This window comes from Castor canadensis, chromosome 3 (genome assembly GCF_047511655.1).
Source record: "Castor canadensis chromosome 3, mCasCan1.hap1v2, whole genome shotgun sequence".
NCBI classification, from domain to species: Eukaryota; Metazoa; Chordata; class Mammalia; order Rodentia; family Castoridae; genus Castor; species Castor canadensis.
The window spans coordinates 144,243,444-144,295,234 of record NC_133388.1 but is presented as its reverse complement, the minus strand read 5'-3'; the positions used below and the strand labels follow the sequence as shown (position 1 = coordinate 144,295,234).

The following is a 51,791-nucleotide window of genomic DNA, read 5'->3' as shown; positions in this document are numbered from 1 at the left end:
AATGTATCTGATATGAACAAATTTGGAAACAAAATTGATCCTTGATATCATAAAATTCCTTGTGGGTCAGGAGTGTGCAGGTGTTCTAAAAAGGGTCTCTGTCCCTAAGCCATCAAGTTGTAACAGGTGTCAGCATATTTTATAGAGGAGGATGATAACTTTCACTAGTCAAGTAAGTGTGTATCACAGATTAGAGTAGGGATGATTTACAAATGAACCACTTCAATAGTCCCTCCTCTGATCTTCCTGCCTCCACCTTCACCCCCATCGCAATCTCTTTTTCCACAGTAGCCACAGAATTCTTCCTGAAAATTGTTAGTCACATCTTTGTTTTCTTAAAAGTCTTCAAAGAATTCCCATTGTGCTTAAGGTAATATAAAATTCAGACATCTTTACATGGCATCCAAGCATGATCTTCTGCCAACTGCTCTCTTTCATCTCGGCCCACAGGTAACCTAGAAAGTAACACACATGCACAGGAAATTAATGTGAGTCAACTCCCTGTATAATATCCTTATCTCAACTAGCAAAAACCCTTGTTCCTTCCTATTATTGCTTATACTCTCTCTTCAACAAAATTAGAGATAAGGGCAAAATAATTTCTGCTGGGTATTGAGGGGATGGGGGGAGAGGGAGGCGGTGGAGGGGGTGATAAGGGAGGGGGTTGGGGTAGGGGGGAGAAATGACCCAAGCATTGTACGCACATATGAATAATAAAACAATAAAAAAGAAAGAAAGAAAGAAAGAGAGAGAGAGAGAGAGAGAGAGAGAGAGAGAGAGAGAGAGAGAGAGAAAGAAAGAAAGAAAGAAAGAAAGAAAGAAAGAAAGAAAGAAAGAAAGAAAGAAAGAAAGAAAGAAAGAAAGAAAGAAAGAAAGAAAGAAAGAAAGAAAGAAAGGAAAGAAAGAAAGAAAGAGAAGAAAGAAAGAAAGAAGAAAGAAAAAATATTTGGGCTGGAGGTGTGGCGCAAGTGCACCTGCTTTGCAAGTACAAGCCCTGAATTCAATCCACAGTTGCACCACAAAGCAAAACAAAAATTCATAGCCTTTAATTATAGCAATTACACCTCTATAAATTTAAGGACATATATGGGATGTATAAAAAATTGTCTCAAAGGATGTACATTTATCACCAATACTTTAGCATAAAGTATCCAGTATTAAGGAGTTTTTAAAAAATAGTATACATAATACAAAACAATTGTTTTGTTAAGAAAAATATTAAAGATACTCATGATATACCACTAATGAAAAGAAGCAGGTTACAAAACAGTATGGTTTGCTTTTTATAAGTAAAAGTGTGTCCATTGCACATTTGTGTACAGAAAGAATAAGTACAGTAAGATAATAGGTATGGTTATCACTACTTCATAATTACCAGTGACTTTTTCCTTTTTCATGTGCCTATATTCTCTCAGTTTTCTAAAATAAGCATATCTTTGTAACTTTGAAAATTATAGCATTTTAGTGGCCCAAATGAAGTGTGAACTTGCTAAGTTCATTCTGTAACATAGATATACTCTGAGCACTATCATTATTGGCCATTGAGAAAAGTCTCTGTAAACCTAAAATACAGTGAAAGTTTATTAAACTGACATTGGTGGACAATCCTAATGTTATTCATTAACTAACCATGTTATACCATCACTTACCCTGCATTTTAAATTGCAATGGTTTGAACAGTGACTATCTAGTTTACGAATGGCTTTTAACTTCCTTTTCAATGGACACACTCAATATTTTCAATGATGAAATACTAGAAATTTGTATAAGGTTTGTAATGGGATAAAAATGACTTTGAACCATAATTAAACAAGAATAATGCAACAATATGCTTATTTGGATACAGAGGCTTGAGGGAAGCAGTTTAGAGAAAAAGGATAAGTGGAGACTTTTGTAAAGAATCTACTGAAGGGGAATTTAAGAGTGAATAGACCACCCAAAGAGTTGACACAGGCTTGAAATCTGCTAAAATTCAACAACTTTGACTACCTCCACAAAATATGCCAACAAACAGCAAATGATGTATGTCTTCAAGACACAAGTAAGTAAAGACATAGCTTCCCAAAACCTTCCTGGGTCCTCACTGAGGCCAAAATCAGGGCTGATGGTCCTTGCAGCACACCTAGGGCCAGGAGTATGCCAGGTAACAGGAGTAAAGAAATGCTTGGCTTCTTCCTCCCTGCTGTATCTCCTGTTAGGCTGAATGAGGTCATCTCAGCCCTGATATGCCCCTCTACTGCCACAGAAGCAAATTCCTGCAGAACCACAACTACCTGACAATTCTACAGTGAAGAGCATTCATGCCTGCAGTGGGCCAGGTCACAGCCCAGCAGGCAAGGGCTTATAAAAGATGGCACTTGACTTTTTTTTCTGACATAAGTCTATTAACCACTATCTATAATTTTATTCTGATTAGTCAAAGAGCTGTGCTTTTGCCTAAAACAGGAATAAAAATTACCTGTGGTAGCTGGACAAGAGTTAGAAGGCAAGAAGAACTATGAGTTTGCCTCCAGTCAAATTAAAGAATGCATGGTAAAACAAGATGTTGCCACAGTATGTGTTCTCAAGATTCTGAGAGGGCAGAAAGATGACCAGAGGACTAAGGCAGATAAAGCTGAGCATGAAAAAGGGCACTCAGTCTGGAAGGTTTATAATTTGCCATGTGTCAGACCCATATCCTTCAAACTCATGTTTTATGACTAACTTAGTAGGATCTTGCAGGAATTCCTTTAGTTAGTTAGTTAGTTAGTTAGTTAGTTAGTTAGTTAGTTAGTTAGTTAGTTACTTGCTTACTTACTTGGAGGTTCTGGGATTTGAACTCAGGGCCTCATGCCTAGGAAGCAGGTGCTCTGCCACCTGAGCTAGACCTTCTACCCAGGAATCCCTTTTATGATATGTAAACAACTTTGGGCTTCACATTTAAACATTTGCATGTGCTGAAAGACATAAAAGACACAAAAAATTTAGAACTGTCACGATGATAATTACTAAGGGTTAATATCACATGGACATATATTTACAAGGCCTTACTCAGAATATTTTCTAAAAATCTATTGCATTTACTTTTCTAAATGCTTTGTGTCTCCAAAAATACTTCCTAGTTTGCTCCAGTTCTTAGAGCCCCAGAACTTCCAAGCTGCCTCCCTCTTACTCTAACTCTAGATAAGAATGTACTTGAAAGTTGGGCAGACCCAAGATTAAGTTTGGACTCTGCTTTTTACCAAGGGGGACAAATGAGCTCACATTTCTGAGACTCTGTGCTCATGTGAAATAGAAACAATAACAGTGTTCCCCCATCTGGCTTCCTGAAAGAAGAACGTGAAGAATAAACTCTGTGCTCCACAGAGTACTCCACTCTGCATCAGTTGTGGACCGGGAAATGACACCGCGGCCCAGGGCAGCAGAGATGCCACGCAGATACTGAGGCAGTGCTGCTCTCAGTCCCTACCTTGTACTCTGAAAACATTCACATATTTAATCCACAAACCTTACTGACCATGGCTGGGTTAAGCCCAGTCAGGCATCTATGTTTCACCCAGTGCCTGCGAAGCTGTGCTCTAAAATGATAACAGTTCAGTCACAGTCTGGAGCCAAGCAAAGAAATCCACTTGCAATGCTGAGTTATCCAGACTGCTACCTTTTGTAGGCTTACTCGGTGATGGTGCAATCTCCGAACAGATATTTTCATGGAAAAACATTTTTAATGCACTCAGGTTCACAATAAATTGGAGCTTATGTGTTCAACCTCATCTCCTATCTCTCTTCTGATTCACTGGCCATACCAGCTTCGTTCTATTCATTGAGTGTTCCAAACACATTCCCACCTCAATGTTCTCAACGTTTTCTTTCTGTAGCAGAATAAAGCCAAAGCTTAGCCAAGGAATTCTCAACTTTCTGCCTCCATACCTTTCCAATAAATCTTGTTTCATTAAGTGATACTTCCAGATTGTTTTATAAACAACAAATGTTAAAATGCAACTTTTCATATAAATGCAACAAATAAATATGTGTGCTATTGAAGGGCACAAAGAAAAAGGAGATAAAGTTAATTTACTCATGATCAGGCATCAGGTTCCTTTACACTTTTCTTGGAAACCTTTTTTCATTTTGTTCAGTCTCACCTTTCAACTATGTCAAAGGAATACTACTGATTTTGTGTGCTGTCAAGGTATAAAAATATGTGGACAGAACTTCCTAAATTTATTTTCAAGGTTCAAAATGGTCACTGTGACTAAACATCATGCCTTTGCAGGTTGGTTCCTCACTTCATTACATGGGGAGTTTTAAGTTAAAATGTATAAAGGTTAGCATTATTTGAATGGGTTTATCCCAATCTTTTTTCACTAGCTTCTGCTAAAATTGGAGAGAACACCTTAATAAAGTTCATTGGATTTTGAGATGTGAAATAAGAATCCCTTTCATTTCAACCACTACATCTATATATGTTGAGATTCTTGCCTGTCAAGTTTCTGGGAAAAAAATGGTAGAAATTAAAACATAATGTATGCTGACCTTGGCTTCTACCTATGGAAAGATCTCAGAAATATTTTAAGAAGTAAAATGTGTTAGCATGACCTGTTTTTGATAATATTGTTGTATTTGTATTAGGTCTATATTCCACATGTGAGAAAAGTAAAGATGAATATGGTTGATGTACTCTCTGTATAAGAATGAATATAGAAATTTTAAACCTGTTGAAATCACCATAAGAAAAAGACTAAGGCAGAAAGAAGAAAAATAGAAGAGATGAACCAATCAAGAGATAAACAGGTTATAATACATATATACATAGAAATGTCACAAGGAAACTGCCTGTATAGCTATCTTAAAGAAACAAAAATGTCATTTTTTTTCTTTTACAAAACCAGAAAGCAAAACAGGTCCTGTCTGGGGAATTGGTACCAGTGGGAGGGCGGAGGATGTGGGGAAGGGTATAGGAGGATGAATAAGGTGCAAATGCTGTGTACACATGAATGTAAATGGAAAAATAAGACCTGTTAAAACTATTCCAAGAATGAGGGGAGGAGGGGATAAAGGAGAATTATGGAGGGGGTGAATTCAAGTATGATATATTGTAAAAATTTTTGTAAATGCCACAATGTACCCCCAGCACAACAATAAAATAAATAATTTTTTAAAGAAAATTAAAAAAAAAGAATTAACCTCTATTCCTCAACACTTTGTAATCTGTAAACAGTCAAGCATTTAATTCACAAACATTAGTGACCATTACTGTGTGGTGTGGCATGTGCTCGACATATGCAATGACCTTGGTGACCCTAGTACTTCTCCAATCTCCTCTGCCAACCAGAGGAGCTCATGGTGAGGATCATGAGCCCAAAACTAGACATGCTTTGTCCCAGCTCTGGATGCGTGTTCCCACCAGAACATCCAGGAAAATAGCCTCACTGAACCTTGTACCAATTCCTCTTGTGGATACCCGAGAATGTTTACGCCAGAGGGAGCCTGGCAAGTCTTCTCCAAAACGTCTTAAGCCAGAAAGGCTGCATGAGCACAGTGAGTGAATGATAGAAAATTATGGAAAACAAGGCTATTTGGCTTCCAGCCTAATGATTCTTTATTTCTTACAAATCTCTCCTGTTTTGGCTTATATATGTAAAGATTTCATGGATGATAGATTATATGCCTTGTCTGTGAATTGTACTCTCATCAGAGTAATAGAGGGGAAGTTCACAATCTTGTCCCTGATTCCAGGTTTCAGTTCTACCTTTTGGTCTAGATTAGTGGAGGGCGGTGAGTCACATTTCATACCACCAACCAAGGGTCAAAGACCTCCACTCTGGCTAGCTGCAGGCATCACACTCATCTCCCTACAGTCTGAGGACTGCAGCCTCAGCCAACATCATTCTTGTTCCCACTGACCCCTCAGCACTGAAGCAACAATCGTCCTGGGCCCACTGAAACAAGCTCTAGGTCCTTGACTGTCAGGACCACATCACGAACACTGCAGTAGGCTCAGTAAGGCTGGAACTTGAGGGTCAGTCAGCAGAACAGAAAGTCTCTTCTTCGTGGCAACTTCATTAGGTGGGGAAAGAAAATCTATGTCTTCCCTTGCAGAAAACATGGCACTTTTATAAAGGTCTTCCAACTCTTTATTTCCATCTTCAGAACCCACACTCACTTTCTAGTACAGGTTCGTGGAAGCAGATCCTGGTTCCTGCTCTTCAGGCTCAGCAGCCAAGTGACACAAATGCTCTATTCTCTTCTCTGTGCTAGAGTGTGGGAGAGGGTTGAAGTAGGCAACTGAGTTTTGCCCGCTGGCAATGGCATAACTCCAGATGAGCAGTAAGCACCTACCAGGTGCCCCAGGAGGCACCCCATGATTAATCATGACATTAGTAAGTGAATCTTGACCTGGGAGCTTTTCCTTTTCCCTCTAGTGACAAACCAGAAGTTGAACTTTCCCCTTACCAATCTGCAGAGACTCTTGCCAAATTCAGAGCAGGACAGATCTCTAACATTCAGAACAGAAATGTAATAGCAAAAAGTAATAATTAAATGTGAGTACAATAGACAATGCAGGTTTATTCCTCCATGTCGCAGAACCCATAGTGAAAATTTAAATCATCGTGGGAGGGGATGGTTGCTTCCAAATTTGTAGAATGATAGCTTAAATCTCCTCACTTCTTTAATGCAGGTTTCTCTCAGAGCATCAACATTACTTCACTATACTTAATCGTGTACGTAACTCCCCTCACTCAACTACATGAATGAAGAAGACCTTATCTTTTTCTCTTTTTTCCACATTTTTATTAGTGCTTATTATTTGTATAATGCAGGGGAAGGGTTCATCATAAAACCTTATGTTTTTATCATTGTGTGGCTATGACCTATCACAGTAACTGGGACACAGTAGGAGTTTCCTAAGTAGCTCGTGCTTAACCAGGCTTCTAGCAGTTTGATGCTTTAATTATTACCAAGAAATAAGTCTTGCACCTTGTCCCCACGTTCATGCAAAGATAAAGTACTGACCATCATCTTACTCTTATGAGATTACTATAGCTCAGTAGCAAGGGTCTAACTAAAGTCCCAAGATCATCCCCTTCCTAATTCCCAGAACCTGTAGCTGTGTAACCTTACATGGCAAAAAGGCCTTTGCAGAGATGATGAAGTCAAGGACCTCGAGATGCGTGGGCAGGCCCAATTTAATTTTACAGGTCCTTTGAAGCAAGAACATTTCCTGGCTGTGATCACAAAGTGATATGAGGAGGGAGGAAGGGTCAGTTAGAGAGCTTCAAGATGGCTGGATTTGAAGACAGAGGAAGCAGCCTTGAGCCAAGGAACACAGGTGGCTGCTAGAAGCTGAAAAAGGCCAGAAAATAGATTCTCCCCTACAAACATAGCCCTACCAACACCTCGATTTTAGATCCTCTGGATCCTTGTGTATTGGACTTCTGCCCTACAGAAATGTAAGATGATAAATTTGTGTCATTTTAAGTCACTGTTTGTGGACCTTGGTTTAGACTAATAGGACACCAATACACAGGCCATTCCATATCCACTCAGAAGCCATACTGAAGCTCTCTGAGCCTCTGTTTCCTCACTTACAGAAGCTGAAACAATCAATGCTAGCTAAAAGGATTCCTATGAGAGTTAAATGTAAAGAAGAATGTGGAGCACCTACAGTACAATGCCTTCAATCTCCCAGGTAAGGAGAGCTGTTGCTGTGACGTAACCACAGGGTGAGCCATCACTGCCAACGTGCGTCCTGCCCTTCTTCAGTGAAGAGGCTGCTTGGTACACAAGCCACCTCTAGTCTCCTCCCAAGCAAGAATATTGAGTCTTTTATCAATTCTTTGAGAACACAGTAGACTTCCCAGCACACCACGCCAGCTCCTGGTTATCACAGCCCCAGGCCACCTATTCTGGGGGGTGGGGGAAGAAGAGAGCCACACCCAAGCATCATTGCAACCCTCCCATTGTCACCTGCAGCCTCGCCTTAGTGGTCTGTAGTGATGCACTGGCGAGAGAAACGCAGCAAAAGAGAGGTTTCAAAGACTGCATACTCCCAGACTCAGCTAATGTCAGCCATATGGCCCAACTTTTTGCTTCGTTTATAAACAACCATTTTCATTCTCAAAGTTTCAATTAATAAAATCCAAACTGTTATCAATTTCCCACAAACAGATGACTACCGCGAATTTTAGTTGGTGCTCAGTCTTCGCATTTACGATGAACTTAGAGTGCCGCCTAGTGGCAACATTCGGTAATAGCACATGATGGCGTCTCATTCTGTAAAGGAAAAAAGATACCAGGGCAGAGGTCCGAAATGCTGCAAATTGAAATTCCTGAGGTCTGGGTGACTGGCTTCTATTTTATGGGCTTGCCTAACCTAAGTGAAACACACTCCAAGGAGATTTAACGTAAATGTGTGACTATCTCATCTAAGAAAGTATATGGCTAAATCAGGGTATTCATCCCATCCACCTGTCACATAGCCCAAATGGAACTGTATTTCGTTTACTTAAATATTTTCCTAAATTCTTTCCTTTCCTTTCATAAAATAAGAACCTGAAATTGAAACTTTGTCTTAGTTACTCTTGCATAGCTGTGATCAAAATACCTGAGAGAACAACTTAAAGGAGGAAATATTTTAGACATGGTTTCAGAGATTTCAGTCCACAGCTCTGGGCTCTGTTACGCTGGTGCTGTGGTGAGGCAAATCATCACGGTGGGTAGCGTGTGGAGGAGGAAGTTGTTCACTTCGTGGAGACAGGAAGCAGAGAGTGAGAAAAGGACCGGGAGCAGGTATATCCTTCAAAGGCAGCTCCCAGTGACCTGCTTCCTCCAGCTAGGCCCCACCTCCCAAAGTTCCCCCTCTCCCAAAATAAGGCCACCAGCTGGGGACAAGCCTTCAACATGAGTCTGAGGGGGACATTTCATATTCAAACCATTGCACCCTATTACTAGAACAATTTCCATATCTAAGATGCTGTATTATCAATAATTTTGAATTTTAATAATCTCCCAATTTATTCATCTCTATTATTTTACCTGTTTTTCAATAAAATGCCTAGTGTTGACATGGTCTGTTTCTAACAAGTTTTAGTAATTCTGTTCCAAAATGATTCCTGTATTGTCCTCTTCATTTTCACACATTCCCTGTATGCCTTTGTGAATACTTTACTTACACTGTAGTTCCACTGTCCTTGTTTTTTATTTTTTACTTCAGCTATTTTTCTAAGAGTGATAGATATGATAACTTCTGTCACCTTAGTCTGAAATCTGGATTCTATTTAAAAGCAAAGTGCATAAGGTAATAATTATACATTTCAGTCAGTAGGCTCATAATGAATAAAGTTGTAATTTATACAATATAAATAGAGGGAAGGATGTGACTATATAGAAGCACAATTTTTGTATAAATTGAAATTAATTTTGCATTAACTCAAACAGTTATTAAAAATTGAAGTGTTTATTGTGATTCCCAAAAATACCACTAAGAAAGTAATTCAGAAACATACAGTAAAAGAAAGAAAATCAAGTGGTACTTTTCCCTTGGAATACTTTTCCTACACATGAGCTGCACTGTCTTGTTTCTTTGTGTCATATTTTTGTTGACAACATGAAATTTGAACATTGTGATTCACCCCTTAGTGTTTACTATTGTTGCTTTTTATTGTGGTTGTTGTTTGTTTGGTGACTCTCCTATACTAACTTTGTTAAATCTGTGTTCTTTATTGTGTGTGCCCTTTTAAATCTATTCCATTAATGGTCAGGTAAATAAAAGAATTAAAATTGTACAGAAGAATATATTTATTTAATATAATTAAGGAACAAAATAGACATATGACATCATCTCAGTCTATTCTTGCTGCTATAATAAAATACTCAAGAGTGGTTAATTTTTAAGTGATAAAAGAAAAACTTCCCAGTTCTGGAGACAAGAAAGTCCAAGGTCATAGCACCCGCATATTTAAAGTCTGGTGAGAATGTCTCACAGTGTGCTCACGTAGTAGAAAACCGCAATGTTACATCCTTACATAGAAGAAGGCAAAAGAGGAAGATGAGACAAATGCCACGTCCACACATGGCTGAAGAGTTGGAAGGGACAGGAAGCTCCCCAAAGTCTCTTTTATAAGGTTATTAATCCCACTCACAAGGGCAGACCCCTAATGATTCAAGCCTTCCCAAAAATCCCCACCACCTCTCAATAACAACAGAATGAAGACTAAGTTTAATATGAATTTTGGAGGCTTCAAACCATGGCAGATATACAAAAACAAAAGGAAAAATGGCACATAAAATAATTGCATTAAGTGGAAGTGATTTCGGCTCTCCAATTAAAAGGTAGAGACTGACAAATAGAGAAAAAGTATGACCCAGACTGGGTGTGCTAACACATGCCTGTAATCCCAGCACTCATGAGGTTGAGGCAAGAGAATCATTTGTTCCAGACCAGCCTAAGTAAGGTAAGATCCTGCCTCAAAAAAGAAAAAAACAAAGCCTGACTCAATTATATATGCTGCCCACAGAGATTTTAGATTCAAGACATAAATTGAGAGTAAAAAAGATATTCTATGCAAACAAAGATATTGGCATGAAGAAATGGCAGGAAAACCAAAGAAACCTTATAATTTCTACTTAACTGAAGCTTGGAATGGAGGTCAGAGCTATAAATATATAGGACAACAGAAACCATGCTTTATTAAGCTTTAATAATTAGCCCATATGTCACCAGATACTAGGTATTTAATAAACATTGATCGCATAAATAAATTTATATATGAATTCTCAATCATTCCCATAGAAATAATAGCTAAAAATATAATTTAAAATAAGATCTATGTAGACTATGACAGAGAGACAGCAAAGAACTAAGTCATGGGGAATATGGGAAAGATTCATATTTATGAGGCAAGAGAAAGGAAAGCAAGAGTTAGGATTAAGGAAATACAAGAAAGTAATGGCGAGCAAGGAGGAGTAGACTCTCAAATGCTCGCAGGGCACCCACATATTGCATTAATGTAAAGAGTAAATATAAAGTGTGTTTAACATATATAGATACAGTACTCCCTCTTCATCTCAGGAAATATGTTCCAAGACCCCCAGCGGATGCCTGAAACCATGGATACACCCACATCCTATAGATACACTATATGTTTTTCCTATACATACACACATGCCTATGATAAGGTTTAATTTTTATATGTGGCTCAGTAAGGGATTAACAATAAGAGCTAATGATGAAAATAGAACAATTATACCAGTATCTTACAATAAAATTGCCAATGTCACCTTGTTTGCCCTTTGGAGACATCATTAAGTAAAATCAGGGTTGCATGAACACAAGCTCTGAGACACCATGATAGCTAGTAGTGCAGATGGCTACCACGTGACTAGCAGTCAGGTAGTGTATACACCATGGAGATGCTGACAAGGAAGGGGATGGATGATTCACATCCCAGGAAAGACAGTGGGAGATTTCAGTAAGATACTGAGAACAGCATACAATTTAAAACATGAATGAGTTCTGACATTTTCCCATTTAATATTTTTGGATTTCAGTTGACCACAGGTAACTGGAACCATGAAAAGCAAAACCAAGGGTAAGGTGGTACTTCTATAACCAAAATAATCAACTATTTACATGTCACCTCTTCAACACTACACAAAGAGGCCTAAGCTGGAGTTTTTCTGCTGCTGAAAGGAAACACTTACTCCTCCGGACATTATAAATAAATGGTGTCTATGAGACCTTCAATAGCCTGCAAATACAAGGGATGTTCAGAAGAATCATTCATGATCAGAAGCGCTCTACTTGCTCAGTGTTTATACCTCTTTCTTCTAAATAGCAACTCCACTGTTTCGTCCTATCTGTTCTTTCTTAATGTATACTCAGTCTTTTTCTTCTGAAAAATACTTCAAGTGTCTTGGGTATAGTGCAATAGAGCTTCTGATATGCCAAGAAACAAATGATGCAAAGGATATTGGAAGTTAGAGGGGGATTTTAGCTCTTTTAAGAAATACTTTCTCCAACAGAAACAATGTTTGTGTTAAATTAAGGACATAGGGGAAAAGAAGTGGACAGATGATATAGAAACTGACTACAATTTCATCAATTTATTTTCTGGGACTGTAATGTAATTGTACAAAGATGCCAACTTCTTTCTTCCTTTTTTTTCTTCCTTCTTGCCAAGCTTGTTAACTTTTAACATGTTACCCAATCTGCTTTCTAAGACATATACCATTGTGATGTATAAGCTATTTTCTACTCCAGTTTCTGCTAAATAAGTCAGTGTTCAGGCTCTACATTTGCCAAAAATGAGAAAACATCACAGTTAGGATTAAATGTTTCTTGGTAATTAAGTGCACATCAATGGTGTTAGGTGGTGTGTTTAGGTTTCAGGTGGCCATCTTCCATCCCCCTTCTCAGGAAGGATCATCTGGCTTTTCTGTTACTCAGTTCATGAGGATTCAGATGGCTCTAGAGGTAGTAAAGGAACCAAGCTTGGCCAATCCAATGTTCCAGCACTAAGGAATTTGACTCTTGGCAGAACAGTTGTTCAAAATGATGGTAGCATGCTTTGCCCTGCAGTTGGCCACTCAGAAAAAGAAGTCTCTTAGATCTGGATTCCTGAGCTCCAAAGCTTCCTTGTTCTCTGTCCTTCCTTAGGTGTGCATCATAAGCACTTCCCCCAATTCTGATAACTGTCCAAATCACTCCAATACATCTAAGTTTGTCTCTTCAGTTATCTTGAATGCATTTCTTATGATAATAATGATTTTAAAAATATACCAAGGGCTGGGGGCATGGCTCAAGTGGTAGAGTACCTGCCTAGCAAGTAAAAGACCCTAAGTTCAAACTCAGTACTGCCCCCCCACCAAAAAAAAACAAAAAAACTAACAAACTGAAGTCCACCACTGAGATGCCTTGTAAAGTAGTGGAACACATTTTTATTAAGCATCCTAGAATTTGTAACTTCCAAACAAGAGTTTTCCCATACTACATATGCTTTTCTGGAAACAGATCTTTAATCAATGCCTTTCTTCTTTTTTTTTTTTTTTATTTTGGTGGTACTGGGGGATTGAACATGGGGCCTCAAACTACAACTTATTATGCAAAGAGTACTAGAGCCACATCCCCAGTCCTTTTGCTTCGCTTTTTTAAGATAAGATGCTGCACACTGTCTGGGCCATCATTGAACTGTGGTCTTCCTCCCCTATCTTCCAAGTACCAAGGATTACAGGTGTGCGAACAAGATCCTTTTGACCTAAATTTTATAAAAAAACTAATCCCAGTCCTGAGGGTCTGCCCACATGACCTAAGCACCTCTCAAAGGCCCTACCTCTGAATTCCATCACATTGGGGTTTGGGACTGCAATACATGAATTTTGATAAAAATATTCAGACCATGGTTCATACCCTCCTGTCACAGGAGTGTGCTCTCTCTCTCTCTCTCTCTCTCTCTCTCTCTCTCTCTTAGTAGTAACATCCTTTCCAGCACTTTTCCCCACAAATTTCCTCAACTCAGCAAGACCAGCAGGCTGTTTGGGTTCCCCTTCCCTGCAAAGGCAGTGAGCCAGGGCACTGGAAGTTTTGATGTCATTGACTTCCCTTCTCTTAGGAATCACCATTCAGTACTGCTTGTCCAAAGTCTGAAAACTGTTGTTTCATATACTTTGCCCATTTTCTAGTTGTTTAAGGACAGAAGATAAATCTGGTTCCTATTAGTTCATCATGGTCTAAAAAACCAAAGATTTAATTGCTGTTCATTTAATAAATAGATTGAATGCGTACTGTACATGAGAAATTATGCAGAGTGCTGGGTATAGACTATTGAACTGCAATACATATGTTCTCTGCCCTGGTGTAACCACAGCCTGGCAGGGAAAAACAATAATTAAGTAATCATTCTACCCAATATGCAATATAAGTCATGATAGGCAATACAGGGAAAAGCACAAAATGGGAAAATCTAACTTAGTCTGAGAAGCAACAAAAGTTTCCCAAGATGAGGGCCATTTTGACCAGGATTTGAAGAATGAGGAAGACCCAGTATTGGTGTTCTGCAGAATATTCAAAATGTCTGTGGCCAAATGGTGCCGTTAGGGTCTTGAAGTCCAACCCTTAGATTTCCCAATGCCAAGGCAAGCGTTCAGAGGGTAAGGGCCACTTACAGGCAGCAGAGCAGGGACTGAAACTCAAGGCTCTTCCTACCCTCAGGTCTAGTATTCTGTCCATTCCACTATATTTGCTAAACAAACATAGAGAACACCAGAACATTTTATATAGTGTTATGTGTCATTTTACAGTCTATGATATATTATGGGTGCTACTTAATTTTAGAATTTATTTTCACTGAGAAATAATTACAGCCAAAACTTTATTAAAGACATACTTTTAATTACCAATATTTTTATATATTTACAAATTTGTATGCTGTGAAGTGTAAAAGAAAGGTGCAAAAAAGCACAAAACAGAAAAAATGAACATTGGTGCTGAAGCCAGAACAGCATCCTAATGGCCTGCAAGTGTTAATGCAGCTCCCTAAGTAGCTAAATTACCCCCAGGAGATTCTCATTCAGCAGTGTAAACTGTTAGTGCTCTCAGACATTTTGGGAAATGCATCTATTGCCCCATTCCAAGCTTAATTGGCATAATAAATGTCAATTAAAGCTCCTTTAGGATTTTAAACTGCAAAACTCAAGTGAAACTATGGATGTATAGACTCATACAAGTCTCTTCTAAAAGAGACATGGAATATTTACATTTACCATGGTGACATGGATACACACAGCAACCTTACATTTACATAGAGAAGACATTTCCCCGTGTATCCCAAAGTATACCCCATGAGTGGCTTATAAGCTGTTATGTATGTCAGCACAATTCAGTTTTCTTTCCACAAATATATACAGAGCATCAACAACGTACCAGGACTGGAAATACAGTAGTGAACAAAGTAGACGGGGACGTCCCCCTGATCCAAATAGAAGGGTCCTCTAAGGAGCTACCACTACCAGGAGGCCCTTTGCCATCCCTGATTCTGTGTCTACACATAACTCCTTTCTTAATTTTCACTTATAAGGCTTAAAAGACATTTGTCCAGTGCAAATATAAAACAGGGCTTTAGTTAACCGCTAAAGTTGACAAAAAAACATTTTTTATGTCTTACGTATAGCTCATTAATTTAGGCATCAAAAAATGCCATTTTAGTTTAAGTAGCCCAAGCTGCCAATTGTTTGAAATCATCATCATCTTCTTCTTTCCTCCTGGAAGATGCTGGAACATAAAATGATAAATATTAGTCGTTAGTGTCATTCATACTTTCAGCACAGAAAACAGGAATGAATTAGATAGAAAATTTGTGTGCTTATTAAACCAAATATAAGTAAGTGCTAAAATCGATGGCCCTGGCTATTATTTCAGGAGACTGTGAACACAGGAGTAGAGCTGGGTCACAGACCTGCTCGGGCTCGATGTGCGTGTGCGGAGGCAGGCACGCTGGGCCTTCTCTCTGGCTGAGCTGGGAGAGAAGAAGAAGGCAGCTTTGGAAGCCGGATATTTGTCATCTTCTTATTTAATTCCTCCTGTTCCAATTCTTCAAGTTCTGCTATCAACTCGTCCTGAACATAGGAGAAAGAAAGAATTACAGAGTTAACGTTTCAAGAAGTGGGTTTCCCGAAACACAGTAACAAGAACATCTGCTACCCAATTAATATGTGAGAACCCAGTGAAATGGAATATTTATTTTAAAACTAAGTCTTTGTTGCAACACTGAGCAATGATTAAGAAATGAATATTTTGGGTTGTGCAAATTTGTTGTAGTTAATCTTATAATACTTCAGTAAACAGCCATTCAAGTAATTTGTGCTAGCTGAATATATAATCTCAGTTTCTAGAAAATTTACACCTTGCCTATCATTATTCCAGTACATTCTCTTTTTTTCTCCTGTTGAGAATATGCGGTACTAATTGGAAAAAAATAAATATTTTTATTGGGCTTATGCCATTGAGAATAAAACAAGTACAGTAAAACACAAAGTAAAAAGATTCAAAGATACTGTGGCTCCTTTGTCAACATAACTTGTGTGTGTGTTTGGTTAATAAAACTTCAAGAGAGGTGTGATGCATTTCTTTCTTTTTAACAATGGTCCCAGAAAGTTTGGCTTAATCTATTTTTTACTTTTTCTTTTGTGGCAGGCCTGGGGTTTGAACTCAGGACTTCATGCTTCCAAAGCATGCACACTAGTACCTGAGCCATGCCTCCAGTCCATTTTGCTCTAGTTATTTTTGGAGATGGAGTCTGGCAAACTATTTCCCAGGTTCGGCCTCAAACTGTGATCCTCCAGATCTTAGCCTCCCAAGTAGTTAGGATTACAGGCTTGAGCCACCAGTCAGGCTGGTTTGATCTTAAACTATTCTCTGTCCCAAATCTGTAGAGACAATACTTTCTTGAGACCTTAAGGATGCCAGGTCTGAGATCATGTAAGTAGGTCATATCTACCTAGCTCTGTATGTCCCCAGGTGGAGCACAGCTCCCCTCAGAAAGAGGTTAATCATCAAAACTAAGTTTATCATCAATGGGTTTCTGAAGCTGTCACAATTAGAAATGACCTGGGAGACCCTTATGTTCAGCCAAGCAGAGTCTTCATTCATTCATTCACCCATCATTGAACAAACTTATCAAGAGCTCAGTCCTAGGCAGGTTTTGAACTCAGTACTGGGGTGCAAAGTTGGATCAACACTCCTTACATTCAAGGAGCTTCTTCTTCAATATGGGAGGAAAGCACATAAACAAATATATTAAAGTGAGAGTAAAAGCACCATAGGACCCAGGCACTAGTGGCTCATGCCTATAAGCCTAGCTACTTAGGAGGCAGAGATCAAGAGGATCTTGGTTCAAGGCCAGCCCAGACAAGTAATTTTCAAAACCTTATCTTGAAAATACCCAACCAAAAAAAGGGCTGGCAGAGCAGCTCAAGTAGTAGAGCACCTGCCTAGCAAGGCTGAGGCCCTAAGTTCAAACCCCAGTACATCAAAAAAAAAAAAAAAAACCACCGTGAGGCAAGAGAAGAGATACTTAAGCCACCCATGCATTGATCAAGTCAGTGAACCTCACATTAGCAGAAAGCTGACTGTCTGACCTCTATTCCAGCCACCACATGTAAAAGAAATAAAATCTGAAGTTGTACAGCATCAGGCCATGTGAAGTAGCATGATCTGTGTATTTGTGTACGTTATGGTTCTCCTCAGAATGAATACCTTGAAGTCCTACTTGTGCTTACAAAAATTAGCAAGAACAATAGCAATTGTAGTAATGACAAAACAAACTAGCCTATGTTGAATAAATGCCTAGAATTGTCCATAGTTCTTGTTACTGACAGCACAAGAGAAAAACTGATGCTTTCTTTAGCAAATATGATGATAACACGGTCATCTGCTCCATCATTTTCAACCGTGAAGTACCAATCTCTTATTTTGTCATTTATGAAGGCATTTTAGAACTTAAGAAACTTTGGAGATAATCCACAGCTTCCATTTTATAGATAAGACAACAAAAAGTCAGAAAAGTAAAGGGATTTACTCAAGTTTTTAGTAAAATGGTAGAACCAAGGAGTCTTTGTAAACCCAGAGCCTGTCCCAATATATCACAACGCACTCTCTGTGTGCTTGTCAGTCTACAGCAGGGGTTGGCAAACTTTTTCTTTAAAGGCCCAGACATCTTAGGCTTTGCAGGGCATATGTCTTCCCATCACATAGTCTTCTTTGTTGTTATTTTCTACACTTTAAAACTGTGAAACCCAGCCTTGTTCATGATCCATACAAAAACAGGGATGATTTGGCCTATAAGTCATATTTTGCCAACCCCTGGCCACACCAATTTTTTGTTTTGTTTTTTGGAGATAGGATCTTGGAAAGTATTTGCTTTGAACCATGATCCTCCTGATCTCTGCCTCCTGAATAGCTAGGATTACTGCACACCATTTTTAAAGGTTATTAACACTCAATTGTCATTTCCTGGAATTCCATAGAGCCACACTTTTACTTGTTGCAGGCATCATTTTTAATACTACGTAAAAGCAAAAAGTCTGCTAAGCTAGCAATGAATCTCTAAGATCTGGGAAGGTTTCTAAACGTGTCCTCCTTCTTGTACACGCTGAAGTTCACAGCGAAGACACCTATGCTACATGTACCATTATAGCCTGCCTGTACTATTGGACTGATGAATCCAAATAGGACATGTGTATTAATAACGCCACTCCACGCTTATTTTGTGTCCTTGCCTGACTAATAAACAGAGGCAGCCTAACCTCTAATTTAACAGCCACAGAGCATGCTACATCTGCTCCTAGCAGAGTGACACAGTCTGCTTTGTTTGCCCAGATGTGTGAGCACACGATTCCTCATAATGGGGCTATTTATGCTCTACTATTAAAAGTCACTAACTTCACCTAATCACATGCTGTTTTCTTTTTCATTCACAGCTGAAAACTTAATTAGGAAGCTGTTTGCCAAACTATATTAATCTTCCCTTTAAATTAGAGCTACTAGCACTTCATATCCCTCCTAAAAGAACTACATTTCCAACAGATATCATTTACCTTTAAGTATAGCAGGGAAAATGCCTACTATACATACAGGAAGCTACCCATTTCATTATGTCCTTTGTCTACTTTTTAATTTTTATTATCATATTATTGTTGTACTTGGGTACGTTGTGACATTTACAAAAAGCACTTACCTGAGTTAGAATCACCCCCTCCATCATTTTCCTTTTCCCCCTCCCCCATTCTTAGTTTCAACACATCTTTGTTCCATTTTCATACATGAGTACATAATAATTCCATCACATTCACCTCCTTCACCCTTTCCTTCATCCTCCCCTCCAACTGGTACCAGCCCCCAGACAGGACCTGTTTTACCTTCCTGTCCTCCATTTTAAAAAAAGGTATTTTTCTGTGTTTAAGATAGCTATCCAGGGAGTTTCATTACGACATTTTCATGTATGTATGTATTACATCCTGAACTGGTTCTTCCCCTCCATTTTTCTCCTTTCTACCTTCATCCCCCTTCTTATGGTGATTTCAACAGCTTAAAAAGTCTATATTCATTCTTGTATAGAAAATGTATCAACCATATTCACTTTCTTAACTTCCTTCTTTTACCCTCCATCTTCTGCTAGTGCCCTCTCCTTAGCGTGACCTGTTTTTCATTCTTGTTCGTTGTTTAGGTGTCTGTTCATTACTCAATGGATTCTTTGCCTTGCTGTTATACTTGTACATGCATTGTGCTTAAGTCAATGTAACCCCTTCCAGCACACCTCCTCACCCTCACCCTGTGTTGTTCAATAGTTTTCGGCGTGTTTCCTTGTGTCTTGTTCCTACACAGATGTGATGTACTTCATTATTATTCACTGTCTTTCTTTCCTTCTTTCCTCCTCTCTTAACCTCCTCTACCAGCCTCACATTTGGATACATTCTGTATATATTTCTATGTAAACATAATACTGAAGCTACCTCTATATCAACCATGATATCACATTCTTTTATATTGTCACCCACCTCATCAAAGCCATCGCCAAATTGAACCCGTTGAGAAAATGCTTCCGAGATTTCTTGTGCGATATCCTGCTGCTCTGTGATCTCTTGCATCAAGTCATCTATTTTGTCTAGATCCCTGAGAAATAGTATTTTGTTGAGATATCTTAAAATTTTAACTTACAATTATGAATAATGAGTCAACCTAATATAAACTCTTAGCTATTTTCATAGCATAACAAAAATTCCCAGTATTATTATCAACTTTTAAAATAATTTTCATTTTAAAAAACTTAATAATCCTGTAAATGCACATTTAATTTTAAATATATATAACTCCTTACCTTTGGGAGTCATTAGAAATCAAATTACTTTACAGCTAACAATATTTGTAGAACCATTTGGAAATTTTGTCCAACAGGGCATATGTAAAGTTTACATAAGTGTGATTGTGTTTTATCTCTGCAAGAGAGGTACCTTGGTTAATAAGGACCACCATGATTGAGATAAATATGGCAGCTCTCAATAGCCACTCTCTGACAGCATCCCTTTGTGGAAGCTAACCCACTGGGACTAGAGATGTACTTTCTATAGTACCTAGTACTGTAGCCTGACTCCTTGAGAGTTTTCGTATAGTAGTGATGCCTTGGAGATTACTAAAGAGAGCAGGATTAGGCCTATGAAGCCTCAAAGAATCAGTGACTACAGCAAAGGGAATTCAGGTAGCCACAGGACCAGGATGGACAGCTGCTTCAAAGTCAGTTTCCAGCAGCTGAGCCACACTGACCCCTAGGACCAGCAGCCTAAGTCATTCTAAAGGCCAGGTTCTGAACTATTTCTGCAATAGCCTGTCTCCAAATCATTCCTCCAACTCTGCAGCTCAGCCAAACTGATTGGATACAAGTAAAGTGACTGGGTCCCTCATTAAGTAACATAACCACTGAAAGTTTGAGTCCAGTGAAATTATTTTTTTCTGAGTTTCTCAGACTATCTATACATAAAAGCTGAGTGCTTTGACATACTTTCATGTACTAACAAAAATAATGCCTCACCCCTCTCTTACCACCTTTATCTCTAATTTTTATGATGTTTATAATGAACATATTTATTAAAAGGAGTATGAGAGAAGTTTGGAGCTGGGAGTGAATTTTTCTCAAAAGGAACATATGGTGTGATGCTCCTAAGCTAAAGGAAAGGCTAGCTTTGTGAAACATTTAAGCACCCAGCTTACAGCAGCCATGGAGGATTTTGAGTCTGATAAAGAATCTAAGGCTCTCTCTGAAGCTGCCAAAATGGTGGCTGATTGTTAGTGAGTTATCAAGCAAGAAAGTGTTGACAAGGTTATCGTCACTGTCCAGTCTCTACCTTCTCCATCTCCTCCCATCCTATGAAAATTCATCTACATGTCTCAGTCACTGCTCTTTCTTGGGCTCCCTAGGCCAGGATTCCACAATGTCCAATATCCATAAAGGAAGGACCAGGTCCCAGTCATTTATTTCCCACTGCGAATGTAAACTAAATTGTCACCACCTCATCCCTCTAGGAAGATTGGTTATTGAGTGCTTACTTTCCTCCAACTGGGCTAAGTGCATTATATCTAGTATCTCATTGACTCTCTCAGAAACCACATGAAGTCAGTACAATTGTCATCTCCAACTGAAGATAAGAAAACTGAACAGAGAAGAGACAATTTGCCCAAGGTATAATCACCTGTGCAGCTGGGGTTATAAACTAGAAATTTTGACCCTCCAATTACAAAATATGATCCTTATAACTACTCTTTTATGTCAGTGGTTCACAAACATTAGGTAGTCTCAGAATGACTTGAGGAACTTGGTTGAAAACACAAAAGCCTAGGCTGGCAGAGTGGCTCAAGTGGTAGAATGCCTGACTAGGAAGCATGAGGCCCTGAGTTTGAACCCTGGTACCACCAAAAAAAAAAAAAAAAAAGCCCAAACCCTATCCTATGTCAATGAGCTAGAGCTTCTGCACTCTCTTGGACAGCTCTCACAGTGAGTCTAATGCCCACCTATGTTTGACAACCACTATTCTGTGATTCTAACACATTCCCAAGTGTTGACATTGAAGTCTTCTTAAAATTGTAGAACGAAAAAATTTACAAGTGCGTTTCCGGCAATCTTGAAGGACTGAGAGACATTAGGAGCAAAATGAATACCTTTTCTTTCTTCTTTCTTTCTTCCTTCCTTTCTTTTCCTTAACTATAACCTCTAACCTACCTCTGAGAAAGCAATCTATTCAATATGTCAAAGAGCCTCAAATGAGTAAGCCCCGTCCTAGCAAAGAGCAGTTATGATTCAGAGGGAAACCAAAGTCACTCACATGTTTTCATGAACTGCTTTCATTGCTTTAGCTGCAAAGCCCATATTCCTTAACACCTCAGTGTTGGTGTGTGAGTTTTCCAGTGCTTCTCTCTGAAACTCGATGGTAGAAAGGGTGCCATCAATCTGAGTGAGCTGCTTTTCAAACCTCTTCTTTCTCTTTAATGCCTGTAATGCAGCTAAATAAGAGAGAGGCCATGTTTGTAAGAGAAGGGACCAAGACACTTAGTCAGGAGAAATTTGCTCAGACCAACCAGGGGCTCAGAATTGCTGATACCTAAAGGCAAAGAGCACACAAATAACCTGGGACACTTATGCATTACTGTCTGTCTACCCTATCACCACACCAACCATGGCTCCCTCAAACATTTTGTTATTCTTTCTTTGAAAAATCTGGCAGGTATAAGATGGAAAGTCAATTTTCATATTCCATAAAAGTATGCCACAGAAACGTTTCAGACAATACTGGATTTTGGAAAAAAAAGACATAAAAATATGAGTGCAAATCATTCAAAAGCAAAATAAACCTTAGCAGAGGAAAGGACCTTAATGGCTATCAATTCTATCCCCATTGCCTTAAAGGCAAGTTTGTTGAAACCCATAAAATGAAGTAACTGTTTAAAGGCAAACAGCTAGTGACAGCTGGAACCAGAACCTAGAGTGATGAGCTGCATGTCTTGATTTTAAATGATTAAAACATGGCCATGAATGTTACATCTACCATGAGTGTCCATGAAATCAACGCAGCTGGAGTCATGTTTACGAATTAGACATGGTGTGAGAAAAGAGCTTTGCCTTCTGAGAAAAACGATCCAAATAATCCTTCCATTCACACTTTGGCAAAGAAACCCTATTTACCTGCTATGTTCTGAAGCCACAGAACCAAGAGAGTCCTTTTGACTGTGGCACCTTGGAAGGCATCTCCCCCGACAAAATAAAGCCCTAAATGTCCATTTTCACAAGACATTTTAGAAAAGTGCAAAAGATCACAGCAGAAAGTTGTTGATCTAAAGGTAAGTGATAACTAAATGGATTTGGTAAAAGAACTCAAATAGTTTGTGGATTCAGAGGGAAGCAGATAAGTGACTCCAACAGAGATTTTGGAGAAAAGTCCCCTTTAACTCTATTTTGATCAATTTCTTCTTGTAACTGCAACCGATTTATTTATTTATTTATTCCAATTTTTTTTTCATTGGTACATAATCATAGCCATTATATTTTCCTGGTGATTGTTATTAATAATCAATATAACTTTTTCCTCCCTATTTGGCTGCCTGGGGATTGACCATGGTCATAACAACAACGACCAGAGCAGAAAATTCATGACAAACAGATTATTTCAGAGGAAACTACTTGAGCGTGATAGTCTTCACCCTGAAAAGGCATAAGTACCTAAAGACAGAAATTCAGGAAAAATTGAGCCAAAATGTACAAGACCACACCAGGTGTCATCTTTGTTTTTAGATCCATAGCCCATTTGAGTGGTGCCTAGGCAACTGGCTTTGGCTTGATTTATAATTCCTTGAATTGTGCAAAATAAAAATTAACCCAAACGTAGACTTGGATTACATGACATCACCTACATGAGAAGAAAAAGACTTCAAGAAAATAGTGAAAGGGACAGGAGAACAGAGTGAAGAAAATCAGGGGAACTGCAAAGATTAGTGTTAGTGCTAGCAAAAAGCAGACAAAAGATTCTGCAAAGGTTTTATCCATGGTGACTGTGTGAACTTTTCAAGAAAGGATTTATAAACTGCAAAACTTGACAAAACTAGTATCTATTACCCTCTGCTCCATTTTATCCATTTTTCCTTAAATTCCATTTTGTTTTGTATTAAATCATAAAATTTTGTTAAATTTGAGTCTTCTTTTGGTTGTAATTTGCCTGTAATTTTTACATGAACCTCTGTTTCATAATTGGTTTTCATTTGCTTTTTTCCAGGATTCCTATTATAGATAGCATATACTTGAAGTTTATGTTTGTGTGAATGCTTTTAACCTATTTAGATATTCCCTTTTAACTAAGTCTAATTTATCATAACTCACCTAGATCATATTTTTTTACTGTCATCTTTTGTTTTCTGTTTGTTATGCTTTTTTGTCCTCTTTGCCTCCTCCTTTGTTTTCTTACATTTATGCAAATTGATCAAATACATTTGTTCATTTTTCCCTTTAATTGTTGATCAGTTGTATACACTGAGTTTATTCTCTTAATGTATATACTTGTATTTAAAATATGCATGTATAATTGAACAAGTCTTTTAACCCCATTGTTAATCAATATCTATATTTTACTACTTACTATTACCAAACATGATTCTCTTTCTTGTCACCAAAAACTCCACGATTTCTAATTAAAATAATCTGTAATTTCATACCTGTAATCTCAGTACATGGGCGGCTGAAGCAGAAAGACAGAATTTGAAGCCAATCTGGGCTACATAGCAAGTTTAAGGACAGCTTGGGCTACAGTGAAAGACCCTGTCTCAAATAAATCAAACTAGTAATAATAATTTGTAAATTTATTAGTTCCAAATGATTGCCAACTTTTTTGCTATTCCTTTCAGTTTTAAGGGTATATACCTTAATAATTGCATTAAGCTACAGAGTAACAATTTCAAGTTATTTATATCAAGTTACAGTGTTTACTGGTTTATTTTCTTACTATTGCTTCTTATTTTCTACATTGTCCTCACACTTAGATTTCTTTAAATTTAACTAGAGCAGATACTTTTTGTCAGGAAAGTATTTTCAGTGCATAGATATAAATATCAATACTGTGGATACAAACATATAAAGGTGGATAGATACAAATTCTGTGAATACCTGTGGGTTTGTTTCAAACTTAGTTGATACTCTAAATTTTTATAGAATCCTGTTTTCAAAATATTTCCAAAAATATAAAACACTATTCCATTTTGTGTGGGTAGCCAACATTTCAAAAATTTGATCAAAATATTCTCATATCTTTTAGGTAATCTGCTTTTTTTGTTTCCATTCTGGAAAGATTTTATTTTTTTATCTTGAAATTAAGAAATTTCATCAATATAGGTCTAAGCACATGCCCTTTATTATTGTTTTTTCCAACTAAGCATTCAGTGAATTTTTTTTTGTAGGTACTAGGGTTTGAACTCAGGGCCTTATGATTGTTAGGCAGGGTCTCTACCACTTGAACTACTCCGATGGCCCTTTTTTGTGTTGGTATTTTTGAGATAGTGTCTCATTTAGGATTTGGACAGGCTGGCTTCAAACTGTGATACTCCTGATCGCTGCCTTCTGAGTAGCTAAGATTACAGAAGTGAGCCACCAACTCATTAAATACTTTTATTCTGGAGACTCAAGTCTTACTGTAGCTTGGAAAAATCATATTCTACTATTTGTTTTATTACTTCTTTCTCTAGTACTCCTGTCTACCCTTTTCTGAAATCCCAACTTATCTTTAATTATCTACACCATTACCCCTCCCCTACAAACATTCCGTTTTCTCTCTTTTGAAATCCCTCTAAGATAGACATTGGCTTTTACCATCAAAGCTTTCCTTTGGATGTGGAACTTCCCTTATGAGTAGCGACTCTTCCTTCCCACTCTCTCTGCCCACTTGGAGGTCCATGGTTCCTTCAGACTCTGCCCTTTTCAGGTACAACACCACAATTTGAGCCTTTGCTAAATAACTTTTACAATTTAATGATACAACAGTTTTTATTTATTTAATCTGTCCTTTAGGAAAAAACTAAATTAATTTTAAGTCAACTGACTTCAAGCCCTTTTTACAATATCACATGGAAGAGAGGTTCCAGTGACCAAGCTGTATGAGGGTTTTCTCTACCACACTGGGAGAATGTCCAGCTGTTGCTCTGTGCTGTCATTCTGTCATAGTTACTACTGTGTTGTGGTTCCTTATAAAGTCTATTCTACCCCTAACCCAGGCCCAATTATAAACCCTTTGAGGAAAGATAGAGCATCTTAGATCCCTGTTTCCTCCGCACCTGGTCCAGTTCCAAATATATGGTCAAATACAACAAATCTAACATTTATTGAGCATTTTCTATAGGCTAAACTGTTGCTAAGTGTTTTACTTGCATCATGTGCTTTATGTCATCTAACTCTCACAAAAACCCTGACTAGATACTGTCTTCAGGCATTTTACAGAAGATGAAATGAATATATATTAAATGAACGAATGTCACAGTTTTCTGCATACAGTATGAGAACAGCATGGTGCAGTGGAAAGAATATGAATGACCTTCAAGACCAAAGTGTGAGCTTTCCCATGACTGTATAGATGTGTACTCTACGGCAAGTCCCTTTCCTGCTTTGAGCTTCAAGAAACAGGGATTATGTGAGGCTGGGGATTATAAGAATCAGTGATGATTCATGGAAAACACATTATATAATCTCTGTGTTTTATTTAGCAACTAAGTATTATTATCAATAATAGTGATTTATGTAGTAATCTTAGCAAGATGGTATATTTTACTTCCGATGACCACTGAGAAAAATATCACCCATTTTTTCAGCATAACTCACAAGAAAAAACTATTACAAAGCATTTCAGTATTTTAACAGGTACAGAAAACAATGGCGGCGGCCGCAGAGCACCCTAAGAAGCTAACTTCAAATAGACACCTCCCCCCAGCACACCCAGAAGTGGAATGTTGGAGTGTCTCCTTGCATCTTGTCAGGCTGGCTCAGTGCCTACTATTATTTAGAACCCACCCATTGGCCCAAAAGCATTTTTGGGTTTTTTTTCTTCCAGAAAATTTTTTAAGTTCTCCAGTAGGAAATATGACATATTTCCTCATGAAATTAACTACAGATTACTCTTGAAAATCAAGAAACATAATTTGTTATGAAAGAAGTTTTGGAATCTAGACCTATAGTTGAATCCTGCCTTTACCATTTAATAACCTAAGTGTATAATAACCTCAATGTGCAATTTTCACTCTTCTTGCTGATGCATCTTCACCTGAAAAATAATAACCACACCTAGAAGACAACAGAACATTGTGCTCTGGGGGTGCCTACTTCAAATGTGGGCTCCCTCTATCTATAGCTATGTAGCTTTATATAACTACTTAGTTTACTAGAAAATGGGGTGCAACTCATTCAGTTGCCACGAATTAAATGACATAACACACGTGAAGTGTCTAGTGAGTGATTTCACAGGTTATCAAAACCCCATGGAGGGAGTCACAAGATATAACACCCAAACTGCAAATGTTATTTATTAGTAAGTTCTGAGTTTTGACACAGTTTTAAATGCCTATGTTGACATGTGATTCTGCCTTTCAAAATATTTAGGAGAAATGCAAAAATTCCACCAAGAGATCTCCACTTACATTGTAATTCCTGTTCTGTAAGCTACAGATTGGCCCACCCCAGAGTCCCAAACTCACATGGAGCCAGGCAGGTAATGAAAGTAAGTGAAGCAGAGAGAAGGTCAAGGAAAAGGCCTCCTTTGTTTTCTCTCCCGTGAGAGAGAGAAATGTTTCTCTACTGTAACAATAAAAAACAGGGTGACGAGAAATGGCACTGGACACTGCCCTCAGTCTCAGGGAGTCAAGAGCAGGAAGTTGGGGGCCCAGCAACCTGGGAGCATAAGCCTGATCCAGTGAAAGCAGCACTCTGGACTCCAGTCCATGGCCGCTGTGCAGACCTGCAGCCCAGCTTCTTTCCACGTGTTCAAAAGAAGCAAGAGAGATGAATTTGCATGCAAAATCCCCAATTTTTGCATGTTGAATAACATGTATTTCTTAATCCTGTGTGAGTAAAAACATGGACTTCTGCATGGCTAGACCTGACTCTAGGACACCTGACATTTACTGTGACTTCTGCCTAGCATGTTAAGTTTCTCCCAGACTTTAAGAGGTTTCAGTTCCAAATAGCCAAGAAGTTATGTGAGTCTCTTGCAGCTGTTTTTTACATGGAATGATGATGCCACAGATACATCATGAGTCCAGCCATCTTGACATTGCTTCCTACTGAACAATCTTGGGAGACAAGCTGCTGTATTTTTTCAAAGACAAACAACAGATCCTGCAAATCAAGCACTGCTCTTGGGACACTTTTAGAACCATATAATTTAACCTGTTCATAAGGTACAATCCAATCCTCCCAACTCCTGTATGTGCTTTGAAGCAGCTGGTGAGACCTGGACAACATTCTTTCTAAGACAAAGGAATATATTGTATTCCCTTGATGTGAAGAAACAGCCAGGGCTTTGTCTCCTCCCATAACAAGGAACAGTCGTGTTCCTTCAGCAATGGAGTTGCAGAACAATGTCCTTTATGTACACCTGCTAACAGGATACATGAAAGCTTACTGCAATCCACTGGGCATTGAGTGTGAAACGTAAGAATTTTCCACTCAAACCAAAATTAAACCAACTCTGCACAATTCTATTCTGATATGCTGCCAAAGGAGGAAGGCTTTCCATCATCTGTGCCAAATATCTTCAGATAGCAGAAAAACGTTGCAGCTTCATTGTTCATAAAACATATAGGACGTCTTGGTTTTAAAGGTCAGTCTGTTGTTCTTCACTCATCTAGGATGTATAAATGTTATATAATTGTTAATCCATTAGTTGGCAAACAGGAAGAACCTTTTAGGAAACATCATATGCAAGGAATACAGACAAACCTGTTTGTGAACTGCGAAACTGAATACAACATTTCTCCTCCTACCCAGGAATGGATGAGTCCTTCAAGAGAAGAACTAAATGACCAGGCTCTGGAAACAAAACCAGTTATGAGAGTGCTTACAGACTGAGGTCACACATAATTGGTTAAGTCATTGTCATCTCTTGCTTTTAACTGAGAAGTCTTATGATCATGTTTTATTGAAGGAACTTTAGTGTAAGCCCTGTTCTTACTCCTATGCAAATCAATATTTTCTATCTGTGGCACACGGTTTTAGTTCTTAGAATTTGCAATCTGATGCCCCACTACTGATGAATGGATCAAGAAAATATGGTACTTGTACACAATGGAATTTTACTCAGCCATGAAGAAAAATGAAATCTTATCATTTGCAGGTAAATGGATGGAACTGGAGAACATCATTCTGAGTGAGGTCAGCCAGGCTCAGAAGACCAAAAATCATATGTTCTCCCTCATATGCAGACTTTAGATCTAGGGCAAATGCAGCAATGTTGTTGGACTTGGATCACAAGACAAGGGGAGAGCACATATGGGAGATATAGGAATAGGTAGAAAACTCAAAACATGAAAGTGTTTGATGTCCCCACTCCAGAGGACTAATACAGAAACCTTAAAATGACAGGTTATCACTAGCAGGGGATCAGGAGCCAATGTAAAGATCAGTTAGAGTTGAATCAACATGGGTCGTAACACATGGGTACATGAGAGCAATAGTAGGAATCTCTCTGTATAGCTACCTTAACTCAACTAGCAAAAACGCTTTGTCTTTCTTATTATGCTTATGTCTTTTCTTCAACAAAATCAGTCACAAGGGCAGAACGGGACCTGCCTGAAACTGAGGCAGGGAGGGGGGAAGGGTGGGGAGGGGGGCAGGGTAGAGAAATGACCCAAACAATGTATGCACATGTGAATAAATGAACAACAACAAAAAAATAATTTACAATCTGAATAAGCATCATCATGAGCATTTCACAAATTGAATAAAAATGGAATAGCTGTGTTCAATGTACAGTTTATATTTGAAACGGTGGAGGAAATGCTAGAAACTTTTAACAGTCATTTGGCCAGGGTCATCCCATCATGAATATTCTTAAACTATCCTTTATTCATGCATTTCAGCCACTTAACAAGTACATACTGCAGATCTACCATGTGCTTGGCACTGTTAGGCACTGAAAAGACAAAGAAATAAGGTGATAAACACAGAAAGTTAAAACATGAAATGGACATTCAATCATTTATTCATTATTCCATAAGCATTCACTAGGTGTGGGGTGTGGCTCAGTGGTAGAGCACTTGCTTAGCATACTTGGGGCCCTGGGTTTTATCCCTAGCTCTGCCAAAATAAAAGTATGTATTAAGTACCTACTGTGTTATAGGCATGGTGCCAAGGAATACTAAAATACATCTTTACCTCAAGTAGCAGAGGACATATGAAGAAGAACACTAAGAGAATATATAAAATACAGTGCATACACAGGGAAATATAAATGCACTCTGTTGGAAAAGGAAAGGCTTCACAGATGAGGCAATGTAGATGGAGCCTGGTGACAATCTACATATACACCCAACACACTGATCAATAAAAAGCATGGCCTCTCCCCTCCTGCAAATCTCATACCAGTGTGAAGTGTCTGGATGAGATATATTGGAAACCAGGATCTATATACCTCAAAAACAGAGCAAATCATACCAGCTTGCCATGCAAGCTGGATCTTATATATAACCTCCATATTTTCAGAGGTCTCACAATATTAAATTTGCCTTCATAAGGAGGGCAAATAGCAAGCTAAAATAAAAAGACTAGCACCTAACAACAATATATGGGATTATATAGTGCAAGACAGATGCCTGAGAAAACAGTAAAAGTGAATGAGTTTGGAGAAAGTAAATAAGAGGTATTCTGAAGGAAAAAGCATCATTTGGAAGTAGAATATGACTGTAAGCAAGCCAGTAACTTTGGACTGAATTTTATATTTAAAACAATGATGATTGACTAATATTATGACATGTAAAAGAAGAGAAAGACAAGCTGATTAGGACTTTCTTCATCCTCGACAGAGATGGCAAATGGACAAAGGAAGTTAAAGTTAATTCCCAACAGAAATGATTCTCCCCATCTTCATTCTATAGAGTGTGCAGTTGCTTTTGAAGAAGAGGCAGTTCTTGCATCTAGCATATCACACAAGGGAATGTTACAGGAGGTAAACTTATAAAAGGAAGTTCATAACCCAAACATGCTATCGACCTTGAGTTGTCAAAAAAGAAGAGGAAATAGCAGCACAAAAGGCTTAAGTACACAGTGAAATTCTCATCCCTTATAATTGATTGCTTCAGAGGTCAATTTCTAAGCAAGAGGAGTAATCTGTTATTAGAGCAACATACCAACATGTTAATTAAAAATCTACTTGATATTCTTTGTAAAAAACCCAATTAATTGTTTGACATTGGGCAGAATAAATAATTGATTGAAAGAATGAGTTGTTTTACTTGCTACTAATGTTATCCATAACCTCACAATTGGTAATCTTAATTGTAGGTCTATTATCACTTAGAATATAGGGGGAAAGTATGAATATGAAACCAACAAATATTAACATAAAACTCAGAAATAACTGACTGTGTAATTTTACAGAGTATATGTACTAATGGATATAATTTGTATATATATATATTATATATGTATATATATATATGTATATGTATATATATATTATCCAAATATTGTATGTATATTTCATATGGTTCTATTTTCTGCTTGTAAAAAGGTACTCCTTTTTCATATAATGCAGCTATATTTGGTAGTCCTTGGAGACCATCATGTTAAGAAAAATAAGCCAGACTCAAAAAGACAAATACCATGTGCTTTCTCTCATATGCAGAATCTAGACCTAAAAAAAATGAATGACATGAATATAAAACAGGGACTGTAGTTGGGGGAGAACAGCAGAAAGTTGGAGAGGTCAAGAGTGGAGAATATGATCTGATCAAAGTACATTGTATGCATTTATGAAAAGGTCATAATGAAATACATTTAAAATTTTGCAAGAAAAATAAAAAAGAGAATGAGGTAAGGAGATAAGAGAGTAAAAAAGAGGGGGAATTTGATCAAAGGACATTATATACCTGTATGGATATACAATGAAATCCCTCACATGATACAATTGTGTGTGCTAATTAAAAACACATTTAAAATGTTGGTGGTTCTATGTCTATGGCATGCAGATCCTCCACCACCTGAAGTTTAAGGACTCACAAACTATATCCCATCATCCCTTTCAGCTCTCACTGTCTATGAGTCTCTGACCATTCCCTTCAGAACTTATGGTCAACAAAACATGCAATGACTCAAGATGACTATTAGCATTTGAAATTCTTTAGGAATAAGTTATCTTGAAATTGATGAGATACTATGCTACTATTTAATTTTTCAAAGATGAATAATACTCAATGAATCAAGACACCTTTCATAAATAAAAATATCTAAACTGCTCACAGTGTTAAAACATAGGATTTTTCATTTGTCATCTTTAAAACATGCTCAAATTAGCTTAACATAGTCATAGTTTTTTTTCTTTCCTTTCCTTCTTTCTTTCCTCTGTTAATAGCAGCAACAGCATGGTAGAATTTCTGAGTTAGTATAATATCTCTGTTCAAACTCCAAGGTTAAATTTACTCTCACTTGACATGTATTAAATGTTTGGAAAGAAATGGTAATGTAAATAGCACTGCTCACTAAGCAATGTTACTGTTCCAGCAAATACAGCACACCCACTATGACTATGTAGCAGCCAGCACTATTGAAAAAGGCGAAAGAAATTTCTATGTATTATTTAGAACATAAAAAGTCTAAAGTGCTTATCAAATATTGACTGCATGATTTTATTGCTCTAAATTTCTATTTAAGGCTGATATAAAGGTATAGACTTTATTTCATTTAATCTTAATTTCAATTTTAAAATCAAGAATTCAACTTCTGGACTGGGGGCTTGGCTCATGTGGTAGAGCACCTCCCAGTATAAAAAAAAAATACCTAACTTCTAACACAAGATTCCTGACTTGTAATAGAGAATGTTCTCCTTTTCCTTGCCTGTAATTTTAAAATCACCATTCTTGCTTGCTTGCTTTTTTAAATGCGTTTTCTTCTGTGGGTGGTGATTATCATGCTGTGATGGTATTTTAACTCACCAGATTGCTAGACTGAGGAAGAGATGAGGGCGGTCTCCCGAAGAATGGTAGTGGAGACATTTCTCTCATCCTAAATATCTCATTCCTATCTTCTCACTAGAAATAACTACTAGGGGCCTAGCAGTGACTGACAGGCTTTTACCACTTTAAAGTGTGACCTTATCAGTTTTTGAAAGGGTCCCAATATTTCCCAACAGGCACTCCTTATCCTCATCAGTTATTGAGGGAAGGAATCAAATCTCTGGCAAAAAAAAAAAAAAAACCATTAGTGAGGAAATGGCTTACTATATTTATTGGATTTAAGCCAGATTCTTGTTTTTTTCTTTCTTCTCCTTCTTCAGACTTTTAAACCAACTGAGTGTTTGTTATAACTTCTATCAAATGATATGAGAAAAAGTAGGAGAAACTAAATTACCAGTATGTAAGCATATATTAAGTTTACTAAGGCAGAAGATTGAGAATGTGTTTTAAAAAAACAAATTTTCAACACTGCCTGTGATTTTAAGTATCTGTGATAACTTTGTCCTTAAAAGACTAGATTCGCATGTACTTAGGCATGTTATAAAAAAATGACTACCAAAAACAGATCACTCATGCCCAGTCCAAGCCTGACCTCCAAAACAAAGAATTATAAACCAAAACACTGAGCACTCAATTCCTTGCCTTATATCTCACTGGCTAGGTTGCAATACACTTTTTATTCTCTTGAAAATCACCTGAAATAAATAGTACTAATGAGAAGCACACTAGAAACATTAAGTATACCTGCAGGTGAGCTCACAGTACCTCTTCTGCCATGGTTTCTTGAAAGCATGCAAATTTTGTGACTTCGGTATTTAGTAATAAATGTTCTACTTTTTTCAAGATTATTCTGGCTAATTCTAAACTGCAAAATAGTAAAAATCAAAGAAAATTGAATTCTTTTCTCAATGTAAATATTTCCCAAAATGCAGTGTCTTCCAGTTTTGTGGAATTTAAATGAAGAAGAAGAATGAGTGTTCCAGTATTTAGGATGCTGTTCCAAATTCATGAAAGTTGAAGGAAAAGGTAGATGTAGCATCTACCCAATTACTCTTCTAGAAGAGGCCAGAACACATCAGTGAACTGCCAAAAGCTGTATAACACATATTTTAAAAAATTATTCTAGAGTACAAATACTCTGTACTCTAGTTTCTGGGAAGTTAGAAAAGATGGTAATTATTAGACTATAATATGGTAATCACAAAGATGAAAAATATTAACATCATGGACTTCTTTTCTTTGGATTGCAGAAGCAAGGAAAATTCATAGACGTCCTACTAGCCTTCCAACCTAATGCACAGCAAAATCACCCAGAAAGCTTTAAATGACACAGTCCTGAAATGGACCCCAATCTCTCAAGTGGCATTTAAAAACCTTTCTGATGAATCTGAGGAAGCTACCACACTCTCAGTTCATAAACCAACATTTATGAACCCCAGGCATGTGAAGACAATTCAGTTTTAGGAATATGATTGATGAAATATATGGGCATTATTAAAGAAAAGAGAAAACATTGAAGAAATAAACTGGCAAGGGTTAGAAATGCAGGTCAGGTGTATTCATAGCGAGATGAACAACTGAACTCATTGAGTGTTAATCTGTCAAACTGGTAATCATGCCTTGGCTGAATCTCAGAAGAAACACTGCTGCTGTCATGCAGAGGCTGCCTTAGTCTCTAGTGGCATGTCATAAGGCTCTGTCCTTGGTTCTGTCTTATTTGATATTTTGACAAATATTTTTGCAGCAACAAAAATAACTGATGTGTCAGATTCAAATAAAAGAAATAGCTCCTATCAAAGATAATAACGGAAGAATAAAAAATTCTTAATTCTATGACAACTGAAAATAAGCTGATGTTTAACAGAAAGAAATATGAAATACTAAATTAGAGCTTAACATTCTGATTTTCATGAGGAGGCCAGTACCTCAAAAACATTATTGGCCTATAACCCCAGGACATGTGAACCATAAGTAGATAGATCATGGTTGAAGGCCAGCCCTGGGCAAAAACTCAAAAACCCATCAGGAAAATAACTAAAGCAATAAATGCTGGGAGCATGGCTTAAGGGTAATGTCTCCCTAACAAACACAAGACTCTCAAACCCCAGTACCTCCAAAAAATAAAAATAAAAATAAAAGTTGAGGGGGGAGTATTAATCTAGCTTGGAGTTTTCATTCTGAAACCACAGAAGAAAAACCAAGTGATATAGGCATCTGAAAAAGTCTGGGCAAACTGAGGCTGTATTGACAGAGAAAAGAGTAACAAGCCCATGGCACAGTCTGTGCTCTGGGTACCTAAGTGTGGGAATGGCAGTGTCTCTGCAGGATCCCTGCCAGGCATCAGCAGGTGGCGGGGAAGGTAGTAGAAAGATAGAAGTTTTAAAATAACAGCTTAAGTGAATGGGGTTCCCAAAACTAATGAAGATGTTTTAGTTCCCCCACTATGGGGTGAACCCCTAAGTGGAGCTTCCAAGGAGAGGGAGAGAAACCAAGGTAGAGATTGAGAGGATTCCGTTAATCTGTTTTTCCATAAGAAAGAGGAGAAATTAATTGGAGAGTAAGACCTGGCCTACATATGGATTAGTGCTCCAGATATAAAGCTCATTTTTCTCTCCAGGCACTAGCATACTGAGTATGGCACAAAATAATGAGATAACCACAACAAACAGAACAATATATGATGATGCCTGTTGTAATTTGAATGCTGGATACATCTGAGACCCTCCCCAATCAGTGTGAGTTATGAAACATGTGATCGGGGCACTATACACAGTAGCCAAATATAGAATCAACCTGCACATCAACAAATGGAAGGATAAAGAAAATACTGTGTTTGTCAGCTTTCTATCATTGCGACAAATACCTGAGAAAAACAACTTAAAGGAGGGAAGTTTTATTTTGGCTCGCAATTCCAAAGGCTTCAGTTCATAGTCCACAGATAGCAGAGAAGGCTGCTCACCTCATGACAGCCAGGAAGCAAAGAGAAAGAGAGAAGGGACTAGGGACAAGGTACGTTCCCCAAGGGCACAACAATGACACACTCCCTTCAACTAGGTCCTGCCTCTTTAGTTTCCATCACCTCCTAATAACTCATCAAATTATGAACCCATCAGTGGATTAATCCACTGATGAGTTCAGAGCCCTAATGATTCAATCACTTCCCAAGAGCACCATCTATAAACATTGCTGCACTGGGGACCAAGCTTTCAACAACATGGCCTATGGAGGCCATGGTCTAGTCTGCATCTAGACCACAACATTATACAATGGATTATTAGTTGGCCATAAAGAAGGGTGAAATTCTGTCCTTCACAGGAAAATGAATGGAACTGGAAGGCATGTTTAGCGAAAATAAGATAGACAGGGAAAGACAAGTGAGTGTTTTCTTTCATATGTGAGAACTAAAACAAAAAGATGGAAAAAGGAGGAGGAGGCAAAGGAGGGGAAGAAAGGAAAGGAAAGGGAAGTGAAGGAAAAAGGAAAGGAAAGAAAAGAAGAGAAAAAAACTACCTAAAAGTAGAAGAAAAAGTATTAGGACTTGGGAGGGGACTGAGGAGGAGGAAGGCGGCTGGAAGAGGTAGAAGAAGGGAGTGTGGACATCCATGATATATATATGCATGTACAGAAATGCCACAGTGAAACCCAATAATTTGTACAATTAATATGTGCTAATAATAAGAACTATATGAACTTCCCTAAAGAAACTCATTCAGATGGCTAATGAGAACCTGCCAAAAGTGCCTCAGATGTTTCCTCAGATGTTTCTTCAGGATTCAACAGAGGGGAGGTGAGTAGACGTTTCCCATTCAGGTATCTGAATGATGACAGAAAAGAGGATTGGTAGTGGGAAGGGGCAAGGGAAGAAAACAGTAGAGATTAGTCTCTCCAGTTTAATGGCTCCCTGAATCTGTGGTGTGTATCAGAATCATTGAGCTTCCTGTTCACATTTCAGACTTCTGAGCCCTACCACACAACCCACTAAATTAGAATCTTCAATAGGTACTCGTGAGCAAGCATTTTAATAAGCATCCTGAAGGAATTCTAATGCAGGTGATCTCTGAATCACATTCTGAGAAGCTTTTTAGAAAGGAGGTCACCAGGTAAGCTGTATCCCCCAGGGGACTTCCACCAGCGTTCTACAATTTATGACCGTCTCACTTTACCCGAGCCACACATTTGCCTTCACTTGTTTGGCAGTCAATCAGCTGACATTGCAGTGGTTCTCTTTACACAGAAGTCCATCTGGTCCCCAGTGTCTGAGGGTGGAGGAATTCAGCTTAAAGACAACAATAATAAAAAGCAAAATCAACAGCCCAGGGAGGTTCCTCCCAGTGAGGTAAAAGTGGGACTGTGCACACATCCTCACTCCACAGTAGGTGTCTGCATAACGATTCTGAAAACAAATTTCTCCTTGTTGATTCTCAGACTTGGAAACTCATTTGCCCTAATATACACCTGATGAGGAGTGAGACTGTCCTCAGCATCAGATTTCACAAGACCCATGTACAACCATACTGAGGAGGGCTTCGGGTCAAATTTGCTTTGTCTCTGTCTCAACCTTTTCTATCAGCCCATGTCACATGCTCAATAAGTTGAGGCCTACAAATAGCCCTGGATTGGGTCCACCCCTTTCCCCATAACTGCATGTTTGATGGTGCTGCTCTAACTATGAAATTTGGAGCCTTAGAAAAATCAACAAGCCTAGGACTAGGGTAAAGAGAGAAAGAGGTGTGTAGGGCACAAAATATAAGGCAGCTTTTACTCTCAGTCACAAGATGCCCAAAAGCATCTCACCAGCCTGATTCTAGACCAGCCCTGTGAGCAAACCTTAGCAAAGTAAAAGGCCTCTAAAGGAGTGACAAAGAAGAGGTTGAGGAAAGAGAGGTTTGCACAAGTAACTGCAAAGGGCTTCATGGGGAGAGATTAAAGTAGGTTTATTCAATATTATTCCAGAAAACAACATTTGGACCAATCAAGTGGACCAATTTGAACTTTTAAAAATAAAATTGCTATTGTTATCACTAAGTGATTTTCACTGTCATACATCTTCACAACTCTGAGAACCTATGTTATCATTTCCATTATGCATTCTAATTCTCAGGAAACTGAGAATTAGGCCAAGTGACTGATTTAAGGTCACAGAGCTGCTAAAGTGACAAGACAAGAAATCAAGGCAAGGCTGATGGCTGTGAAACCCAGACTTTTAACTATAACATCAAGTGACTTTCCATCGAATTATAAAAACTGTATCGGGATATTATATTTTAGCAAAATCTGTGTGTGGCCCTATATCAGAGACAGTATTTTTAAAAGATCTCAAAAAGGCATTAGAACAGTGGTATGTTCCCAAAACAATGTGGCAAGGGGGGTTTGCGGTGTGCTTAGATATTAATACTCTTCAACTTCTGAGGCCACCAGCCTGGGTCATCAAGAGACCGTTGGCTTGCCTTATCTCAGGGAAGCTTACAAATATTCATTGCCCATAGGTACCACAATATAAAAAAGGATCAGGAATCATTTGGGAGAAAAGACAGCTGAGTTTTCTACCTCATGATTGACATTACTATAGATTGGCTGTAGGCAAATTTTAAAAACTGGATGGCTACATCAGGCATTCCAAGCATTTATATCAGAAACCATAGGGGCCACGTATCCACAACACTTTAATAGACACACAGAATTAAAAACTGTCCAGGAGATAGTGCTCAGAAGTAATTAAGTGATGTATAAATTTGCTTTTATGCAAAGCAGGCCACTAGCTATAAAGCAGTAGCTATATCATAGTAATCCAAATAAATTGCATTTTTAAAAGTCTCTGGCCTCCTAAAGCTTTAACTAAATTATAAATCTGCCCCTAAATGTTACTCTTCTAGACCAAAAGGACCTTGAATAACATGATAGCATGGACAGTTTGGTTGGGCAGACGAAGATTCTGTTTGGTAGATGACGATGGTCCGCCTAAAGAAGTTTAAGATGAAGAGAACGAGCACTCCTCCACTACCTTGCTACAAGTTACGTTGCAACCAAGTTCCAAATTAAATTTTGCATCTACATTACTAAACAAACATACAGTGACAAGCAGGCAAAAAAAAAATCTGTTCTGTGCGCTCAGTGCAGTTCTTTCAGGTGCTCCCATATACCTTTGAAAGGCTGACTGAGGCAAACAGTGATATTCTCTGGAATGTGCTGTGCCTTATGGGAGTGCCCTTAATCAGAAATCCACCTGAACCTATGACCAGACATAGCACTGATTTAAGATCAAGCCTCAGATACCACGCTAATATTGCTATGTACCTGGTAGATTCTTACCGCTTGGTCATACATAGGGAGTATTTCCAAACTGTTTTAGACAACCCACATATTTAGAACACTATTTCACCAATGAGATCCATCTTCTGATATTTATTATGCTAATTTAAAAGCTACTCATTTTACCAGTAAAACTCCTTTCAGACATTCAGAATGCTGTCAAAGTTTCTATTACAGAGAAATAGACCATTGAAGAACTTGCAGTGTCCAAGAGTGTGGTTCTTTATGACATAAAGCTAGCTTGCCACTCAACTAGTATTCTTTACAACCTGTTAGCTGACAAACCATCTCTAGAAGTAAAACTTCAGCTGCACACATAATATGTCATTCTGATTATAATGTAAATCATAACCCTTCTAACAGTGGCATTGTATTGCACAGGGACCAGTTAGTACTGAGTATTTGGGGCACTATTTTAGCGCGTGTGAAAATATTCTTAGTGGTTAATGGAAAACAGTAACTATGTGAATTTGAAGTCATCTGGTTCATTTGGAAGATACAATTATATTGACAGTGCTCCTAAGGTAAGGCCTGTGGCTGAATGCTTTCTATAGTTTCTATTACAGTGGCCTCAAGCCAACCAGTCTCTGCTTACTGCGAGACCCACTGCAAAATTAGGCTTCGGGGAACACCAGTGAAACCCCCAAAGATAAATGACAATGAATAAATGAATTTTCTAACACCGAGTGGTTATTCAGTCTTTGATATTTGCATCTGTAACTTCTCTGGTTTAAGGAAGTTAGATTGGTGTTCTTACTTAGCATTGTCTTTAAATTTTTGTCTTTATAAAGTCAGCTTATGGCATACTTTACTGCACTGCCAACTGGAGAACATTTCTGGAAAAAAATCAATAAAACCCAATATTATTTTATGTTTTACTCTATGAAATCAAATCTATAGCTTTACCAGTTGCTAGAAGCAGATGTTCGGTTTTTTTCATATCTTTAATCTAGTATTTACTGGGACAAAGCTATACACAGACCCAAATTGGTGACAAAGGGGAAAAAAATGCCTTGACGGACACTAAGCAAATATAAGAGTGCATATCAAGTTTAAGAGGAAGGGTGGAGTGACAGAATGGCCAGTGACTTTTAGCAAGCCATAATGGTATGGTCTCTATTTACAAATTGTCATTTAACAACCTCCCAAAATATTTTGAGACATAAGTAAAAATAGAAACCAATACTTAGCTCTAAAACAGACTAACATGTGGCCAAAAGCTACATGCAATAACAAAGAGAAATGAAACTTGGCCTTTTCATTGTCAGTAATAAGTTTGCATGAATGTATGTGACACACTCGCAAAAGGAGAGGCAAGGTTTTCAAGGTCAGCTCCATGAGACATCATGCCTTTCTGCAGTAAACAACAGCAGGATCATTTAGGGTAAGCTAAGTCTTCCAAGGCTTCATTCACTGTGACTAAAGAAGCTGGACCTGAGGATGCAAATATTAAGGTTTTGGTGGTAAGGAGAATCCTGTGTCACTATTTCTATTTCTGGGTCTGCCATCGACCTGGTATTATAAGAGCAAATCACTTCATCTTCTCACTGAATTTTTATGCGAGCCAGGGGTGCCATTTGGATCTACTCCTATAGAGAGAGTAGAATACTGAGAAACCAATTAACTCTGGCATAGAACAAAGGGTTCAAGGTGCACCAGAAGCACCAAGAATCATTAGTGTATCAAAGTCTCTTGTGTGTGCTAAAAGTCAGTGATAGGAAATTTAATATTTAATTCTCCTGACTTTTTTTTTTTTTTTTAAGATTTCAACAGCCAACTAAAGTTTTCAACAGCTGAGGAGCAAAATAAACCAGAACACTCTTCACTGGCCATTCACATGGAAGGTAAATGTGAGGTTTGATTTACAAACATACAGCAGAAAACTCATTACTTGGTACTGGAGTCAAAAGGGCTAGTGGTGAACCAGAAACCAAATCTAAAGGGGTGCCAGAAAACACAGTAATTAAGATAAATCACATTTAATGCAATATTTTAAAAATTCAAAATGAATACAAAAAATCCTGAACAAAATCTCACATTACAAAAGAATTTTAAGTAAAATGCCATATAGAATAATAGATGAGCTGGAGACAAAAGAAAAAGAACTAGTAATACTCATTCTGTCTTTACATTTAAAATGGTGATTTGGGGTTCATCATAAGCTTCTTAGAATCATTTTGTGTCATTTAAACATTACATAAAAATATATTTCATCTTGATTACTGAAATTTTGGGACTGGCTTACATTTTGCCAACCCTGTAAGTGCCTGGCTTAGGCTCACTCCAATCACCCAGCCCTAAGGTTAAGTACCAGTTCCTGTAGGAGCAAAGCCAGCCACCTGGGAGACCCGATGCTAAGGGCGCATTGTCCCAAGAGAAGGGCTAGAGGCAGGTGGGCAGGTGGGGCTCCGGCCCGAGGCGCGCCCCAGCCTACCTCGCTTATTCTGCGTGCCGTGCTTCTTGGCCAGGGCGAGTTCTTTCTGGATCCGATTCTCCAGGTACTCTTGTTTCTTGCCCAGCATTTCCTCAGTTTCCCGAAGTCGAGCCAGGGCCTCCTGGGGGCTGGGAGCAGCTCGGCTCTTAGAAGAGCCTCCCCCTTTGAAGAACTTGCCCAACTTGCTCATGGCTGTGGAGTTAGGGGCCGAGCGACCCCGGGGGCGTCTGCGGAGCTCCCCAGGCCGCACCTGGGGAACAGGTGAGCGAGATCCTCGCCCGCCCAGACGGAACAGGCGGCGCCCTTGGGGATCAACAAGTTGTCGGGGCAGGTGACACACACTCCTGGGCATTTCCTGGCCGCCTGCTCCGCCCCGCCCCTCGGCGCGGCTGCCCGGTGGGGAGGCGCCACCCGGACGTCTGGGAATTGAGGAAGAGCAGAGCAAAGTTGAGAGGAGCGACTGCTCCAACGTTGCTACTTTATCCACGCCACGGAGGCACCCAGGCATGGAAAAGTGGTCTGTGAAAGGCTCAGAGAATAGCAGTCCAGGGGTTCTGGTGCAGGGCCTGGTGCACGCCTGAAAGTCTGTGTGTACTAAGTGTGCTTTGCCTATGTGGCTATGCAAAATGCTTTATTCCATGCGTGTGTTTTGTGGGTGCGAGTGCGTAGTGTTCCCTATTCAGGCTTCTGTTCTTATGAATAGAATATTCAGATAATTCTTTCAAGTGTACGTCATGCAGATGAGTGTGTGTGGCTTCCAGGACTTTTGCCTACCCCTGTCAAGAAGGCATGTGGGCAAGTTAAAAGCAACTGGTCTGACTGGGCAGTCTCTGCATTACTGTGGTCTGAGCAGGCTGATGGGTGCCTACCTGACAGCTGGTCTGAGTAGCTCTAGATCATCTTTACATGGCTTCTGGTCAGTGGAAGATGCTAGCCATCTCATTTTCTAAGGTCAGGACTACTGAGTGTGTTTGGTGGTTGCATTGACTTCTATAATTAGGAATTTGAAGCTTTCAGTGTGATTGCCAGTGTATCAAAAACTTTTAATTGGGTTACCATTGTGTTTCAATGCCTTTATATAGACACCTAAGTACAAAAAGTAGAGAATAGCCTAGAGAAAAGAAACATTCTTTTGTTCATCTCATTATCTCAGTCCCATCTCTCACAGGGACAAGCAAAGACTTTATCTAGGTGAAAGGACAGAAATACATAATTATGGATGATTCAATGCAACTGAAAGCCTTTATTTTGAGCACACTACAAAGAGGTAGCATGTGGAATTTAGTCTGTGTTCTAGTTTTCAAAAACCAGCACAGTATGCTGCATAACACAGCCCTATTTGAGCAGCATTATCTAACATCATCAGAACCTATTTGTGACCATTAGCAAACCACTGCCACAGGGGAAAAGAGCATCCATTACTATCACAAATTTACCTTGATACCCAAGATCAATAACCCAATTTTGTCTGCCATCATAGAAAATTAATCCATTTTATCCAACATTGTTATGTCAACATCAAATTTTGCTAAAGGATTTGAACATTTTCATAGGAGACGTACCAGTATACATCACACATGTAAACTTACCATTTCCCAATAACCACAGTCAGCCACCTTCTATCCTTTCCTATTGGCTGTTGTTACAGTTTGAATATGAAATGTCCCCCAGAGGCTCATGTGTTAGAATGCTTGGTCCCCAGCTAACAACACTATTTTAGGGGGTTCTGGAAACTTTAAGAGGTGGAGGAAATAAGTCACTGGGGGTGAATCCTTGAGAGGCTTCTGCTCTCCCCTACCCCCCCAACTTCCGTCATCCTCTATTTTCTGGCTGCCATGATAAAACTGCTCTACTCAAAGACTGTCAAGGAATGCTGCTAGTATTCAGTACACTCCAGTCACCATGATGTTCTGCCCAAGCATGTGAGGGCCCTTCATGGGCTGTAACCTCTGAAATCATGAACTAAAATAAATCCTTCTTCCTTTACGTGATTTGTCAGGTATTTTGGTCGTAGCAAGGATAAAACTAATACACCTATACAAAGCATTTCACAGTCTTTAACACATATTTTGTTCTCATTTGGTATGTATTATAAACTGTAACAAATATTCTATTTTTTATTATCTAAAAATTTCATGGATCGCTTCTCGGCCTTTTGGCTAAGATCAAGTGTAGTATCTGTTCTTATCAGTTTAATATCTGATACGTCCTCTATCCGAGGACAATATATTGAATGGATTTTTGGAACAGGAGATGGAATAGGAACTTGCTCCGTCCACTGCACGCATCGGCCTGGTATTGCAGTGCCTCCAGGAACAGTGCACCAAAATAAATAAATTAATTAATTAAAACTTCATGAACATGTTTTGGAACTTGTTTTCATGATTGCATTCTATCCTACTACAGTTCTCATTGTTGGGTCAGTTGATCCAACCTTTATTGAATGTGTTCTGTGTTTAAGGTGCAGGTAATACAAGCATCGTGTACCCTCTACCTTGCCATCTAGGGACAGTAGTAACAGTTAGCATCTTTTGAGCACCTCCTGTGTGGCAAGCAGGCTACCTGTATTATCAATAATCTCCACATAGACTCTGCAAAATAGGTATTTCTATTTTTAATTTTAATGGATGGGTTTCTTTACTACTAATATTTTAATTAGTTTGTTTATAATTACATGAAGACATCGTTGCGAATCCAGTGCTAGGCTATGCTTTTCTGGATAAAAATAGTATTTCTATTTTTATTTGACAAATGAAGTACCTAAGGCTCAAATAGTAACTTGGCCAAATTTATGCAGGCAGTAAAAGTGGTAGAGACCTTTCTGTTTAAAAATCTGTGTTCTTGCTGAGCAGGCTTGTAATCCAGCTCTTGGGAGGCTGAAGCAAGAGGCTCATCAGTTTGAGGCCAACCAGGTCTACATAGCCAGTTCCAGGCTAGCCTTGATTACATAATAAGACCCTGTCTCGAAAGAAAAAAACAAACAAACAAAAACCCTATGATTTTTCCACTAGGTATACAACCTTCTTTTCCTTGAGTTAGTCCAGAGAAGAAATTAAGTATTTGTTTAATTAACTAATGTGGGATAAAGAGGTTGTTATAAGGCATTAAATTTAATGAATCCTATAAGTATTAATGAACTCATGAAAGGGTCCACTTAAATAGGAGCTCATCCAGTACACTAAAACATTCTTTTTATGGGAATCTTATAAAAAAATCCTTTTATGAGGATCTTTTTTTATTTTTTGTGGCTTGCTAATTATATTTTTTTTTGAAAGAACTTTGAGCAAGTGGAACAGAGGGAATGAAAGCTATAATGAGTTGTGTGACCATCCATCCATCCATGTTTTCATTCATCAGGTACTTATTGAGCATCCCATGTTCCAGTATTGTGTTATTTGTAGAGGATATGATTAAGAACAAGATAGAAACAATTTTTATTCCAACAGAGTTTTCAGCTTAGGGAAGAACTTGGAAGTTAAAACAGATTATTACTCACATAAGGGGCTTTATAGGTAAAAGTTCTAACAAGGTCTAAGGAAAAGTATGGGAACTGTGAGAGTCAATAATAAAACTTGATCTTGCCTTGGGATCAAAGAAGAATAACCTGGGGGAAAAAAGATATTGAAGTTGCAATTTGGATGATAAGTAGAAGTTACCAAAGTTGCAAAACAGAAATTAGTGTTCCAGTACAAGAAATTGCTGCTTCCTTCCTCTCTTCTTCCCTCCCTCTCTCTCTCCCTCCCTACCTCCTTCCCTTCCTTCCTGACTTCTTTCCTTTATTAATCATTTTTTCTGAGTGTATTTTACACAGTCAACACAGTTTTAGATGTGAAGGTTCAGCAGTGAATAGAAAGACAAAAATCTATGCATTTTTGGAGACTACTTTCTAGGAAAATAATTCAGAAAATAATGTACTAAATGTAGTGTATGGAGGAATATTAGAGAATTTAAAATGTAAGCAATAAGTGCAAATATCTAAAGTCTGGAGTATTATGCTTTGAAGGAAGGGCAGTGTAGCTGGGATGTGGATGTAGAAGAAGAGGGTAGTGAAATTGCCTTCAATGGTAGGTAAGGTCCAGCTCACGTATGGTCCACACTAAAGAGTCCATATTTTATATGAAAAGAAAATGAAAACCAGAAGTTAAAATAAAGAATCCAGTCATTAACTTATAATTCAATGGAAAAAATATTTTATCCAAGTTAATGTGTGGCATTTTCAGAAGCACATGCAGTGTGCAAAGAAAGACAGATTTAAAATTAAAAATCATTCCCTTCCATTAATACAGGAATTCAGTGGGGGAAAAGATAATACTTGCCAGCAAGTAAACCATCCAAATACATATTAGTGTTAAATCCACCAGTGGTATGTAGAAAATAAATTTTTAAATCAATGATTTAGAAGTTGAAAATAACATTAATCTTCATTCAATAGTCGTCTTACAAATGTGGTCTCATAAAAAGTTCTCAGTGTCTAGTGTATTTTTCATTTTCTAATCTCAATTGATCTTGGCTAATAAGAGGGCTGTTGTTCAAAAGAATGATCTTGTTCAGGATGATTTAGCATGGTTAAGATGGCAAAGGAAATTGGAAATTTATAGATCTGTTAAAAAGACCTAGATGTCAGGCTAATTGATACATTTTGGCCGTCCCTTGAAATTGCATCCATTTTTAGAATGCCAAATGAGTTCTCTAAAGCAACAGAAGAAGAATTGCCCTTTAAACATACTGCAAAATAATCATGGAATAGTTATTTATTAAGCAGCTCAACAATCATGTACACATTGTTTTTCATCCCTAGTTCTCTTTGTTTCTTAGTATCAAATATGCATCATATGTAACACTCAATCACAATAATGAGTACAAAATAGTCATTATAAAAATAATGTCACCAAAATAAATGTTTGATTGCCCTAACTCATTATGGGAATGTGCCTGTGGCTGAGTTTTGCTTGTATATCTCTTTATCCTGTTTCTCATACTTTTGTCCATCCCTTAGCTAAAAAAAGTTAATGATTTTTTAGGTTTGACTGCAAGATATTTTCTATGCCAACCATTTAATGAATGTAAAATGAGATGTAGCCTGCCACCTCAATGTCACTGTTCTTACTAAACCTTAAAGTTGATTTTTTTCATACCTCCTTTTACCTCCAAAATTTCATTACACATTTGTATCATCACAAGATTTGTACCTAGCCAAGAAACACACAAACTCTCCCCAATTCTGCTCCTTTCCCTTTCAGTTAATAACCTCAGGCTTCCTTTTTCTCAGGCCAAAAATCTTGGAGTCATTCTTGACCCACATCCAATCCATCAGCAAACCAGGAGTTCTAACACACACAGAAGCCTGACACTCTCCCTCCAACACACAGCAGGGCTAATACTGAGCTTTGAGCCACAGCCCTCTCTCATTTAGATTATCCCAGTAGACTTGTAACTGAAGTCCTTATAAACATCTTGACCTTGCCATGACTTCTTACCTTATTCCAGTAAGAAGCCCAGGACTTCAAACCCCTTTGTGCAGTAATACCTAATTTCACTAGTACCCTTATCTGGCCAGTTTCTCCCTGTCCACACATCCTGCCATTTCCCCTGGCCCACTCTGCCTTAGCCCACTGGCTTCCTCACTTTGGCTGGAATCCACCAGCACACTCTCACTGCAGCCTTTGCCCAAGCTGCTCTTCTACCTAGGAACCTATCCCCAGGCATCCATTGTATCCACTCCCTCACCTTTACTTACTACCTTCTTGCCCCTCTGATTTGAAACCACAGCCCTGTCCTCCCACACCCTGGCAGCTACAGAACTCCTGTCCCCTTCCCAGCATTATTTTTCCCATGGTACTTACCTCCAAGTACTGCATGCTGGCTTTTCTTCTCTATTCTGTTTATTTTCCATCCCCTCTGCCCCTGGAGTGCACCCCAGGAGAGCAGAGATTGTTTTGTTCATCAGTATTTAGAACAGAATCTAGCACATCAGAGGCACTCTATTTATAATTGTTGAATCAATGAATGAGCAAGTGAATGAGTGAAGAAATACAACATAGGAGATAAAACATCCAAATGATGGTACAACACATGAAAATATTTGAAACTTATTTTCTAGAGCCAATAATCTGTGCCATTATTCTGACACTGCAGAAGTAGCACCTATAGTTCTAGTCATTAAATCTCTGAGGCTGTTGTGTGCAAAAGCTCTCACAACATGTCTGGCCCATCTTAACAGGTAAAAATGATAAAACGTGGGATGCATCTCACATGCAGGACTAGAAAGAGAGGTAAAAACTTTCTCAAATTAAAAATATTGTCTTGGCTAAGTGCAGTAATCCCAGCCACTTGGGAGGAAGAGATAAGGAGAATCATGGTTCTTAGTAGCCTGGGAAAAAAGGTAATGAGACCTCCATCTCAAAAGATAAGCAAGGCATGATGGTGTGTACCTGTAATCCCAGCTATGAAGGAGGCATAGGTAAGAGGATCACAATCCAAGGCTGGCCCTGGGCAAAAATGTGAGACCCTATTCAAAAATTAATTAAAGCAATGTTTTTGCTGGGGCATGGCTTAAATGGTAAAGCCTAGCAAGACCAAGGCTCTGAGTCAAACTCTTCAAAAAAATTCTCTCTAGAAAATAATTCATATTTTGAAATATTCCTTTCCTTTCCATTAGTGGGAATTTCAAGGAGTAATGGTAATAGTAGCTCTCATTGCATCAGCAAACATGTCTATAATTAGACTAATTATACTTGAATATTCAACTTGTGTTAAAATGCAACTTAAGCTGTCATCTCAAAATAATTTTACATATGCTTATTGGATCTTTTAAAATTATCTCTCTAAGGAATAGTTACCTGAGAAAATGTTACAAACTTGCCTGCTAGGGGGAAACCACTCCTTAAAAAGATGATGGTTTTCAAAACACACACGTGCAACATGCATGGCACACATGCATACGTGCACAAACGTGCACAAACGTGCACAAACTGTGGCTGTGGTGGTGAGGATGATATTGTTATGGTAGGGTTTTCGCTTCCTTTTCTTTTCTGATTAAGCCCTAGACATTATAAAGACTCTGAGGTGTACATAATACTCTTTTTAATTCCTCCATCCGCCCTTCCCTTCCTTTCAATATGTCCCAGTTTTCCTCTTTCACACTTAAAGTGTGTACTCAAAACCAACAAAATATTTAGGGTGTTTCTGGTCAGAAAAGCAGGGTGAAATAAACGATCATATTCATGTTCCTTGTTTGAAGATTATATTTTTATTAATTCTCATCAAAATTATAACAGCTATATGTCAATGTTGACTTGATTCATTAAGTAGACAGATTGTTTTGTGACCTTACCATGTACCAAGCACTGAGCAATGAGCTAGAGATATAATAATACATCATATTTGTCCTCAAGTTTCAGAAGGAAGACAGATATTAATAATCATGGAAATATAAACTTAGAAATGGTGACAAATGCCATGAGGATATATATTGGGGTATTAAAATGATGGCCTTCAAAGTTACCAACAATTTAATCCCTGTGACTGTGTTACCTTAAGGGATAAGAGAACTTTTCAGTTGTGATTAAGGCTCATAAGGTGGGGAGATTATCCTGAAACATCCAGGGGAGCCAATGTAATCATCACAAGGGTTATTAAAAAACAAAGGCAAAAGGGTAAGAGCCAGAGAAGGAAAAGTGGAAGAACAGAATAGGGTGAGGTTTGGGGAAGAACAGAGATTTGAGGATGCTACTTTGCTAGCCTTAAATATGGAGGAAGGAGCCACGTGCCGATGGCCCATACCTGTAATCCTAGCAACTCAGGAGTCAGAGATCAGGAGGATTGCAGTTCAAAACCAGCCCAGGCAAATAGTTCACAAGACCCTCTCTTGAAAAACCCTATCACAAAAAGTTGGGCTGGCAGAGTGGTTCAAGGTGAAGGCCCTGAGTTCAAGTACCAGTACTGCAAAAAAAAAAGATAGAGTCAGGGGTCATGAGCCAAAGAATGCAGGCATCCTCTAGAACTTGACAAACACAAGGAATTGGATTCGCCTTTAAAGCATTTCAAAGGATTGCATTGATTTTTAGGACTTCTGACCTGCAGAACTTTAAGATAGTAAATTTATGCTGTTTTAAGTCACTACATTTCTGCTAATTTCTTAAAACAATATGAAACCAATACATATAATAAAGGACCCGACTCAGTCTAGGGAAGGTCTTAGGATATTCTCTTGAGACTTGAAAGATGAGGAGAACATGACCAGGCAAATCTGAGGAAAGGAAGAAGCATCCCAGAGTAAGGGACTGGTCTATGATGTGAACAAGAGGATAGCTGGTAAGTGCAAATGACTAAGAGGCCACTGGGGACATGAAGGGAAAGAGTAGTGTTAGATGCTAACAAGAAGGAGGCAGGAGTTGTCGTTTTTATAAACCAGTTTATATAATGTGGATGATAATCGTATCTGTCTCCAAGAGTTCTCTGAATATTAAATGAAATAAAGCATTTAAGTACCTGGCACATGGTAAGTAAATAAATAAATAAATACCTGGCACATGGCAAATAATCAGAGTTTGAGATGTAATTATTATTAAAGTTTGCATTCAGAATGTCCAAGAGTTGTTTTGAATATGTTATGTGATATAAGCTAATATTCAGAGAGAAGAAATAATTTTAGTCATGTAAATGATGGAATATCTCACTTTTTATTTATTTATTATTTAGGTATCACCATGATGATGCTGTGTAACAAATCACCCCCAACTCCAGGACTTCAACAATAAGCGCTATCCACATGCTCACATACCTCCAGGGCAATGGAGACTTGGCTTTCCTTCATGCTGTGGGTGGCTTTCCCCATCTATTATCCATGTGTTCGTTCTAGGGCATGGACTGAAAGGCAGCAGTTTTGTGGCTCAGGTTCTTCTCATAGTGGAGCTCTAGAGCAACAGGGCCAAACCAGACCACAGAAGCACATTCAAAGCCTCTACTTGAGTCAATCTGCTGACATTCTATAGCCAAGTCATGTCACATGGCTAAGACCAAATTTTAGAAGTGATAAAGCACACCTGCCCTCACTGGATGGGAAGGGGACTAAATATTTGCTGAATTATAATTCAAACTGTCACACCTACCTGTTCATGACAAATTGTAAAATTGTATGTTAAAAATAGTAACTTCCATGAACAACTGATATTTTCTGTTTCACCCACATTTATTAATATTGTACTGGGCATAAATTTTGTATAATGAGGGAGGGATTTAAAACCTACATATAAAAATATATAATAAACAACTACCTGAATATAATATGAAAAAAAATTGCAGTGCTAGGCTTTGAATTCAGGACCTTGCACATGCTTGGTAAGCACTCTATTACTGAGCTACATTTCCAACCCTTAGTGTTTTGAGACAGGATCTCACTAAGCAGCTCAGACTGCCTCAAACTCTCAATCCTCCTAACTCTGCCTCCCAATTACTTGGAATTATAGGTCAGCAATTATAACATAGAATTTAAAAATAAGCCAGGTACCAGTGGCATATGCCTATAATACTAGCTACTCAGGAGGTAGAGATCAGGAGTATTGTGGTTTAAAGCCAGCCAGGGCAAAACAGTTCTCGAGACCCTATCTCAAAACTATCCAACCCAAAACAGGGCTGGCAGAGTGGTTCAAGTAGTAAAGTACCTGCCTAGAAGTGTGAGGCCTTGGGTTCAAAATGTCGTACCACAAAAAATAAATAAGTAAAAACAAAATATTGCATTCTGTTCAAATATCTGACAATAATTTTGGCATTTTTACACAATTAAAAAATTTAGATGCTATTAAGAAATCACAATTAGAACATAATAAGTATGTTCTTAATCATATCTTTTGGCATTGCCAGAAAATTCAAGCCTGAGTTAATTCCTATTTTAACCAATTGAAAAATAAAATGAGCCAGGGATTTGGCTCAGTGGTATAGTTTGCCTAGTATGTGCAAGACCTTGGGTTTAATACACAGTACCACAATAATAATCATAATAAAATAGGGCATCAGTACAAACATGTTACAAATTAGTTTTAACATCCTTATAGCTGGACCCAGTGACTCAAGCCTGTAATCCTGGCTATTTAGAGGGTGGAGAGCAAGAGGATGGCTGTTCAAGGCAAAAAGTTCTCCAAACCCCATCTCACCCAGTGGTTGGGTATGGTGGCATGTGCCTGTCATCCCAGCGACTCAGTAAGCACAAATAGAAGATGGTGGCCCAGGCCAGCCCAGATGTAGAGATGAGACCCTATCTCAAAAATAACTGAAGCAACAAGGGCTGGGGGTGTGACTCAAGTGGTTGAGCACCTGCCTAACAAGTGGGAAGCCCTG

General features: G+C 38.4%; 1 protein-coding gene and 1 non-coding gene across 2 annotated transcripts; one reads left to right on the top strand and one right to left on the bottom strand.

Annotated features, from left to right (window-relative positions):
* Positions 1 to 13,056: 13,056 nt before the first annotated feature.
* Positions 13,057 to 41,814, bottom strand: Chmp4c (charged multivesicular body protein 4C). The gene is made up of 5 exons (XM_020176727.2): positions 41,457 to 41,814; positions 21,847 to 22,024; positions 19,531 to 19,645; positions 15,432 to 15,591; positions 13,057 to 15,247 (listed from the first exon to the last, which is right to left on the bottom strand). The coding sequence occupies exons 1-5, from the start codon at positions 41,806 to 41,808 to the stop codon at positions 15,183 to 15,185; spliced, it is 870 nt and encodes a 289-aa protein (XP_020032316.2). The 5' UTR covers positions 41,809 to 41,814; the 3' UTR covers positions 13,057 to 15,182.
* Positions 41,815 to 43,595: 1,781 nt separating this feature from the next.
* On the top strand, positions 43,596 to 43,785 carry LOC141421938 (U2 spliceosomal RNA). The gene has a single exon (XR_012446619.1). It is a non-coding gene; the product is annotated as a U2 spliceosomal RNA (small nuclear RNA).
* Positions 43,786 to 51,791: the final 8,006 nt, after the last annotated feature.

What these genes read in the sequence shown, in the direction of transcription:
- Chmp4c (XM_020176727.2), bottom strand. Translation starts at nt 41,808, where the DNA reads ATGCCCAGGAGTGTGTGTCACCTGCCCCGACAACTTGTTGATCCCCAA. An exon ending in CGGCACGCAGAATAAGCGAG is followed by an intron (nt 22,025 to 41,456) that starts GTAGGCTGGGGC and finishes TCTCTTATTTAG; the next exon opens with CTGCATTACAGGCATTAAAG. An exon ending in CGCACATCGAGCCCGAGCAG is followed by an intron (nt 15,248 to 15,431) that starts GTCTGTGACCCA and finishes TTTATGTTCCAG; the next exon opens with CATCTTCCAGGAGGAAAGAA.